This window comes from Gossypium raimondii, chromosome 5, assembly GCF_025698545.1.
Source record: "Gossypium raimondii isolate GPD5lz chromosome 5, ASM2569854v1, whole genome shotgun sequence".
Taxonomy (NCBI): Eukaryota; Viridiplantae; Streptophyta; class Magnoliopsida; order Malvales; family Malvaceae; genus Gossypium; species Gossypium raimondii.
Window position 1 is genome coordinate 8,015,430 of NC_068569.1, and position 62,625 is coordinate 8,078,054.

At 33.3% G+C, this 62,625-nt stretch overlaps 7 protein-coding genes, 1 long non-coding RNA gene and 1 pseudogene across 11 annotated transcripts in view; 6 read left to right on the forward strand and 3 right to left on the reverse strand.

The window, feature by feature from the left end:
- LOC128031877 (alpha carbonic anhydrase 7-like) overlaps positions 1-1,283 on the reverse strand; it is a 2,115-nt gene extending 832 nt beyond the window's left edge. Inside the window, exons 1-4 of the mRNA XM_012592614.2 lie at positions 966-1,283; positions 654-871; positions 294-400; positions 18-120 (exon numbers count right to left, since the gene is read on the reverse strand). Of these exons, the coding sequence (XP_012448068.1) occupies positions 18-120; positions 294-400; positions 654-871; positions 966-1,053 (516 nt within the window). The 5' untranslated portion in view covers positions 1,054-1,283. The remainder of the gene's footprint in view (positions 1-17; positions 121-293; positions 401-653; positions 872-965) is intronic.
- Positions 1,284-17,698: 16,415 nt separating this feature from the next.
- Positions 17,699-18,468, forward strand: LOC128041208 (uncharacterized). Its single transcript, XR_008195893.1, has 2 exons — positions 17,699-17,888; positions 18,014-18,468. It is a non-coding gene; the product is annotated as an uncharacterized LOC128041208 (long non-coding RNA).
- Positions 18,469-18,763: 295 nt separating this feature from the next.
- Positions 18,764-26,541, reverse strand: LOC105771163 (BEL1-like homeodomain protein 4). 3 transcript variants are annotated; one of them, XM_012592574.2, is made up of 5 exons: positions 26,404-26,541; positions 23,694-25,330; positions 20,153-20,544; positions 20,016-20,076; positions 18,764-19,834 (listed from the first exon to the last, which is right to left on the reverse strand). In XM_012592574.2, the coding sequence occupies exons 2-5, from the start codon at positions 25,125-25,127 to the stop codon at positions 19,322-19,324; spliced, it is 2,400 nt and encodes a 799-aa protein (XP_012448028.1). In that variant the 5' UTR covers positions 25,128-25,330; positions 26,404-26,541; the 3' UTR covers positions 18,764-19,321. The 3 variants fall into 3 exon arrangements, with proteins under 3 accessions (XP_012448028.1, XP_012448029.1, XP_052486680.1); XM_012592575.2 differs by lacking the exon at positions 26,404-26,541 and adding an exon at positions 25,842-26,063; XM_052630720.1 differs by lacking the exon at positions 26,404-26,541 and adding an exon at positions 25,644-25,757.
- Positions 26,542-32,457: 5,916 nt separating this feature from the next.
- LOC105770405 (kiwellin) lies at positions 32,458-33,277 on the forward strand. The gene has a single exon (XM_012591599.2). The coding sequence runs from the start codon at positions 32,484-32,486 to the stop codon at positions 33,129-33,131; it is 648 nt and encodes a 215-aa protein (XP_012447053.1). The 5' UTR covers positions 32,458-32,483; the 3' UTR covers positions 33,132-33,277.
- Positions 33,278-34,008: 731 nt separating this feature from the next.
- LOC105770404 (kiwellin-like) lies at positions 34,009-34,885 on the forward strand (annotated as a pseudogene).
- A 3,651-nt stretch (positions 34,886-38,536) lies between these two features.
- LOC105770403 (protein LYK5) lies at positions 38,537-40,300 on the forward strand. The gene has a single exon (XM_012591598.2). It carries the CDS (start codon positions 38,642-38,644, stop codon positions 39,938-39,940), a length of 1,299 nt encoding a protein of 432 aa, XP_012447052.1. The 5' UTR covers positions 38,537-38,641; the 3' UTR covers positions 39,941-40,300.
- Positions 40,271-44,451, reverse strand: LOC105770401 (uncharacterized). 2 transcript variants are annotated; one of them, XM_012591596.2, is made up of 10 exons: positions 44,173-44,432; positions 43,887-43,937; positions 42,727-42,843; positions 42,119-42,553; positions 41,578-42,011; positions 41,361-41,460; positions 41,143-41,202; positions 40,970-41,059; positions 40,777-40,896; positions 40,271-40,692 (listed from the first exon to the last, which is right to left on the reverse strand). In XM_012591596.2, exons 1-10 carry the CDS (start codon positions 44,218-44,220, stop codon positions 40,384-40,386), a joined length of 1,764 nt encoding a protein of 587 aa, XP_012447050.1. In that variant the 5' UTR covers positions 44,221-44,432; the 3' UTR covers positions 40,271-40,383. The 2 variants fall into 2 exon arrangements, with proteins under 2 accessions (XP_012447050.1, XP_052487502.1); XM_052631542.1 differs by having other exon boundaries at positions 40,271-40,896; positions 44,173-44,451.
- Positions 44,452-46,703: 2,252 nt separating this feature from the next.
- On the forward strand, positions 46,704-50,241 carry LOC105768963 (ATPase GET3B). Its single transcript, XM_012589272.2, has 11 exons — positions 46,704-47,040; positions 47,451-47,662; positions 47,763-47,825; positions 47,903-48,013; positions 48,523-48,597; positions 48,694-48,762; positions 48,842-48,907; positions 49,049-49,123; positions 49,197-49,295; positions 49,654-49,788; positions 49,916-50,241. The coding sequence occupies exons 1-11, from the start codon at positions 46,866-46,868 to the stop codon at positions 50,051-50,053; spliced, it is 1,218 nt and encodes a 405-aa protein (XP_012444726.1). The 5' UTR covers positions 46,704-46,865; the 3' UTR covers positions 50,054-50,241.
- A 320-nt stretch (positions 50,242-50,561) lies between these two features.
- Positions 50,562-54,586, forward strand: LOC105768962 (ruBisCO large subunit-binding protein subunit alpha). Its single transcript, XM_012589270.2, has 8 exons — positions 50,562-50,767; positions 50,963-51,146; positions 52,207-52,328; positions 52,445-52,652; positions 52,774-52,919; positions 53,057-53,363; positions 53,445-53,896; positions 54,085-54,586. Exons 1-8 carry the CDS (start codon positions 50,714-50,716, stop codon positions 54,370-54,372), a joined length of 1,761 nt encoding a protein of 586 aa, XP_012444724.1. The 5' UTR covers positions 50,562-50,713; the 3' UTR covers positions 54,373-54,586.
- The last annotated feature ends 8,039 nt before the right edge of the window (positions 54,587-62,625 follow it).

Consider the following 62,625-nt stretch of genomic DNA (forward strand, 5'->3'; position numbering starts at 1 on the left):
TTTTCGTTTCAACTTACCGATGATAGGAAAGAATCTGGTCTTCCAGTCTTGTACATGATACCTATTACAGCAACCTTGCCATCTTCACTTTCATGAACCATGTGTAGCTCTAAATCATACCTGAAAATATTATAATTGATGCCTATATCTTATATCAACAAGACAAAAATACAGTTTTCTCATTATAGATATGGGATCGATGCACAACATGCACGATTATGTTCTTAGCTTAACGTACATCCCCCCCCCCCCCCAAAAAAAAAGTGCAACTTGATCCTCGTCTGTATTATTACCTCCTCCCGTTGATAGTGTGCTCGGAAGGTGAGTGCCAATGGCACTGGTGGAGTACATACTCCGTACCATTTATCTCTATAGCTCCTGCTTCATCTTCCCATCTCAACTGCATACGCAAATTGGGTTCAGATCATTGGAAAACTTTGATAATTTAGTAATATGATCTATAGCTGTAAATGACGGAGAAAATAGGCAGATTTCCATATAACATCAACATCTCACCTAATACAACTTTTTTCAAGTCATACTTAACAATGATTAAATATGAAAAGTGAACCATAGTCTTTTAACAGCATCTGATTAAACAACGACTACGGGAAGAGAAAGGGAGTAGTTGAAAATTTTGAGAGTTCAATTACCATCATATCATGGCCCCTGTTTCGTAAAGTGGCATTGCTGGGCTTGTAGCTTTTCTTAAGCCTCCCTAAATGGGAAACAATGTTAACTCTTTCATTGGACATATCAATGGGAGATTGCATGGTCCCATTGCTACAAGCACCCCATTCTGCATGAATCTCTCCCCATCTTGCTGGCCCTTTTGTACTATTTGCTCCATAATCAAATTCACTTTCATCCTCTGCAACAACAACAAGAGTTCAAATGAAAACTTAGTCTGGTTTCTGATGTAAATATGGGAATCGGAAACCGAACGCCAAAGTTGCCTCACGTACCGACTTCCTGGGATCTTACCGAGAACGAATGCAAGGCAAGAAGAAGGAAGAAACTGCAAACCAAGAACTGGGTTGGTAGCTTTGCCATCTTTGTGAAGGTACGTAGCTTACAATGTCCAAGAGAAATGATTTGTGGTTAAAGAATGAAAGTGGGGAGACTGCTTTATATAGGTTGAGTTTTACTTCATATCGTTTGGAAATGTTGAAAAAAGGGGGTTTCTTGGGGGTGGGTTTAATTTCTTTCTAGAATTGTGCCGTATGAACACAAGAAATCAACAAGCTGATAGCAAGGCCACCCCTGTTAGATTAGACAGTCATACTACAAAATGGAATTCAATTTTGAAGTAAACTCAGGTGGTTTTTGGCTGTTTGCGTGGTACCTGCCTTTTTCTTCTGTTTTGTCTTAAAAAACATATTATATCTTTCGGTTGACGTGTTGGATGACGGTTGAACCCACATGGGTTTTCTAATCCATAAATCCTTTCTTGGTCGTTTAAAATTAAATGATGGCCTAACAAGTACAAAGTTTGAGCAAAACTTTTGATTTGAGGCTTTATGCGTTGAGGTGGAAGTTTCATCCTATACAAATATCATATATCAAATTTTCTTTTAGATTATTTTTTATTCAAAATTTGTTATGCGTAAATTTTATCTAAATTTATTATGGTTTGAATTGAAATATAATCAATTTTCAATATATTAATAAATTTTTATTTTTAATTGTAGTAACTTTATGGGTCAAAAAGAAGTAGGAGCTGCCAACAACAAATATAAAAATTTGAATTTAATTTCAAACAACATTATTTGTCATCTCTGGATCTCAACCTTTTGTATATTTTGATTGCTAAAGTCATTACCTACTGCAATTATCGCATGTATTTAATCTAATTGTATACCATAATATAGTGTAGAAACATTCACCTTCTATCAGTTAATATATTAGACATGGAGAAATATGACAGCGATGTGTAAAAGACGGATTCGTTGTGTTTATTTTAAACTCTTCGAATATTTCATTTTAAAATAAAGTAATATCTGGTAAGCTGCAAGTAAAAAATAAAATAAAAATAGATTGAAAGAGCAAAAATAATCACGTGTTTTTATATATTTAGTCCTTCTGAAGCTTTTTATTTACGTTTGCAATGCATCTTATGCCAACATTTTGGGTCAAATAATGCTCTTTCAACACCGGATGCTGCAAATTCTTTACCTATTAATAAATCAATACCCTGTTATAACATTTTGAATGAATCGTGGTAAATATCATATCCTCAAGAATAATCCTAAAATTCTGCTTATTTCAATATCAATTAGCTTTCCCCATTGTACGAATTCAAATACGGTGTGTTGTATACATCAGCATTAAATAGTCAACAAAATTGTATTTTTGCATAAAATTTATATGTAATTATAATAAAATAGTTTATTGAGATAAGTTACATCAATGTTTGTCTGAGATCGGTATTGTTGTCAGTATAGGAGTAAGTACTTTGTCTTCCTATTTAAGGGTTAAGAAGAAATAAAATTACAAAATGATGTGTCAATGGTATAAAAAAATTTAAAATAGCATTAAATAATTAGTAAGAGATACAAAATGATGTGACGAATCTGCTTGTTATTAACCACCAAACTTGGAATGATAATATAGTATGATGAACAAATCCGATTATTTATGACAAAAATGGTGGATTCAAAACCCTTAAATTTAGCGATTCCTGAAATCTTTTAGTGAATGCCGGATTTATTTGAAAAAAAAGTGGTGATGATGTTATAGGAAAAGGTGTTAATATTTAAATACCTCATTAATGAATTCTTCTTGTGAGTGCAGGTAAATGACATCAGGTTTGGAAAGCAAAATGGGATTCGCCTTTGACGTTAATCCAGTCATTGCACACGTTTCAAACATTGGGGTTGGAGCATTCACCTTCAAAGTTTCTGAAATAACTACCCCACTTTTTCTCTCTCTAAACAAGAAAATAGTTTATCTATTTTTCCTGAATTTGAAGATTTCTAATAAAATTTCTAGTCGTCGACTAAGTCTGCTTCAAATCCCTTCATTCATATATAATATGCCAAGTTTCCTGCAAAGAAACTACATCTTTATCTACCAAAAGCTACTTCTTTTTTTTGGATTATAATGGTGACAATGTCGCAGGTTTATATTAAAAAAAAATGACTGGTTAAAAATAATTAAAAAAAATTTAACTACTTGTCTTCACAACCGCCTTAACCAAACAATTGCTGAGACAGTAAAAGAAAAATAAAATATTAGTTTGAAAATTACAACATTGCCTTCCTCATGCTTTTGACTTTTATATATAGACATATTCTATCATGTAATATTGAGTTCTTGTATGATGATTGTGTTACAACAGTAAAACATTGACATAAAAGTTAATAAATAAAACTTTTCACATCATTAATAGCAAAATTAAATGTGGAAATGTACTTGAATTCATGGATATGTTAAAATCTTCAGAGATTGTAATTTTGATATTTAAAATTTACACGCAAGTATTTTGAAGTCATTGACTCTCTTTTCTGAAGATGAGACGTTAGAAAAAAGTTACTTATGTGTAATTTAGAGACCATATGTAACACCCCTCACTTGATCCAATAACAGATCCGAGCAAGAGATGTTACATTTAAGCACAATTATATTTTGAAATCACATTCATACATTTGCTTTATAACATTTCTAATATACATTTAAAGGTCATATTTGTAACAACTTAATTTTTAGTGGTGTCGGAAACAGTAATTCGAGATCACTAAATCCGACCAGTGAATTTTAAAATTTAATAAATTAATAACTATGGGTTAAGTGTGAATTTAGAAGAATTTTTGAATTAGTGAATTTTGTGATTTAAAAAGAATTTAATAGGTAAATTGGGTCTAAAACGAGGTATCAAGACCTTGAATTCATAAGTCGAACCATAAATATTTTTATAAATATTTATGGAGTGTCATTGAGTTAGTATAAAAGTTTCATTATAAAATTTTAACGTTTGGATGGTCAATTAACTAAAAAGGACTAAATTGAAAATAGTGTAAAATTTGTTAAATTGTGATTAAATAGCTTAAGTGACTAATAAGGAGGGATTTAAAAGGAAATTAGACCCAAATTATATTGGCTGGACGGTTTGGGCAAGAAAAATCAGCAAGAAAGTAAGGAAAAACAAGGGCAAAATTGGAAATTTTGCAAATTAAATATATAAAACAAAGACAAAAGTAAAAAATCTAGAGATTTCTTCATAATTCATCATAAAAAATTCCATAGGAGTTCTGAAGCAAGCTGGTTTCTCATATGTTTATACCATGTGAGTTCAATTCTTGCTTTTTCTTTGAAAATTTTTATGTTTTGTGACTTTTACAACTAGGTCCAACTATTGAATTCATTAGTTTTTGATTCCATGGATGATTTTGTAAGTCACCATGAATAATTTCTGGAATTTTATGATGAATTATCATATATTTTAAGCTTTAATTTCATTATATTATGATTTTATTAAGTGATTTTAGTAGAAAATGATTTTAGGACCTAATTGTGAAAAAGCTAGGAATTGGGGTTTTATACTGAAATTATGAATACCAAAGGCTGTATAATAGCCTAAAATGATTAGATAAAATATTATTTGAGTAAAAAATTGTTCAATTGAAGTGTTAATTGAGTAGGGACTAAATTGTAAAAAATTATAAAGTTTGGGGGTAAATGTGTAATTTTGAAAATTGAAGGACATAAATTGCGAAGTGAATTAGTATTGAAATAGATGCTAATGAATGGAAAAAAAATTATATTATATATCGGGAATCCGAAGATAAACGTGGAAAAGAGAATATCAAACTAGTCTCTGAACTTTTACAACTCCTACAAATTGGCCCAGGTAAGTTCATACGGCTGAACTTTTATGATTAATTGTTAATGTGAGAATGATATATTGTATCAATCAGTATATTGTTGTTGAAATATGATTATGGTAAAAATGAGAAAAAAAATGAGATTATTAGTTCGAATTAAGGGATATGCAGGATTAAATACATACGTTCAGTAACCAGTGATGAATTGACGAATAAGTCCATGGTGGATCCATGGAAAAGTGTGGAACGTAGGTATGGTATTTCAGTAAATAAAACTATACTGAGTTGTGAAAAGTAGGTATGATATTTCAATAAAGAAAACCATACTGAGTTGTGAGAAGTAGGTATGGTATTTCAGTAACGAAAATCATACTGAGTTGTGAAAAGTAGTATGGTATTTCAGTGAAGAAAACCATACTGAGTTATAGCATTGTAAAAGATTCAAGCAAATCGTGGCACTGGGCAAACGATGTACTTAAATCCGTAAGACGATCCTCAATTTGACAAGTATTTGTAAGTGCAATTGAAGCTAAATGTTGGAAATAAGTTGATATCTGATATTGAGCTCGATTGAGTAAATTCATTGTTTGAGATTGTGGTTGGTAAGAAATCTTGAATTATACTTGTTTATTAATATTGTTAGTGAAATCTTGATAAGATTTTATTATAAGCTTTCTGTAAGCTTACTCCTGTGTGTTTAATGTTCTTTGTAGATTGATGCGAAATCGGTGGATCGAATCAACACATCAGGGCACACTATCCATATTACTTCAGTAAACTTTATTGTTCATCAGAAGGTTTATATGACATGTATAGGGTTTAATTGAAAGGAAGTGAAGGTGTTATAAACTTGGTTATTAACATTTTTTTTACAGTGGTTTTGGACAGTAGCAGTAGTTCAATTTTTAAAAATCACCAAAATAGAGGAAATTGAATTAGAACCTGAGTGAGATACGAAATTAAAGATAAAATAGTCTATTTTCACATGAAAGAAATAGAGTAAGCAACAAAGTTATATATTTTAGATATTTGAATTTTTGTGAGACAGAGTAAGAATGGTTTTTGAAGTCCCCTATTCTGACTTTAGAAAATCATTAAAATTTGTACAGAAATAATTATAAGTTATAATTTATATGAATAGATTCCTTAGTGAGTTTATTTTCAATAGAAACAAGCAAAAGCACTATATGAAATCTGTACAATGAGATAATTGATTTTTAGTGAACAGAGGTCAGAACCGTCGAATAGTGAAATATGAGAGAATTTAATGAATAAAATGTACTAATTGGCTAACCCAAAAATTATGGAAATTTTATGGTAAGAAGATATATGAGTCTAGTTTCAGGGAAAATTTATGGATCTAAATTTTGAGTTTCGTAACTCGATTTATAATTAAATTAGTGATAGTTATGCAGGTGGACAGTTTTATTGTGAATGGTGAAATAAATTATTTTGATATGTATAAGTATTCGAAAAATTTTTAATGTTCCCAGTTTGGACCCGAATCATTTCCGTTGTATGTTTTAGGGTCTCGAATACTCTTTCTAGGGGCATATTGATTAAACGCGAGCGAATTAATTTTAAAAGTAAATTTTTATGCTCCGAACTGGTACGTTAAGTCAGGTAACGCCTCGTGCCCGACTCCGGCAAAGGTCTCGGGTAAGGGGTGTTACAAGATTTACACTACCAACCTAAGCACATATCATCTCTAAAGTCCAAAATCATATATCAAAAGATTTTGAAACTTTAAGAGTTGATGTGATTCTTGTGAAGCACTTCTCGTATCTTTAATATACTTTCTCGTACAATTAAAACTCAGTTTGTACTTTTACATCACCCTGTATTGCTCAACAATGATGACTTCTAATCATTATACCTGTAACACCCCTAACCCGAATTCGTTGCTAGAACAGGGTCACAGAGCATTACCAGAGTTTACAAATCAAATAGACAGAAAATACAAACATTTCATATCATATAGCATTCATGTCAATAACCAATCAAAAACATTCTTATTGTCCCTTATACGAGCCCTCGGGGCCCAAAATACACATTAAAAACAAAATCGAGACTAGATCGGGTACTCAAAGAATTTTTCAAAAAGTATTGAATTTTTTTCAAAACTGCAGGGGACACACGACCGTGTGTCACACACGGCTGAGACACACGCCCATGGCTCTGCCCGTGTGCATGGAAATAGGCAATTTTACAAACCATAATTCTCACCCAATTTGGTTTCAACCTACAATCAACATTGTATATATAAACAAATCATATTATAGTATCTAAAATCAATCCCTAACCAATACAATTATGTTTAACCATATAATCCATGTAACCAAGTAATCAACCAACTTTTATGTCTAATCGCATTAATACAAAACATGTAAATCATTTACTAAAACTTAACATTTGGTACCAGTTGTACCACTTATTCAATAGCATAAAATACATATACACTTACTATAACATGGTACCAAATCACACCAAGTTATAAAACATACCTCATATGCATTTTCAACTACTATTTTATCTTTCATCTTTCTACACATCAACATTATAAGGCAAATTATGCACATACCAAAATACCAAAACACAAACCACATATATGACTAATCTCAACAACACATATAGACCAACATTGAGCCAAAATAACCTATACATGCCATTATAACCAAAATCAAAACATTCAAAAGTACCGATAGAACCGATGGATAGTGTGATATAGCTCAAACAAGTTTCCAACCCGATCGAGCTTCCGATAATCTGAAAAGTAAAAGAAAATAACTATGTAAGCAATAAATGCTTAGTAAGCTCGTGTAAACTTTAATCATATTATTTTATTTCAATATCAAATTTATACATATCAAGAATAATTCAATATCGATACCGCAATACTTGTGTAGCTTTTAGTTCTACTCAATTTGACCTTTTAGTTCTTTTTTTTCTTTTTTCTTTTCACATACTTGAGTATCGTTTTCAACATTATCGAAATTAGCTCAGTTGAGAAAGCATTCCTGTTTATGAGTAAAACAAATCTCACCAGAGTCGAGAGATATCACACTATCACAGGTTATATAATGGCATGTATTTCCAAACTTCACATATGCTACGTTTGGCCCGAGAACTGACTAAACCGTAGCTCTGATACCACTAAATGTAACAACCCTTACCCGTATCCAACACCGAAATAGGGTGCGAGGCATTACCAAAACACATACACTTGTAAACGTATTTAACTGAGTTATAAAATTTCATCTTAATTAAAACTTTCAAAATTATTAACATGCTTTTATAACTCTTCACAATATATCCTCAAAATATTATAATCTTAATAAATAGGGCCTACGAGACCCGATACATACTCATGCAATTCAATGCTTCATTTCCATTTCATTCAATTCGCAATGTCTCATGCTCACAATTTAAATCATATCACTAGCAATTTCCATTTAATTCGCGTACAATTCAATGTCACTAAGTTTAACACTAATACGTATTTACCATTTAACTCAACGTTTATCGATTATACCATTCATTAGCACATTTATGAAATTCTCAATTTTGCAATGAAAATATCACTTTAGCTTAAATAACAACATCATCCTGGTATAAGCACACTACCACTTATCCATTTACTTTAATTCTTTTGGGCCCATTTGTCACTTTCATCCTTAATCAAATTAGGGAATGGTTATGGAAAATTGAGTACTTCACTTCCACTTTGCTACAGTATAACTATGGTCTTGCATATGATCACTTATCACTTTCCGAAGCCATAGCACTGCCACGGTCTTACATGGATCACATTTCTCACTTGTCACTTGTCCCTGATCAGATAAGTGTAGCTAAAGCTACCACTTATCACTTGTTACTTGTCACTGATTAGATAAGTGTAGCTAAAGCTACCACTTATCACTTGTGACTGATTAGAAGTACTCAAATCCGACGTTTCGCTCAATTTGATCATTTATTTGGTTTTTCGTACTGTTATTTTATTCTCAATCCATCAACAAATATATATCATCATATACTATATAATTTGTGAAATTAACATTTAATCATTAAATTTCAGCCATATGAATTTACTATTTCATTATCTTTCCACACTCGTGGCCAGCCATAGGGACAAAGAAAAGATTTGGTCAATTGGCTAGGTAAAAATTTGGTGACTAAATTGATTTTTATCATAAAATAAAGAAAAGAGTGATATCATCTTTTCTTCTCCACCTTCACCACCGAAAATTAGCAGCAAAATAGGAGTTTGAGAGCTCAAAAATTTTAGCAAGCTTTTCTCCTTACAAGTAATTGTTTTGATGACCATTCTTTGATAATTTTTATACTTTTGGAACCCTTATAGCTTGAGCTAGCTAATGAGGGGACTATTTTGAAAAATGGTTGGAAGTATAGGGTTTTTCCATGTGAGGTTGCTGCATTTTTATGGAAGAAAATGAGTCTTAGTTGTTAAATAAACAACTTTTGTGAAAGGTGTGACCATGAAAACACCTAAAAGGATCATTTTGTAAAGGTTATAAAATAGGTATTAAATATGTGAAATAAATGACATGTATGGACTTATATGAGTCTAGGGAATATCTGGCCAAGCTATAGTGTGGTCAAATTTGGAATATTTTGTATTTTGTGAAATAGGGACTAAATTGTGAAAAATGTGAAATGTTAGGTGCAAAAGTGAAATTTACTTATTTATGAGTTTTTGACTGAATTGAATGTAATTATGTTTGAATGAGTTTAATTTGAATATGTTTAGATCAAGAATTAAAGAAATCAAACTTGGATCAGGGGAAAACAAAAGACGTCGATTAATCGTTCCGTTTCGGTTTATCGTTGTCCGAGGTAAGTTTATAAGCAAATAGATGATATAAATTCTAAATAAACATTAGTTATATATATGCTGAAATGAAAACATGCAAATATATATATGTAGCTGAATGTGTTTAAGTTCGAGTAACAGAAATAGACGTGGATGTGATTTACCGATATTTAGCACTAAGTGTGCGAGTATGGAATAGCTATGGCTATACGAATGGCACTAAGTGTGTGAAATTAAAATGACAATGTTGAATAAAGGGCACTAAGTGTGCGAAACAAAAATAACGATGTCGAATAACGGGCACTAAGTGTGCGATACCAAGATCAATTTGGTTAAATAAGAGAGAGCACTAATTGTGCAACGTCATTATAGCTTCGACAAATTATTTAGCACAAATTGTGCGGATCCAATGAATGATGAATGTGACATATAAGTACATGATATTACAAGTATGTAATAGTTAAATAATATATGATATCAAGGAAAGTTGGTTATTTCATTTGTGATACAAATTAGATGATGGAAATGAAAGTATGTGTGTGTGTATTAAAGACTATATTTGGCCAAATGGTAAGGGTATGTGATATCACAATTATGTTTTTTTTATGCTTATATATATATATATGAATATGAATTGAATAATTTGTTTATGTGATATTGAACTATTAAAAACATTGAATTGTTTATTTGCTTATGACTTACTAAGCTTTGATAGCTTACCGTGCATATGTGTTTGCCTCGATTTTATAGATTTTAGAAGTTAGTTGCGGGATCGGGGATCGTCAACGAAATCAATCACACTATCGTCCGTTATCAGTATCTATAAAAGTTAAAACTTAAACTTATGGCATGTATAGTCTATACTACTTTTTGGAATATATTTTGAATGATGTATATATATATATATAATGAGCCATGCAAAAATGGCTTGTTTATTTTGATATGCATGGTTTCATGCTTGATTAAATAACATGGTTAATTGTTTGGATTGTGTTTCGAAAAAGGTTGAAATAGGGAAGTAAAGTGTTATGTATGTTTAGTGCTAATTAAGAATATGTTTAGTGTTATGTATGCCTAAATGCTAGTTAATACAAAGAAATTATGAAAGAGTAAAAATTTTTTTGCAATGGAATAGTTTTTTTTTCTTGGACAGCAGCAGTGATGTGATTTTGAAAAATTCACCGAGCATATAAGTGCCTGATCAGTAAGAGTAACAGTAGTCGGCACATAAGTGCCTGATCAGTAAGCCGGCAAAAACTCGTACTCTTCTAAATCCTATGGCATGCCAACTATATTCGACTAGTCCGACTAGTTAATAGGATTTTTAATTCACTTTTCAGTATAATTTTCGTCTTATTTCAGTATTAATTATAATTCCTTATTTCAATCAGTTTCACAGTATTGCAGTAATTTGTTACTTCAGTAATTTCACAGTTCAATGCATTACACATAACAATATTCAATAACTTCACAATTCAAGTCAGTACTCAGAACAATATTCAGTATTCCATAATTCTGTTTGAATTATAGTGATACAAACCAGAATTCTCTTCGGATTTAATCCTCGACAATCTTTTCTTTTCCTTTTTGGGCCGATGCTTCAAACTCGATATTAGCAACGAACAATTAAAATAATTTCACAATCATTAGCACAGCACAATTTAATTGCTGAAATTTTTATCTAACTTTTACTTTAATTTCAATTTAAACCTAACTAAACCTATATAATTTTCTTTCTCAATTCATACCTTTTTGCTACTCAATTTCTTGCCAGACTCACATTTAACCATCTAATTTTTATCATATTTTCATAATTTCGAATTTTTCCTCAATTTAGTCCATAAAACATGAAACTTATAGCTTACTTCACAATTTATTCTATCTCCCACTTCTAATTAGAAATTCTATTAATTCAATCCCCAATTCACACTTTTATTCAATAAAATTTAATGTCTAAAAATCTAATATCTTCCAAAATTTCAGCACATACTTAATAGTATTTTGTTCTAGTTTCATAAAACTCAAAATTACAAGAAAATGACTTAATTTGACTTACCAATTTAAAATTGAACCTTGAAAACCCTAAATTTCTTCTTTTCTTTTCTTTCTTTCTTTCTCCCTGTTTCTTCTTTGTTTCATTTTAATTTCATTATGTTTCTTTACCTATTTATATAATATAATATAATATAATATAATATAATATAATATAATATAATATAATATAATATAATATAATCTTATTTATTAAGTAAACATATATATTTTAATCATAAAAATCTTTGATATTTATTTTTTATACGTATACCACCTCAACTATAAAGAATGGTATAATTTCCTTTTTAGTCACTTTAGCTTTTATTTTAATATATAATTAGACTTTCACTCTTTATTCAATATGATCCTTTGTCCTAATTACTTTAAATTATACTAAATTCACTAAATAAAAATTCAATTAAACACACTATTAGACTCATAATTACTCCTAATAATTATTTACTAACTCGGTTTACTAAGACGGGGGCCCGATAACACACTTTTTCGGTGCCCACGAATTTTGGGTCGTTACAATAAGTCATTTCATAAGAAATTTTATAAATTAAACCTTACCACTCTTTCATGAGCACTAGCATATTTTCATTTGAGTACTTACCATTTCAATGCATCATATAAATAAACATATTATCATTCAACCAATAGCTTGGCACTTGCCTAAGCATCAAACAACAACACTTGTTAGTGTACTTAAAACATATTTCATACAAATTCAACATTGATAAACTTATTTCTCAACATGTCACACTTGAGTTTATTACTCGTCTCAACTTACATAATTTCCATGTATCAACATATCAAAGTTATTCATATATGTACATGTCATGATACATATCATTTTCTTATCGTTTCTTCATATACATATATCATCCGATTCATTATATCAATATATCATGTACCATCATTTTTCATAAATTTCATATATATGTATACCTGTATTAGTTTGTATCGAACTCATATCGTCACTTAACAGAACATTTCCCGTTGAACCATTTAGAATATTGTTGGATAACTTTCAAATTAATTAAATAAATCACTTTACCAAGACTTTCCCAAATCGAAGAACGACTTACGTATAAGAGTACATCGTTAACGGAAGCTCATAAGAGCTGGGCCTTCCAAATACGCCAATAGAAGCTCGAAAGCTGAACAGAAGCTCATAAGAGTTGAACAGAAGCTCGTAAGAGTTTAAAAGAAGCTCGTAAGAGCTGAGCAGAAGCTCGAAAGAGCTAAACCGAAAGTAAAACATGAGAGTTCGCAACAAATGTTGAACCCCGATTTACTTGGGCAATTTGTCGATATCTTCCTTCAATAGCGTCATACGCCAAATAACGAATGTACCCAGATCCCGTGTTCCATTCAACCCGAATATTCAATTCAATATTATAATTCCAACAATAATTCATTTTCAACAATAAAATAACTGCATAATACCATTCATCAAATTAATACAAATATTAATTTTTAACCGTACGAACTTACCTAGATAAATTACAGAAATACAAAGATTCAGGGATATTTTAGTAATTTTTTATTTTCCTCGATTTTCCACTCGATCTTGATATGAAGTAAAAATATTAAAAACTAGCTTGAGCTCTCTCCCTTGTCTGTTTCTTTTAAAAAAATCATATTTAACTCGTAAATATTAAATAATAAAATTTACGAGCTTACTCACTGGATTTGGTGGCCTCAAACCACTGTTTCCGATACCACTGAAAATCGGGTTGTTACTATACTGATGACCCTATGGTATACAACTATACCCAACTCTGCCCGAGACACTTTATAGGGTAACAATGAATCAATACACACCATAATCACATAACATAGGTTATATCATGCTCGTTTTTAACTATATTCAATTCAATTCTCGACACTTGATATCATCATGTATAAACCGAGACATGCATTACTAATACGCTTACCTTGGTAGGTAGTTTTGCAACAATCGTATATGTATGTATACATATGTTTATGTGTTAATGTATTGAACTCGAATCATAAAAATACATATCAAATTTTTTCGTTAATTGTTTACAACTCTCGTTTTTCTTTTCTCTTGAGACAACCCAATGTCGTATTTAGCTACGTTCGATAATTCAATCATAAAAACGATATTAGTTCATATTCAAATCATATTCAACACATAATCACATATGTTACTTTTATTCATTTTAGCCTCTATACTCGAGGTACACACATTTTTCCATATCTAACATCCAATTAAAATTCGATTTCACATCTTTTCATGAGAGACCTCATACTTTCTATATATACTATTATTTCATAATAATTTTTAATTTATTCAATTTAATCTCTAATGTCTTAAAATCTTTCAACAAGTTTAACTTAATCCTTAACATAATTTAAGTTCACTATCTAATAATCTCTTCAATTTCATTCTAATGGTTACTTGTTAAAATTTAACAATTCAAGAAATTGATACATGGATTAGCTAAATCAAACTTCCATGATCAAGGATCTATAAAAATTTCAAAGAAATTGGTCATTTACCTTAGCTAATGTTGAACCTAAAATTGAAATGGAGACAGTTTTCTTCTTTAGCTTGGACGGTTGGAAGGAAGAAAATGATATATTTTCACATTTCATTCCACTAATTTTTCTATTTACATTATAATTAAGAGAATTGATTAACTTAATTAATCATAGTTTATTCTTTAATTAATCATCTTTATAATTCTTAATTGCAATTCCATCCACTAATTGACTTTCATAATCATTTCCCAATAGCTCATAAAAGAAAAATAGTTTAATAACCATTTTGGCCCTTTGAATAATTGTTAACTAAGCCCTCAAGCATTTACTAAATTAAAACTTAATAGCGAATGGACTTTTACAATTTAGTCATTGAGCTTTAATTAACGATTTTCTCGATTAAATTACTTAAACGATCATCAATATATTTTCATATGAACTTCGTTCATCTTCCTATTTTATCTTTACGGGCTCGGTTTACGAAAATGAGATTCCAAAATCGCATTTTTTGGTCCCTATACTACAATTTTTCATTGTTTCAATTTTCTTCTCACTCTAACAAAGCCTTAAAGTCTTGACATTCTCGTTTATATAAATATATTATTCTAATAAAAGCCCTTCTATTATGTAACACTTTGCGCTGAGCTGATTATTTGTTTGCATCAAATTATAGAGTGCTCTAGGCAAGGTTTTCAGAATCGGACTAACAGATCAATCTAACCATCGGTTCGTACGTTTCAATTAAATAATTCATTAAATTTCATAAAAATAAAAAAAACTCGATTTAATTGGTTTTTGCCCCAATTCAAACGGTTCGTACTAGTTCACGAGTCAATCGGATTGATGCCTCTCCAGATCGACACCCTGATGGATTCTCAATCCAAATGTTCCAATTGTCTTTTTCGATCCGGTCTGATTGAAACAATTCTCTATACACTTTGTACAATTAAAATTTAGTCCTACTTTTAATTTCAAAAATGGAATGCCTCTACTTTTCATATTTGAAATTCTACTTTCAAATTATATATAACCACATAACATTTTAATCGAAAAGTTAATGAAATTAACTATTTCGGCTATAAAAATATAGAGATCAAATTACGTTAGAAATTAGAGTATAAATATTAAAGCACAAATTTAGGCATAATAGAATGACCAAAATTGAAATTAACCATTATAAAAAAAAAAGCGCACCACGAGGTGCCATGTATTGAGATAGTTCTTGGGTTTAAAGTATGGGTTATGTAAATCGTGTTAGACCCAAAAATATGGTCTGATCTCCCTCTATTTAATACCAATACACGATTGGTGCAAGGCTAGGAGCGAGGGCGGGTTAGAGCCTGCATTGCCCCTTTGGCTGAGTTCGGCCGAAAAGTTTGGGCTAGGCCTAGGTTTAGATTTTGATCCTCAATCCTCTCATCTAATTATAAGCATCTTTTTCGATAGAAGATTTTACTAAGTTTATAACTTCCAATCAAGTTATTTTCTTATTTATAGGATTTTAGTTATATTTTCAACTATTAAGATTATAGAAAGATTAGAAATTTGGTGGACTAACTTGTTCTTTAGCTCAATTATTTGGTTAATGAGTACATATTTTATAACAAGAATAATATAGTAAAATTGCTTTTAGATAATCTTATATTCATCACCATAATACTTGAAAATTACATTATAACCAAATGAACCAAACATGATTATCTCACATTCTATCCGTAATCTTATATTCCCATAATATCTAAAATTCAATGAATCAAATGCCCTTTAATGTTTGCGTTTGAAGTGAATTCATTAAACTATAAACTATAACATCCTTGCGAATTCTATTTCATAATCAAATAAATTGATTAATTCTCCATATCACTTTTTTTCATTATTCACCTCATCTTCTTTTTCATTATTTTTATATTGCATACAATCTACTACTTAACAAATACAAACCCAAATATGTTCAAAGAAAAGAAAAGAAAATTGGTTAAACGTATTTTTTACTTAAAAAATATAGACCCATACACCTTTGAAGAGGGGAAAGTGGTGTCCAGTATAGTCATGAGAATTAAAATTACCGTTAAATAAGGATAAATGATTAATTTTGAGCTTTAATGGTTTGCGTTTGTTTGAAGAAGAAAACACTTAACATTAAAAATGATGTATTTAGTATTATTTATAACTTAAAAAAAAAATTCAAAGGCAAAGTTCAATTTGGTGATTGAACTACTACCACATTACCAGAGTCATTCTTGCTAGTGCATATCAACATTGGAGAAGAAGTAATCCATTCTGATCAACAAAAATCAAAATAGATCCAATCTAATTAGCCTACGAGTGGTAAGAGTAGAGGCATAATAATTGCCCGAGGATAAAATCAACATTGTCGATCATTATTACAGGAGTGATATAACAGTAGTTCACTTTAATTAATTACTGGAATTGCCATTTACCAATCCTTGGATTTGCCAGCTAAGGGCAACTAGGTAACATCAACTCGACCAATAGACAAGTTAAAGTGGAAAAGGCGCTGCTTAGCGGATCCGGCCACGTGTCAGAACCACATACTCCCACACACCACAGAAAACAAGCTAATCTTTCTTGCTTCTTGATTATGCAGTTTTCTCCTACTGGTGCAAATCCCTAATTGAAAGATAAAAAGTTTAATGACAATAGAATGATGGAGAGCTGAGAATGTTTTGTTTGTTTTTGCGCTGTCTTTTTTTTAATTTTAAGTTAACAGTATCAAATCTTACAAAGTTCTTAAAGGTCATTGATTAAGTAACTACAGCATTGCAATTGGCTGCAATAATTCAGCCCATTTCACTTTATAGAAATCTTTTATGACTTTAAAGTGATAATTTTATTTAATATATCAGTTGTGGATGATATTAATTAATAAAATGAAAACTTCGAGAACTAACTTATGATATGATCCCGCCATGCTTGCAGTGAGCACTGAACTTCAGCACAATTTGCAGATAACATTTTTTTCTTTTAATTTAATTTGGGGAATGGAAGTCGGACCCTACTGTTTTATCTGGGTGATATATAAAACTAGCTCATGTAATTTCTCAGTTGAAGCCTGGAAATAAGAGAAGATTGTAGTTACAGGCAATATTGATGATGAGGAAAGCTATATATATATGTTGCACATAAGGCTGCCTGATGGTCAGATTGATACTCAGATATGTAAATAATAGATGGTTTTAAAACCGACTAGTTATCAAGTTTAATCCAAGCTTCTCTCCCGAATTAGACCTAGGCTCAACTTTTTCAAGCTTCAAGAAACTTCAGGGTTACTGTTTTTTAGGTCGCTACGCTAAATTTGACATCACCATTCAGCGGGCAATAGAACACCCACTGCTTATCGTGCTTCATTGACTTTTTGCAACCAAATAAATCCACTCCTAATGTGGAATTTTCCTATTTATGGCTAGTGCCAATGTGGACAAAAAGTTTCTTTCAATCTCATCATTTTCATCTATTTTTCTAAAAACTAGAATGAGACAATAGGGTCATCCCACTTAATGTTGCCTCATCTGGTGGACATCCCATCACCAAATTTATATGAATTCTCTCAAATATCAATGACATGAACCTACCTTGTCTCCATATATAAAGCTTAGCTTTTCTCCTCTCCTCCAGGCTCCCCCCAAGCTGATCAACTAAATTCTTCTTTCATTTTCTCTACTTGGGTAAGTAATCGTCTCTCTAAATTAATCGATCCCATTAAAACATTTCGAACTTTGATATATATATATATATATATATATATATATATATAGCTGATTTGGATATCTCAGTTGAATTTAATTTGTAGGCAGGAAAACAGCAATGGCAAGAATGAAACTTATGGCACTTGCTTTAGTAATTTTGATGATGGGGAATTGCTGCTTGGCAACAAATAGGAAAGTTATAAAAGTAGAAGGTGATGGGCTCAGGCATGAACAAATCAGTGTCCATGGCCGTCAGCTGCTTGATGACAGTGGCAGTGACAGAGCCAGCTATCCATCGAGCAGTATAAACAACCATCATTTCCGGCCTAGGCAGGATTTCCCCGGTGGTGGTACTGGAGATGGAAGCGGTTCAAATAATTAGATCAGTATTGCTACGCCTATATGGTCATGTTTTATGGAATAATTATCGACAATGATACTACGACGCTGTTTCATGTTTAATTAGGTTTTCTACATATATGTGTGTGATCTAATTAGCTTCTCTTTGTAGCTTTGTACTATTGTTCTCTTTTGCTATTATATACGAGTTGTTATAGTATGTAGAATTTGCTAAATATTGCATGCATGCATGGCTAGCTGCACTGCATTGCAATTTGCATGAGATGACCAAATTTACATCAACTACCAAAAGAGGGTCGGAGAAAGAAGGGTTTGCTAGGGCCGCTTTCATGCTTGGGCCTCATTACTTCGATGATCTGCCATATATGATTGGATAGGTACAAGATTGCTTCAATTACGAGCCATTTTGTCAGGCCCATAATATCAAGCAGCAACAAGAAGCCTAAATATCAGCTGGTCTAAAAGCCTAAGAAAATCCCCCCGCTCTCAAAATATTCGTCTAAAAATAACTGATTTATATATATATATCTCAAAGGCATTTTCCCACACCTTTTACAAGTTTACATGCAGCGAAAACCACAATTTCATCACCCAAAAATAAACCACAGTTTCGGCTCAAAAATCGAAACTCGGGTCACTTTTGTTAGCAACAGTTCTCTTCAGGGCGTCTGGTTTACCAGGCAAAAGACAAGTCCAAGTTGATTGCCAGTAAAATCATAATTTCTAGAGAGACGAATCAGGGAAGTCGAAACCATATGACCCTGGAAATTAAAATTCTATACATTTGTGCTTTAACTAAATCCTACTAACACAAATCCAAACAGAATCTCACAACAAACCACCACCATACGTTTATTCCCAATTACTCTTGCCATGTAAATACCAAGCAGTAAGGACGGTGTTGTGCCATCACTTTAATTCAACATTGAACGTGACAAAGAAAATCTGTTAAGGTGACCCGCATAGCAGGATTTTTCGTCTAAAACATTGTGTCACAAAGAACAGCTACCTCATCACATGCTCATTTCAACTTCAATAAAATCAATATAATCTCAACCGGCAAAGTCATGAATCAAATGACCTCCAAATTGCCGCCTCGAATGATGCTCCTGCTGTTGATATTGTTGTTGTTGTTGTCGCTGCTGCTGCTGTGCACTTTCTACACCATGCATAAGTCCTAAGGTCAGTGAGACGGCTCCAAGCCCCCCATTCTCAAGCCTGCTTTGCTGGTAGGGTGCAAATCCCATCAACGAACCCTCCATACTAGTTGGGATATGAAAATCCATGCTTGAACGTTTCTCATGATTCCAGTGTTCCAAATCATGTGCATCAGCTACGAGCATATCAGCGCAGGCCAATTGCTTGTCAGACAATGCATTTACACATGACCTGTTGATAGATTGGCCATCGTTAGGACAACTAATACGTCCTTCACTAGTAGACTTTCCCTCACTTTTGCTCAAGTTTTGGTTGCCTTCTGCCAAGCATTTGCTTTCAAGCATATGTATTTCTTCCACCATCGGTTTCCAAACCCGAACACGTGCATTTATGAACCAGTTAGACACCTACGTTAACAAATAAAAAATGTTCACATAAACTTGATATTTGCAAGATATATTAATTGCAAATTTAAGGAAAGATGCTTCAATCAAGGCATTAACTGTACTACATTCGAGTCGAATCACATAAACAGTGTCGATCTAAATAATTAGACAACAATCAAAGAATTAGATAGAGATAGCTCACCTGATTTCGAGAGAGACCAGTTTGAGTGGCCAACATGTGCTTATCCGTGTCTGTCGGGTACCTATACAGAAAAAATCACATCAGATTACACATTTAATGAAAGGAAACAAAAGTAGAAAGAAGGCCAGGTGACTTACGGATGAAGAAAATGCTCAAAGAGCCAAGCTCTAAGAATAGCCACCGAACGTTCTGGTAGGCCTCTCTGGGGCCTCCAGCTATGTTGTTGGGGTTCAAGGAACCCCATGTTAACCCCACCAGATTTCTGACCAAAACACTTTAGCCTAGACATATTTATATCACCTTTACTGCCGCTAGTACCGGTAGTTGGGGACAGTAAGTCCTCCCCAAGAGCTCTAGATACGTGCTTAATCTGGTCTAGTATAGCAATCCGTAGGCACCGAAAGTCCCTAGCCACTGTCTTGAGAGCCAAGGGAACGTAGGGAGTCGCAGCTCCAAGTCCAGCTACCGACTCAAATGAAGAAACCACCATTTGCATCTGCTGATGGTATAGCTTGTATCTTCTGCAAACCTTTCCATGGCAAGAGCCAGACAAGTCAATCCTCAGTTTGGACTTAAAATAATATTACCCATCAACAAAAAATACAACACACATAGACAACTTTCTGATAATTGAGAAGATTATTCACAAATTTTAATTTACCATGATGAAAACTGATGCTTTTTGGAGTAAGACCAATAACAATAATGATTCAGAACAAGGAAAACATGGTGGGAGTTATTGGAGAACAGCAACATTACTGTAGTCTTCATTATCTGATCATGCAGCTTGGCCAAATTAGGTAAATCAATAGTAACAAAGATACAAAACACGAGTGTTTCGGCAACTGCGCAACTTATTGTTTAGACATATGATTGGGACCCTCGCGCAAAGCAAGGAACAATCTATTGGTGCTGAAACTTTTTTACAAAGTAGCTTTGAAAGAGTGGTCTGCACTGTTAACTGAAATGTAACTTGATTTGAAATGGCAAGATGATTATTGTATTGACATCCAACAATTAACTGTCGTTCCTAAATTAGGACAAACATCCTTGGAATTTATTGGACAGTAAATGAAAGCATAGGCTCCCGCATTCATTGTCTGTCCTTGCCTGCGGCTAAACTCCAGCTTCAGGGTTATTCTTTGGAAACAAAAAAAAAAAAAAACCTGTAAGTTATTCAATGCGGACTACTTTTATTGTTTCAAATTCCAACCCTTGTATAGCAGCCTGACACAAGATATTTAAGAAAACAGCGGCACTATGCCAACAACTAACAGCAGTAGCAACACCAGTCCTCTTCACTATTCTAGTGCGGATTAGAGGTTAGATACTTTGCACATATCATCAACCCTTACTTGCATGAACTTAGTTTCCTACCAGAAAGGGAAAAAAACTAATAGCAAGCTAGAAAACACCCTTAAAAAATATAAGCACAAAAGGTGAACTTTTTTGATAAAAGTAGCAGCATTTGAGATTGCATTAGAAAAACCAAACAAGCAAATCACCAAAACGGAGAAGAAAAGAACATAACATTTATGCACCAGACAGCAGAAGTAAAACTATGTAAAGGAGTAGCATGTAGCTTTGACCATTTCACCTCCCAAATATCAGTTAGCATTACATTGCACTAGCATTATTAGTTTATGCGGGCAAACATCAGAAGCATGAATTATTTACATACTTTTGGCACCAAATCCAAAAAAAGTTCGATACTCTTTACCAGGCGACATTCGTCAAACAAGAAACAAACAAAAAAACCAGTATTTCAAAGACAATTCTATTAAGGGTTGGTCACTAAATTTTCGTGGGCAAATAGAAGCATGACTCACCAATCCTTAAATAATTAGACATTACACGAAGGCTTTCCTATATCAAGTTCTTGGTCTGTACCGTGTTTGCATTCTGAACTTGCTTCTAATTAATTAAAGTTTTATCGCAAAGAGGATACAATACAATCTATTTATTCTGAAGGTCCAGATGTGGGGGTACAAAAGTAGAGGATAGGTATATACCTAGAGATCTTCAAATACAAGGACCAATACTCGCCTAAAACAAAATAACACCAATCTTGACAAACACCTAATTGGACAACACCGATACTCGCCTAGCCACTTTATTTGTATATACATATATCTGCACGTATTTTGTTCTCATATCGATAAGATTTACCTTTCCATATATAGAGAGAGTGAGAAAGAAAGAATAATGAGTCAATTCAACTTCCAAATTCATGATGCATTTTCTTTTTACAGACATTTACACGAAGTATACGCAAACATGCATTTTATATATCATATCCCCAAAATACAAAATACATATCTAACCATGCTTAGGGACATATTTTCCAAAACAAGAAAAACTAAATACTACCTCTAAGTGATAATTGCGTAAACTTGCACGAATACAAATCCTTAGCAAGTAGAAAAGGCAACTACAGTGCTTGGGTGTAGGGGTCAAACTACATGCAATATCAGCAACTTCACTGAAAAGGCAACAAGCTATGCACAGCCCTATACGTGTTTGAAAAGACAATGCCTAGCTATATGATATTTATACAAATCCCAAGACCCTACTTGCGTTATTAGTGGACAAAACTTTGTGACCAAATCTTAGCGAAATGTGAAACAAATACAATTATAAAAAACCATTCATTTCAAACAAGCTTGGGAAAAAAAATGCAATATGTGTTGCAAGGTTTTTGACAGGACTTGTAGTTAGAACAAACGCCACACAAGAGAAATGGAAGAAAATAGATATCATGGAACAACAGAAATTAAAACTTCATAGAAGAGGAAATTAGAGATAAAACAAATATGGGAGAGCTAAAGGTTCATAATAAACAATATTAATTGCCAGTGGGACAGCACTACACCAATAAAAGGACATCATAACCTGTCCACAACAAATTGAAAAGATAATTGCTGATTAGACAAATAAATATTGTGGGAAATGACTAATGTGGTGATTTTAAAGACCCATTCATAGGTAAGAAGTTAACGGTTCACCCAATTATGGCACCCTACAATTCTCTCTCTATAATCTCCACCATACCAATCTCGAAACATGAGTTATGATTTCACTTACTACATCATTAAGTTTTTTTTTTATTTTCGAAGGTATTGAGTTTAAAGTTTTACTAAAGTATAATAATTTATTTGTGATGATTTACCTCTATCATTTCAATTGGCCGGTGACATGATCAAACATTTAAGGTTTTTCACCTTCCACATGAATTTTTAGTGGTATGTATATAGGCATTGTAATCAATACAAACAAAGACCTTACCTTATGTTGGAGGAAAAATGGAAGAATATAGTAAGAGAGTAAAAACAAATTGAAAAGGAAAAGAAATCTATTATAAAATCATACATTTCAAATTAAAATGATAAGATGAGAAAATAATAAGAGAGATAAGTTAGCTCAACATTATGCGACTTTTAAAAATTCCATTTTCTTTCGTCTTATTTTCTAACTCTACAAAAAAATGGAAAGAAAATTACTCATATTTTCTTTTAATTTTTCTATCTTTCAATTTTCTTCCAATCTACAAAGCTTTATGTTAAATTGCGTATAATAAACCTAAGTCATAGCATCCCTAATTAACATTCATTAAAATGCACATAAAATTAACTACAATACAAATTAATTAGAAATGGAAAAGGAGAGACAATTACCAACCTCCTCATGCATGTATACAAGCTTTGCCTTCTTTTGTTGGTACTCGTGCTTACAAGATTCATTAGAACTGTAAAAAGTAGCGGAAACCCCTGAATTACTTTCCTTGCAAGCACTGACTTCGCCAGGGTTCCCCTCGGATGTGTCACAAACTTTAACAGGCTTTGAGTTGGATAAATGGCAGAATTCATCCAAAAGTTCTTGTGCGGGCTTCAGGAATCTTGAATTCTTAAGAATAGTTGCATATCCAGTAAACGGGCCAAGGGGAATCGTTTGACGATGAACGTAAGCTGAAGTTCCACCCGCATCCTGAAGGGACTTTCCGTCAGCCTTACTTGTTGAAGATGATTTTTGCATCGAAAAGAAATGACCCAGATTTGAAGTTTTAGAATCTCTAAGTTCCTTGAATTCACCAGGCTTAGAGTGAAAGCCATCAGAATAATACTGACTCCCCGTGAATTGAACCGGATCTGCACCACAAATTTTTGGTGTGGGGTGCGATGAAAGAGAAAGAGATAGCCCGTGAGTAGTTGCATCACTCGCAGCAGCACCTAGTTCTACGCTACTCTTACTAGCCAAAAACCCCAACTCAGCACCCAACTGTTGAGACTGCTCCCCCAGTGGCGTATTCATCCAGGTACCGGTGTTACCAAAATGCAAAGGGTTTGCTTCATTCCCGCAGTAATCAATCCTTGAACCTCTGGCAGCCTCTCTAACATTTTGAGGCTCATGAGAACCAACTTCAAGTCCCTGAGCTGTAGTAACAACATCCTGTAGAGAATTCTGATAAAGTGAAGGTGACACAAAATGCAAATTCCTCTCCAGACAATAAATTTCACTCCCTGGATTGGGGTGAGTAGACTGAACATCTTGGTACGCACTGTTGAGAATCCTTGCATTATTTGATATGACTTCCCCAACAAACCTAGGGTCCTGATTACTCTCACTACCAGCTAATCCACTTGCATAACCCACCATCCAATCACAATTATGCTGTGAATCAACACCCCTCCAATTACCACAATCATGTGGATCACCGGAGACCTTAGATGAAGCATCGAATTTAGATAAATTTGATTGTGACATACCGGGAAACGAGGACTCCTCGGCAAGCAATTGCCTGTTTTCTGGAGCTGTTTGCATTTCCTGATGTAGAATTGGATCTCTTTGCGAAGGTAAAACAGAAGAGTTTGATGAGACGTGGATGATGTCTGAAGAGAAAACATCTGGATCGTATAACAAATTATCATTTCGAACATTTCGAACATGAACAAGACCTGGGTTTAGGGCCGGATGAACTGAGGAACACCCGTCTTCCAAATTGTTAGGAAAGTCCTCTAATTGCTGAACCAGTTTGGAGCTTTGCTGAACCCTCAACTTATCTCGTAGGCGTTGCTGGGCTACATGCGATTCAGGTCTGAACTTACTCATATCCATAACGATGATAACAGTTGCTCCTTTGATTTAACTAAGATAACAAGGAGCACACGGTAAGCATCTCTGAAATCATCAGACAAGTAGATGAGGCCTTTTCAAGGATTTGCCTACCCTAGAAATTAACTTGGGCAACGCTAGCTTTTTCAGAAGAAAAACGACGCAATTCATCGAGCTTAATAATATTCCATTTCAAGATCAATGACCTGCGAAAGAATGACACATTTTTTATACGTACAAATAATTGTCAAAGCAGAAGGCCACACATTTCAGACAAAAAACTAAGCTAGCCCTCGACGCTATGGGGGGGAGAGAGAGAGAGAGCTTGGATGCTCGAAAAGAAGTACCCGCAACATGAACAGAAATTCATGTGAAGTTATAGAAACAGTGCAGACAAAGTTTTACTGACGAAACCAGAAAATAAATAGTATCAACAAAAGGCATTGAAAGCGAAATCTATGGTTTATCTATCAAATTTACTTCACTTCTCTACCATTCCTCAGATTTTAACATACTTACATTTCTTTGGGTGATTATGCTTTTTGAAAGCAATCTTCAGAATTAAAGAAGCCAACGCTTAATTGTTTCCATTGCTTCACATGAAGCAACTAAACAAAACTTAGCCATCCCGAAATAGGAGAAAAAGACTAAGTAAATACTTAAATAAATAAATAAAACACAAACAAAGCTAACTCAGAGACTAGATCGGAGACTTACGGAGCAGCACAGTAATCAAAGCAAGCTATATATGCTTTTTTTACAAAACCAGCTAAAGCTTACACCCCAAAAGTACATGTTTATAGCAATCATAAGCTTCACGTCAACCTCACTGGAAACCCTAAAATTTCAAAGTTGACGAACCCAGAACCCTAGCCTCCTGTCAGTTTCAACTTTCAAGCTACTTAGAACACCCAACGTATAAAACTTAGCTTTGATAAAATAAGATCAAGAGAAGCTTCCTACATGGCATATTTCAGTTCTGTATAATTTTTTATTTTTTATTTGGTAGGAAGGACACTGTCTCATGTGGGACAATAACAAAAGTTCAAGAAACACTAATAATAATGTTTGTTTATATAAAAATAATGAAAAATATTAATTCATATTGTTAAAGGTTTCGATATATGTCATGATTCAGTAGGTTCAACTTGAAAAAAAAAAGAGTTTTAACTCAAGCTTCACCAACCAAGAAAAAGAACCAACAGCTCCCCTAACTTGAAAGTATTAAAAAAAAAACTATGTAAAATTTTTGATTATGTTCATAAAAAAATTAGGTTACCTCTTATAAAATATCTTTTTGAGTAGCTGTACAAAGATCTCAAATATGAAACGAAAATTTCTCAAAGTTTGGAGAGTATTACAGCAAGAGAATGGTGAACATGGGTAGTTTTAAGCATGGCTTTTTAGGGTTTATAAGGGAAGGTTAGATCTAACAGAGAAAGGTGAAGGTGATAAATTGTATGTGTCCCCTCACAGGGTCCCTTGGAACCTAATTTTCCCAGCTTAAAGCTAAATACGTGGGGGCGGGTTTAGAAGGAACAGCCTTGACTTAATCAGTTTAATTACCAATCAAATCATTGTTTCGAGAGTCAGATCTCACCTTCAATAATGCATGCAACCTTTTACAACTTTTTCTTTTTTTACCAATTTTTTTTATTTAGTGAAAAGATACATAAAACACATTAAAAATACCCCACCCCTGCAGTTGCAAGTCGTCTTCCTTCCCATTGTTTTTTTTTTTTTTTTGGTTATAAACACTGAACTGTAATCACCTGGATTATATGAACCGGTAAAAAGCTCTTCACAGTGTGTATACAAATTTCTATATATAGCAAACTTAACAGCCAATGGTTGTGTCTATATTGAGTCAATGATAGCCACTAAACTAGAATAAAAGCACAAACAACACTTTCCTCCTCATAAATGGACAAGACTATTTGTAGACTTCTTTTCAATGAATTCATATTTTAAAATAGCCCATATTGAACTCTTACTTTCCACACTTAAACATTAGGTTTCAACATACTCACGGAAAGGTTATCATTTTTCTCATTCAAAATGTAGTGGCATTTTAAGTTGAAATCTCCCATTCATCGTGGTCTATGCATGGTAAAGCATAAAAAATGATACATAAAATAAGAAAATTTTCCTTCTTTAAAAGATTCAAGGACAAAAATCTATATTTATGACATTAAGTTATGAGCATTTATGTAAATTTATTCGTGACACGTACGTAAAACAGTCATGTATTACCCAAAAATGATTTTATTAAATTTAATTTCATAACCTTCACATAACATTAGTCTTAGATTTTATCCCGAGCTTCATTAAAAATTAAACAAAATAGTCGGAAAAGAAGCCATTGATTGGATAGGAATTCATTGAATAGAGTTCAATTATCTGTACGGAATACTGGAGATGATATCAGCAACCGGTGTTTCTCCTAGGAACTGCCGCCACTGTCCGCCCTTTTTCCCTCTCCCCTCCCGCTTTCGATGCCGACCACTACACATATCTTTTGCTTATAAACTCTTCCCTCTTACCGATTACCGATAAAAGCAGTCAGTAATTGAAGGGAGGAAAAAAAAGCCCACCCCTAAATCACAGCCCCTCCTAGTACGGCAATAGTGAGCCCCTTTCAGTCTACTCTCTCTGTTGCACATGCGTCAGCATTCTAATCAGATTATAGAAGCCATATCGGCCGTCTGATTTTAATGCCGATATTGAGTGATATCAGTGGACGGTCGTGATGCCATGGTTGATTGAAGTTTACGGCCATAGCTTTTCTCTGGATAACGGTCTAATCAAAATCAAAGAGATTAACAGGGTTGCCCATTTTGGGTCTAAATTATTTATTTAATTTAGCAGCAACACCTTTTTAAAAGACTGCTTCACAGATTGACATCCCAAGGATAGAACCGTCATTTCGCGTGGAACCCTCAAGAAAAACAATTTTTACGAATAAGAATTAACCACAACTAAATTTATTCGTATTAAAATATATGTATACAATTGGACAAAGTAAGCCTAAGATTTCATGTCATGTAATCTAAACTGCAAACATTACTGCGTCGGTGTTCATGAAGTGATATATAATGTATTCACTCAAATATGGAATATACCTATCGACTTGCAACTGATCCATATAATGAAAAACACAAAAGGCAGAAAGAGTTCAATCATAAAAAGAAAATAAAATACAAGAAGAAAAACTTACGACATTGAAGGAAATATATCTGTGATTTGATTTATAATTAAAAATCCCAATCAAATCTTCTGCCATTTCTGTCTGGTATTTAGACACTCTCAGCAGAACAGGGACACTTTATATTATGGTTTATCATATGAAGTATAAACAGTTGAGTTACATAAAATCTTTCTCATTTAGAAACAACTGTCATGTTTTTGTTTCCAAGTTTTCCACCATATATACATATTGGAACCAAACAATACTCCGGCGACCGCGAAGCCCGAGTTACGGCTCGATTCTCCATAAATATCTTAAGTTTTTTAGTGAATGAAATATATATCAAAATAATAATATAAGGATAGAGAAAAAGCAAGTGCGAAAGGAACAATCGGCAGCTTGACGATAGCCCTTGAAGATTGACATCAGCCTGACCTAGGCGGTCAGTGCACAGAAACTGGTTTTTAGGGTCCCTAGGTTTCTTTTCCTTGTTGCTTTTTTTTCTGTTGTAAGGGTTGTCTCCTCTTCATTTATGGCGGTCACATCATTTGATGCCCTACAGCTTTGTTTTTATCTTTGTGGGGGAATAATAACATAGCTGCCCTGCCCCTTCTCTCTTGTTCCTCAGTAAAACTCAGTTGCCCACTATTTTCTCGGACTGCTTTCAATTGACTCAACTGCCCTCTACGTGCGACTCTCTGCCTTTCATGGAAACTACTCAACTACCATGTGTTGCCCCTGTGTGATCATGTGCCTCCTCTGTGTAAATCATTCAACCATTTATCTAATTCAATTGCTGGCCCGCTAACCTATTTCTTTTCTTTCCTTTTTTTTACCTTGATATGAAGATTCATTGTTCAATATAGCTGAAAATTCAGTGCAGTTGCTCAGTCGCAAGAGACAATACTAATTGCGGGGATGCAACGAAGAAAATGATGAGGTCTAAGTACATGAATTATTTCAATGTTCAGAACAATGAAAAATATGTAAAAATTAATTAAATAGCCTAAGTACCATGAAATTAGAAGAGTTCAGATTCAAATTTTAACGCTGGCTTTTTCTTTTCTTTTGGGGGGGGGGGCTACTTTTCAGTCATTATTTTAGGCTTTGTACATTAGGTCAAAGGAGTAATATATTGATCTTACAGATCAATCATAGTTTATCTTTTTATCATCAAAAAAAGGAATGTTTAGTGTTCCCCTTTTCTTGGTACGGATCAATAGTAGTTAATTTATCTATGAACAGTATGAATAAATTACCTTGAATAATCATAATTGTCCTTGCGGAGCATCTAAGCTGATCATGATGATAGTTATTTCATTTCATTGTATGGTTTGGGGAATCAAATACTATTCTGATTCAAGCATTTTGTCACTGTGCTTTCGACTTTTTTACTGGTTTCCCCGTGAAAGGAAAAAAGATTTGATTCCGTAATCACATGATAGAAATCTGTTAACTTTGTAACCACAAAGATATGTAAACTTGAAATTTCTTTTTTTAATGATTGATTCTAAATTTTAATTATAGCATAATTCAATTTCTGCACCCACCTGGGTTACTATAGAAAGTTAAATTGCTGGTTTTAGATTTAAAAGAAGTAGAATATTCTATGTTGTGAAAGTATAATTTCAGTTGCAATTATAGGGCATTAAGAGGTCACAAGTCAGATTGACCATTCATGTGCTTGATGATATTGGTATGCGAGGATCGCAAAAAGGAAATGAGAAAGTCCCTAACAAATTAAAAATGGACAACCACATACTAAATTCAGCAAAGTGATGATATAAAATCCAAGAGGGATAGTGAAAGTGTGGGTTTGGGGAGGAATGAGGCACACATTTGGTAGTTAAAGAGAGAAAGAGGATGAAAATACAGGTCCTATCCCATCTTGGTCTGCGTGGGGAACAAGATGGAGAATCAAATATATAATGAAGAAATTTGCATTTGCACGCTCCAAATGAAGGGAAAGGGTGGGCTATGGCCCCACCCTAATGCCCTTTTTTTCTTATTAATGGAATGACAAAATAATGAGGTGCTGGTTGTGGGGGAAAGCTAAGGGGGTTGGGCTGACTGGCTGGCAAGCGTGAAGTGAAATAGGATCTGATGATAGTTTTGATTGGCTATAAGGTTTTGCCCCAGAATTATGAGATGTGCACCTAACGGGAGAAACAAAAAGAATAGGAGTAGAAGGTAACGAAGCCACTAGTCATTAAACGGGTTCATTAGTTTAATTAAAATATTATAACACCTGTTGGTTTTAACCCCAGGAGGAATCTCATGTTTGTAGTTGACTGTAAAATTCATCAACCTCCCATCCATTACTTTTGTCTCCATTCTTTGATTAATATAATTTAAGTTTGATTTTAACATTTCATAAATGAGTCTTGCGCATTTGAATGTGTTGGAAAGCAATGAATAAATAATATTAAATAATATTTCATCCTGCTTGAAATTTAATTAAAATATTATGTTTGTATTATGATCATAATCATAATCAATGCGTGTCACTTTATGTTGTTTTACCTAATTTCAAGTTGTAATTCTAAAAATGCACTAAAATTTAGACACATTTTCAGAAGGCCAATTTTTTCTATACACAAACTTTTGAATTAATCAATATTATTGATTTATCATATTTATAAATAATATTTTTATTTTATAAAAATACTTTAAATAAATTTATATCATAAGTTCCTAACACATCAAAGGGTTAAACTATTTTATTTATAAAATGTTGGTTTCATTTAGCAGTAAGTAAGAAAAATGATATTGTTATAGTTTTAAATATCAAATTTTATTTATATAATAATTTTATATTCAGTGTGTAAAACTTTATAGATAATGCATTTATCTATTTCAATATAATATATTATATTATTCAAGGTTAAATTTTAAAACTACACATGAACTTTGGTTTAATGTGCCAAACTATACATGAACTTTTATTTTGTGCAATTATAAACATGAAATATTAATTTAATTCAATTTTTACGAACTACTAACACAATAATATTATGGCACCATTTCTAAGTATACATATTACAATATAAATAATTATATATATCTTATATAGAAATATTTGATGTATTTATTTAAATGTGTACATTTGAACCACGATCAAAGTTTCATGTTTATTAATTGCACTAAATCAAATTTCATATCTAATTTTGAGATTTATCAAAGTTCCATGTGATGGCTTGAGGGTGTTCACCGCCTCAAGTGTGACTTGGGTTTGAGTTACGCTAGTCGCGCTTGTTGTTCGGGCTTTGCCCTATTATTGTAATTCACCGAAAAGAAAAGAAAGAAAAATGAAATAAGAAGATAAACACAATTTAACGTGCTTGAACTCACATCCTTTTAAAAATATAATTGCACTGTAAAAATATTTAATTAACAATTAGGAGTACTTCTTTTACTATAATATTTAAATTATTAAAGTATTAATTAGTAAACTACTAAACTTAAACACATCAAAATGCGTGTGACACTAAAAGCTGGTTGTAACAAAATAAAATTAGTAGCAGCAAAAGACGTGAGTTGAAATCATAATTCTGGTTAGTACCAAATTCATGGTTGAAATTTTGGATAATTACTTTTCTTATTGGATGGGTTTATTAGGATCCAAAAAGTAAATCTAACTCCACTTATTATCTATAATCCAATTGGGTTTGGGCTGTTTCAGTTCTGCCTAGGTTTGAAAAGTTTCTTGGCCCTACATGAGAAAGAAGTTTGTTTTTACCTTTTTCTTATTTTCTCCATCATAAATCACCCATTCCCTATTCAACCTAAATTTTAGCCTACAGATCAGATAATTTCATCAGAACGGCCACTTCTAGCTACTTGGTCAGTCTTACATTTATCACAAATAATGGCCTAAACAAGGTGTCAAAAGATTTCATAAGAAAGGCAATTAATGACGAATTAGGCGTGAGTCATTTCATAAGAAACGCAGTTTGCGGCAACATTTTGCATCCCAAGTTCAATTGAGAGTGGGGAGACTTGACGAATTAGGCGTGAGTCAACCATTTTAATTTTGTCCAACTTCAAATTTTCATTCTGTTTCAAAGTAGGTTGTTCAAATCCTTTTATTCCAAACCCTCTATATAACACAAAATTGTCCAATTTGTCTTCCATGTAAATCAACAATAAACTATTTAGCTTTCTTAATTTACATGGCAAACATTTTACGTTTAGCCTCTCTTTCTGTTTTCTTCTTTTTTATAATTTATTCTCCCTTATTTTCTAATGCTCTCTCCGATTGCAATGGTCCATGTCGAGACTTGAACGATTGCTCTGGTCAGCTCATTTGCATCGACGGCAAATGCAATGATGACCCTGATGTGGGGACTCATATCTGTCGAGGAAGTAGCCCCTCACCTCCGACTGGGAACTGCCAGCCCTCTGGTTCTCTTCAATGCCAAGGCCAAATTTATCCTACTTATAAATGCTCACCTCCAGTTACATCCTCCACCAAAGCTAAATTAACAAACAATGATTTTAGTCAAGGTGGTGCTGGAGGGGGTCCGTCTGAATGTGATGAGCAATACCATAGCAACTCCGAGCGTATAGTGGCGCTTTCCACTGGGTGGTATAATGGTGGGTCAAGTTGCGAGAAGATGATACGGATCAAAGCGAGCAATGGGAAAAATGTGACAGCTAAGGTGGTTGACGAATGTGACTCCATGCGTGGTTGTGATGAAGAACATGCATACCAACCTCCTTGTAAGAATAACATTGTTGATGCGTCTGATGCAGTGTGGAGTGCTTTGGAGCTCAATAAAGATGTGGGAATTGTAGATGTTACATGGTCCATGGCCTAAGGTTTAAAAATATGTTCTTGAAGAATTTCTTTAACTTTGAAATACTATTGTTATTATGGTAAAAAACTAAGGGGTTAGATTGAGAAAAATAGGGTGGTATATGGTCCTTGGCCATGGCATCCGTATGACATGAATCTTGCTCTTTGATCTCATAAAATATATCAATAAATAATGATGATAAAATTTCCAAATATGCTAATTCAATTTATTTGTAAAACATTAAAAGTTAAAAAATTTTAAAAAAAACTTCATAATTAATAAAAAGTCATGGTCCTGCCTAACCCTATCACAAGTCGTTTAGATCCCCAAAAGATGGTACAAAAGTTAACGAGTTGGTACAAAAAACAAATACAAAATAGCACCACCCTCCCAATCCTGGTCAAGTCTGTATAAACTTAAGATTCTTTAATCTTCGTTAAAACCTTAACCCAGATTAACGTAAACAATGAAACTATGTCAACCCATATTACAGAGTCTGGTTCATCATATTTGGAATTTTATTTTTCTAGAATTTTTATATAAAAATTTCTATTCTTTAAATAATTTTTATTATTAAAATTTTTATATAAAAATATAAAAATTGAGGATTAAATTATTGTTATTATACCAAATAAAAAACTACAATTGTTGGTAAGTAACCTTACACATGACTAAAGATAACTTTATAGAAAAAAGTTTATTTGTGAGGCACTAATGGGAGCACCGAGTGGGGCACATCCAAAGACTTTGTTGCTCCAAAAAGGACATTGAATTACCCCCTCAAAAAAAAAACTTATTTGTGCTTAGCAGAAAAAAGGACTTCGTTTAGTTTTAAAAAAAGGTCTTCATTTAAATCTCCTTTATAACATCTTTTCTTCGCAACCCTCTATATATACCAATGGCCAATTTGTTTTCTCTAACAAGCAGGTCTTTGGCTTTGCTAATTAGCATGGAAAACATTTTGATATCAGTCTCTCTTTCCTTTCTCTTCTCTATAATCTCCTTTACTTTCTGATGCTCTCTCCGGCTGCAACGGTCCAAGTCAAAACCTGAATGATTGCTCTAGTCAGCTCATTTGCACCAATAGCAAGTGCAATGATGATCCCGATGTGGGGACTCATATCCGCCGAAGAAGTAGCCCTGCACCTCTACGAGGAAACTGCCAGCCCTCATGCCCTCTTCGGTGCGAAATCAAAACTTATACCACTTACAAATGCTCACCCCCAGTCATATCCTCAACGAAAGCTAAATTAACAATCAGTGATTTCAACCAAGGTGGCGATGGAGGAGATCGATCTAAATGTGATGAGCAATCCCATGACAACTTTGAGCGTATAGTGGCACTTTCCATTGGGTGGTATGATGGCGGGTCAAGGTGTGGAAAGATGATAAGGATAATGGTGAGCAATGGGAAAAGTGTTACAGCTAAGGTGGTTGACGAGTGTGACTCAATGCATGGTTGTGATGAAGCGCATGCATACCAACGACCTTGTAATAATAAAATTATTGATGGATCTAATGCAGTATGGAGTGCTTTGGAGCTCAATAAAGAGAAAGGGATTGAAGATGTTACCTGGTCAATGGCATAAGGTTTAAGAAAACTTGAACAACTTAAACTTTTAAAATACTACCATTATTATGATAATAAAGTAGGGGGGTTAGATTAGGGTCTAAGAATTTGGTAGGCATATGGTCCTTGTTTGTGGCCTTGATTTGTAATCTGTAGGACATTAACCTTGCGATTTGATCTGATTAATGAAAAATATATCAAGGAATGACGATGTTAAAATTTGCATATATGCTTAATGCATCTCTTTTATTCCAGCGTAGGAATGAGGTATGTTAATTCTTCATTCATTAAAATGGAAAATATCAGCGCAACGTTTTATTCCACGCACGAAGGGGGCCATGGCAACCCAAGCCATGAAGCCATAAACAAAGTGTAGTTTACAAGTCAACAGATCAACCATTGAGTGATATAGAATACAAAAAGTCTCCCGTGTAGAAAAAAAGAATTATATAAAATCAATGTAAAAAATGATTAAATTTTAAAAAATGAAAATAATAAATGCTTGGAACATGGTGATATTTATTCAAGTAATTAATGAAAAGTTGTGTTCCTATCTAACTGTCCTACGAAACGAATTAATGACCAATTTAGCACTTTTTTTTTAAGAAGCATTTTTAAAAGAAAAAAAAAATTTAATGAGAAGTTAAAATTTTATGTTTCTCTTTTAGGTTAATTTTTGGAGTTTAAAAATCACATTTTTTTTCAAAAAATATCTTATTCAATAATAATGTTAAATTCATCCTCCAACATTTGAAAATAAAACAACAGCCAATTGCAAAGACTAGACAAGTCAACAACCTGGTACAAATAATAAAAAAGGACCACCACAGTTTGCATTAATTTCCTAGCTATGAGTTGTGTGGCCCAGGTCTGTGACTTAAAATTCCTTAAAACCCAACCCAAACCAAGGTGATCTACCCATATGAAGCCTTGTTACGAACATGACGATCGAAAATGGAGAAATATCTCTTCAAATACAACTGTTGAGATTGAGATCGATTTTCGTCCAGGGCGTTGCGGCAATTTACTCTCTTGGGAACCTTATTAATGGTTATATAGTATATAGCTACAGTAAAATGTACTAAAGAGCATTCTTATCTGCCATCTTATCTTGTAAGAACATTGATGCTGATGGGTCTGATGTAGTGCGGACAGTTCAGAGATTAGATAAAAAATGCAAGGATTGCGAACGTTACTCGGGCCATAGTCTCAGGTTTAATTTTAGCCTGAAAAAAGTGACTTGTTTTATGCCAGTGAAAAGTTTTCTGTAACAATTATTCATGTATCTTGTGTAAGTTTTTTTATAATTAAAAGTACAATACAATCATAAATATATGTTTAAACAGTTATAATATAAGATCAAATTAATATAAAACACAAACAAATAAAAAATCGGACAAAATTTACTCATAATAATTACTCATGGTGAGATTAAATACACATGACAATTATAAATTGTAAAACTCGAGCAATAATTGCCTAACAAATGCTGCAGAATCATATTCTCCATACTCACTTTACTAGATTAGCATAATACAACATGACATGACTTTATAGAGGGGCAGGGGCAGGGGCAGGGGCAGCGACAGGGCAGAAGATTTGCGTTCTATTTTGTGTCTTGCAAAAAAGGTGTTGTGGGAGAATCACATATTTGTAGTGGAAATATCAAGTATTATTTGAATGGGACAAGAATAAAATGAAAGGTTTAAAAACTATGGAAGATCACATATTAGATTAGCGTATGAGCAGAAACAGAGACGCGTTACTGTTAGAGCCTGCAATGGGCAGGAAGAGCCCACTTTATTGAAAATTAAGGGAGATTGAAAATGATTTGGGTAGTGGCATCGAGAGCCTATCTTTTGCAAAATTGTTTTCCAACATTCCAAGGCAAGGGTTTAGTGTCCCCACTCAAGCAAAGAGCATAAAATTGCAGCTACTGTGTGTCGCATATAACAAAAAACGCCTTTCTCCATTTATTGACCTCCATGTATGAAAGCACTGCATGGTAGTTAACTGTCACATTGAAACAAGTTGCAACTCATTTGTCAAAAGGATCATCGGTAGCTACAGTTTCTTCGCATAAATGAATCTAATTTATCCGCCAAGATGAAGCTTTTGGTCAAACTTGTCACTTCAAGGCTTCTAGCTCATGCCTCCTGTCTTGTCCACACACTTGCGCATTCAAACCGATTTAGTAAAACTGTAGTCTAGTTGGAGATTTTACCTTTTCAGATTGTGATTAGCGCAACAAAAATTGTAATGATGTAAAGTAAGACACTTGTGATTTTACAAGATAAGGTTGGGTCATAAACCTAACCAAATCATTGTCAAGTTGATTCTAAGGTTCAAATAAACATACTGCCTTAATTTTTTGTTCAGGAAACCCGTCAAATAATTTTTATGCATTCAAACTTTTGTTCTTAACATCCTTGTTCCCATTTCCCTCATTTGCAATATATATATATATATATATATATATATAAATCAACTTTGCTTTCTGACCACAAAGTTCTAAATGCTGAAACTAATCTCCTTCTAAACAATATCAGACTTTGATTAATATGGTCTTGAAAAGATATTGAAATAGTAATAGCCATTATCGAAGCTTTTGAATTCGCTTACTAAAAGCCCCAACTGCATTTTCTAACCAACTCGACATTAAATGAGACGATGATTTGGAGTAAAAATATCATAAAAGTTTTGTACTATATTTTAGATTGTATTTTGTATTTTTATTAGAAAATTAGGTAAATTAGTCTCTATAGATTAGATCATAAAGTAAATTAGTTTTTTTTTAAAAATTCATCTATTTCTACTGCTAATGACAGAATAATCAAACAATGACACGTGACTTGCCCATGTACCTTATGCTGGCTTATAAAGACCAATTTTTAATAGTAAAAACGGATTTATTAGAAAAAAGACTAATTTATTTTTTTAATCTAGTGCATAGAGACTAATTTATCTATTTTTTAATAAAATGAGCAAAAGATAATTTGACTTTTAGTATAAGGGCATCCATGATATTTTTATTGTAAGATGACATGTTTACTCAAAGAGAAAAAAGAAAAAGGGGGGGGGATGTTCCTTCATACGGGAAGTAGAATCTAGATGTGCTCATGGGTAGAGTTCATGTAATATATTTAGATTAATTTTTCAAGTACGTGCTCAGCCCAATTCAATTTAAGAAATTAAGGTAAACTTGAATCGAACCCAACTCGCCCTGCCCATATTTGATTTTTTAGATTAGTTTTTATTTAAAAACAAATTTTTTAAAATATATAATGCAATAAATAAACGCTAAAATAAAAATTTTCTAACACATTAAAAACTTTTATATTAAAAAAATACCACCACAAATATAATAAATATTTTATTATATTAAAATGCACAAATAACTATAATATATTTTATTGTACTAAATATAATATTTAAAATTTTATAGTTTGAATTAAGTTATTTAGTTGGATAATTTTTTTAAGTTTTGGAGAATGATTTAATTATTATCAAGTTAATAATTTAATATAAATATAATTATTACTTAATATATAATTAATATAATCATGTTTTATAATATAATATATTTAAGTCGAGTTGGGTTTAAACAAAAAATTATTGTCTAAGACTTAACCCATATAAAACGACCTTAAATTTTATCCAAACTCATTTTTTAAACTTAGTATTTTTATCTAAACTCTCTATTTTTTGAGTGAGCCATCGGACTTCATAGGTAGTCGAATAGTATCTACAAGCTATCATGCGCCTTTTGCACATGCGTAGGTTAGCAGCAGGCCGACCTCATTCATGCCTTTTGGTCTGGCTGATATCACAAATAAGTAACCATAGTCCATTCTGCTTGCTTTTGACCAAATTTTCATTTATTATTATCCAAGAACAACGCCCTTTTTTGCTTTGTTGAATTTTCAATTTCGTCCTCGTCTCTTTAGAAGCAGAACCAAATATGGGAGCCAACACGTCGGAACCTACCTCATCCCGAACTCCACGAACTCGCTCGACTCAGTCCCCTCGAACTCCAGCGAGTCACCTGAGCCCATCTCCCTCCACTTCTGAATCTAATCCCACCACCGCAGCCTACACTAACACTTCATCTTACACGAAAGATACGTCGTGGGATACCTCGCTGTCATGTCAATCTTCTCTTTCAAGCCTCCGCGAATCCCTCTCCGAAAATCCTCACATCTACGACATAACCGAAATCCGAACTGCCACCAACAACTTCTTAGCCAAGCGCTACTCCTCCACTTCCTCCTCTGCCGCTGCTTGCTGGCGCTGCAACCTCAGGGGCCGTGATACTGTCGTTTTCCAACGCAAGTTTCGCCGTAAAATCCAGACGTCTCAACTGAAAGAACGACTGTCCATCATTTGTAGAAGCAATCACATGAGTATAATCAAACTCCTCGGCGCTTCCATATCCGGCGATCATATTTACCTTGTTTATGAGTTCATACAAGGATCAAATCTCGTTGAGTGCTTGAGAAACCCTAGAAACCCGAACTATACTGTTCTCTCGACGTGGATTTCGCGAATGCAAATCGCTACGGACCTCGCTCACGGTCTCGACTATGTTCACAATAACACCGGATTAAATCTCAGCATCGTTCATAATCACATTAAGAGCAGTAGCATTATTGTCACAGAGCCTTTTTTCAATGCCAAGATTTGCCATTTTGGAACGACACAGCTTCGTAGCGAAACGGACGCCATCGAAACGCTAGAAACCGGCTCTTCGAAACGAGAAACAGAAATCGAAGAAAGTAACGCGAGTTTTAGGGGATTGAAGAGATGTGATAGTGGAGATAGGCATTTCGAAGGGTTGAGAGATTACATGTCGCCGGAATTCAGATCCAGCGGCAGCGTGACACAGAAATCTGATGTTTTCGCCTTCGGAGTAGTGATTTTGGAGCTACTATCCGGGGAGGAACCGTTGAAATACCGATACGACAAAGAAACCGGTGATTTTCTAAGGACATCTGTGATAGATACTGCTACGGCAGCCATGGCGGAGGGAAGGGAAGGGTTGAGGCAGTGGGTTGATAGGAGGATGAATGATTCGTTTCCAGTTGAGGTGGCGGAGAAGTTGATAAGACTAGCGTTGGATTGCGTACACGTGGATCCTGATAACCGGCCTGATATGGGACGCGTGGCAGGGAAGATATCCAAACTTTATCTTGAGTCGAGGATTTGGTTGGATAATGTAAAAGTTCCAACAGGCATTTCGGTCTCCTTGGCACCCAGATGAGTTGGATATATGGCGGCTCATTCTTTAATTCATACTCTTTTTCTAATGGCATAAGAAATTTTTTCCAAATTAAAATGATTTTTTTAAAAAAAATTTAGAGGACTTTGTTAATTATTCGCCTTAGATATTGACAGAAGTGGGAGAAAACGAAGATACAGATTTTGATTTGCTTGTTGGGTTGAAAATTGAAATCTCAATAGTTTAATATTAGGAAAACAGAATAATTGTCCCGTAGGCAGCACGTAACTGCAAATTAGGTCAATCTTAGAAAATGTTACTGCGAATTTGCTTTGTTAAAGAGAAATATGGACCTACAAGTATGGGAAGATGTAAAGAAATTGATTCTCTTTTTTCTTATTATTTAAGCTGTTTGTTCATTTTCTCTTATTTAATTTCATATTTTCTTTCATGACAAACAAAGGAAAATTGGAAAACAATCTTGTTTACATTGCCAACAGATATTGGAATTCGAAGTCATATGGTATTTTCTCCACAGTGATGGATACCTTGCCACTATTGTGGCTCCTGAAGCAGTCCACCATTGATTTCCTTAGTGAACCAGATGTGGGTAACTGCTGACAAACCCACTGGACCAATGAGGTCATATCAACTGAAAAATCAAACATGTTTCGAAGCAGAAGCTCAGGGAGTGCAATCTTTTTTGTGTTGGTCACCGCAATTGAAGCTTGCAAGTATTCTAATTTTGATTTCTCCAGTTCAGCTGCAACTCCATCAGCCGTGTATATTCTCACCTGCCACGGAAATTTATTCAAGAGTTTCTTTGGATCAGGTACATCTGCCACAGAAAGAGTTCCAAAATTAATACCCAAACTTACTGCAGGAGAAGACCGAGTTCCGCAGCTCAGGGCAAATGTGACATTCGGATCCATCAATTGGAGTCCATAAAGTTTGCGGACAATGGCTTCTTGATCATCCTTGTCATCCTTCTGATAAGCCTTAGAGAAATCATGGTTTTAGTATAACTAGGACAAACTCTCAAGCAGAAGCAGAACAGTGTTAAAAATGTACCTCTTTCATGTTTGAAGATGCTGGTTTCCTCAGAATATAGTGCTCCATTGCTTGCGCACTTATTGTGTTGCCTCCAACGTTGAGAGTTGCCTGAAACTCATTGTCATGTTGCTATTTTGGCGAAAGATTTGATATACATGCAGAAGCACTTAGGAAACTAACTAGGAATGTACCTTGTTCATCAGTGTCAAAAACTTTTCTGGGGTATTAGGCACACCATATTGGAGATATCCCTGTAACTAGTAATGTCAACCCACAGATACAAAAGAAGGGGGCTTAAATAAAAAGAAAGCAGCACAACATTTAATGTAAGGTTAAGCACAAACCAAGCAAAGACCCCCACTCAAGAGAAATAAACAAAAGGAAATGTAAATTCTTTTCCATACTATACATGCATGATGCAGGCATTGTACATGTTGATCCAGAATGCTAATTTTTGCTGGTAAGTCAACGATCTCAGGTCCACTTTCTGGAGATTGCTCATCAGCACCCTGAAGATGGAAAACAGAGAAATGGATCAGAAATTGCCTTTCTTCATTCTGTTGCTTCTGAAATTTTTATAATAATTTCTATAAGAACTTGACTTGTATCCAGATTATGCAGCAGACCTTAGCTTTTTAAGTAAAGGAATAGAACTTGAAATGCATTTGGGGTCCATAGAGTTTGATGCGAATATGACCAGGTTCTTGTAAGGGCCAATGTCCCTTGGAATAGACTCTTCCATGTCGAAGATACCATAGGGGTCTTGTTGCCTCGATTCTTTCTGTGACCCAAGGCTTGACTTTGGATTTAGAGTACTTTCCACCCTAAAGCTTCTTGAGCTTAAGGGAGTGCTCATAAACCTGGTAATAGGGCCTGATTTCTCCAGTTCCATTGCTCTTGATGTTCTAAGTAGCCTGACAAAAATAAAGTTCAAACATTTCATGATATTCTCAGATAGCTTGTTGGGATGCCAATTCTGGTTGCTCTCTTCTGAAAGCAGTGTACTCGATAGAGATTTCGGCGGGAGGTCCCAGTTCGACTCTGGAATACGTTCCCTTAGCTGGAAATTGAAAGAAAAAAAAATCTCAGTATACACAAAATATAATTCAAAAACCTTCATATCAGGTTCAGCGGAATCTGTGGGAAATAGAATAACTAGGGCCATACCTTGGGCGATGGATGCCGAGGGTCTCGTAAAGGCGAAGCTGCCTTCAACAAACTGCTTTTCCTAGGAACCCTCTCTTGAAATTTAACCTCTCCCTGGAACTGGTTTTCTTTCTGCTCAGAAAGTAATCTTGAGTCCATTCTCTCGTTCAGACTGAAGTCGCTAAGAGTATAATCCCCTTTAATAGCTTTGCTAATGAAATGCAAAGCTTTTGTCTCAAAAACCACCTTTTCCTGACCACCTTGCTTAATGGGGTTTGGGTTAGATGTAGTGGATGGATGGCCTTGAAGGTAAGACATTAGACTCCCAGGTTGCCATTGTTTTGCCTTGGTAGCTTCCTTTTCCTGTTTTAGATCAAGTCGAAGTTGGCTTATTTGGCTTTCTAAACGAGCTATCTCACCCTCAACCATAGCCAGCTCTGCTAACAGCTCCTTCGTCTGTAAAATTTTAAACATGGATAATGGATTTGATCACTCAGCTGTTTACTAAATGCTTCTTTTGTCTAATGTTTCTTCCTACCATACATTAATGATATGAAGAGAACTTAAGAAGTCAAGTCAAATATGCCCTCAAAGCATGCATGCAAGGAATAGGGAAAGAACAGCCTTGCCTTTGGAGGGAGGAAATTGGGGATGGAGATGGAAGAGCCAGCCTCTTGATGATGTACTCGTGTTAGAATCTCATGCATCTTTTCTTCTTGATTTAGCATTTTCTGAAGCATAGAGATCTATAAATATAAAAGAAACATCATTTACATTAGCATTTCATTCATATTTTAGATGTGCCAACCGAAAGAAAACTTGACACCAACGATAAGTATTCTCTACATCTTTAAATCATAACATGTCATGATTTGCGTTAACAACCATGCACTTCTAATTACTCAACTAGATATATCGAATCATTTGCAGCGCTGTAAAGTAATTGAAAATACCATTTCTTGGATAGTTAAATAAAAGTTACCTGCAGCTGAAACTGGTCTAAAACCATATCTTCAAAATTTATAGGCCATACGCAAGGGCATAAAAAGGGTATAGAATAGTTGATCCTCCCTTACAACTGCCCTTTCTGGACAAGAGACAAAGCCACTCTGATCCGGTGCTTGCTAATTGCAATCCAGATGTTGGCAAATGGGTTTTGCCCGTGCATACTCAAATATAGTAATATGGTGTGACTGGTGTCTCACATTTTCTTTTTTAGTGTATAAATTTCATACTTTAACTACATGAAAATACTTGGTGTTAAATATTTCATATTAATTATATCATGTTTATTATATTATTTTCTGTATTTATTTTTGGCATCATGTGCAAAATTGGTAAGTGTACTCAACATCCACATTCTGGTGTGTAACCTTGTTAAATAAGTGAAAGCCTAATTCTGAAAATAAATCCGTAAGCTAATATTGCGTTTTAGGAGAAAGGAATGATAATGCCTGCAATACCTTTGAGTATTTGAGAAGAAACTCATTATAGGGAGTTCCCAGGGAGAACTGGTTGTTTAAAAGTGAAATATTAATAAACCATGATTCTCTCTCTCTCTCTCATTTTCATTAATCAAGTAAAGGAAAATGATCAACGTGTTGTGCTATCAATAATAATGTATTTATTGCACACATTGCAGTCAAACATTTATGGAAACGGATGTCTGTCTTTTAAACATGGATGATGATGGATCAGAATCATATCGATTCATTTTTATTGTTGAAAATCCATGGTAATCATAGAATATCTACATATAAGAAAAATGAGAGATGATTTATTCCCATACCTCTCTTTCAAGCACCTCTTTCTTTTGCTGTCCACTGAGCTTCTTTTTCCTCTGGAATTCCAAGGTGAAATCAAATGAAGCAGCAGGCAAAATGAATGAACAAATTTAAAAAAAAAAAAAAAAAAGGCCAAAAATCAAACCCCATAAGTAACATGAAGGAGATCACAAAAACATGTTATATAAAGTGGTTGAATAAAAGTGTATATTTCCACATTCAAGAATCATAGATATAGTAGTCTTATACCGAACCAACGAAAGAGGCATTAAATTAAGAAGCCAAACTTACAATCTCCAAGGACATGTTATTAACAGACAAGTCTGCTTGACTGGCCATGAATACCTTCAATTTTCAACCCGACCAACCAATGGGTGGATACGAAACATTAATTACAAAGAAGAAAGGGGTGAGCAGGTTTTGATGAAGGCAGGGGGGGTTGGGGGGAAGACCAAAGCTTAAACTCAAAGAAAGAGTGGCTGGTTGGTGTTGAGGTATTATTATTTGAAACATAGAATCAAGAGAAGTATGGAAAGAACTGTGGAGGTGAAGATGAACTGGAGCTTTCAGGAATTGGGCTAACCGTCTCACTTGTGAGTGGGACATCGTGCAGATTGTAAAGCACACAATGGCGGTAAGTGGGTTTTTTTTAACTTGCTTTGACGTAGCTTGCAATCGTGGTCTTTTCGAGGATAACTTCGTTGTTATACCTTCTATTTGAGATTTTCCTTTTTAGGGTCTACAAGTAATGTAGAATATCGAATATAATTTCTTTATGATAAAACTAAAATATAAAATTAATTAAATTTTAAATTATTAAAATAATTTGTCCTTATTTTCTATCAATCACATGAGGACAACATAATTAATATGCCAAAATAACATATTTTAACAAAAAATACTTACGTTTTTAATGCCTAAATTAAGATTTTAAATCAAAACAATCTTTAACCATTTTAAATAATTTTTATCGAAATACAATCACTAACCATACATTTTAATTTTAATTTATTTAACTGGGGTTATTCTTCTTGTCATTTTCATTCTCTTTTGGTTTCAACTTTAAATGGGAATTACATCTTTTCAAATTAGTGGAACCGCAACTATCAAAAGCTTACTTAATTTCGTGCTTTGTCTAAATATAGGGTTAAAATTACTTAAATTTTATTACACTGTGTGTACCAAAATATTTTATATTAAAAATATATTTATAAAATTATTTTTATACATAATTAATAATAGAGTGACAATATTACTCATGTGTTGAATTTTCAAATGTTTTTTAGATTATATAAAATATGAAAAGATAAAAATTCGTATAATAATATTAATTACCTTTAAAAGTAAAGTATTTTAATAATTTTATAACTAGATTTATTATATTAACTTAGTAAACTATTTATTGTAATATAAATGTGATGTTGCTAACTGTGTACAAAAATTATTTGATACTAAATTATTGTATGCTCATTATGTGAGTGAAAAATTTTGTATAATAATTATATTTATAAAAAATATTATTAAAAACAAGAGTTAATTGTATTTAACATCTCCAAATTATGACTCTTATTCTAAATGTTCTACTTATATCTCGAACTATCGATTTCATATCAATCATGTCATTCCATTATTGAAATCGTTAATTTACCCGTTAATGACACATAAAATCTTATATGACATAATAAAAGTTGAAAATTTTAAATTAAAATAAAAGGTTGTTGCATAACTTTTAAAATTAAAACTAAAGATAAAGTAAGATCGAAAAAGAAGAGAGTGAACAATAGTTTTTGTAATCGTTCGAAAACCTCAAAACCATTATTTTTACAACATCATTTCTACGATATTCATTTATTTTTAAAAATCATTTAAATTATGCCACATAAGATTTGACGTTTCATTTAATGGTTAAATTAATGATTTTAGTAATGGAAGGACTTTATTGATATAACATTGACAATTTAATGATGTAATTAGAATGTTTTAAAATTTGGAAACCAATTTAAAATGAGTGTCATAACTTGGGATGTTTAGTGCAATTAATTCTAAAACAAATGAGAGTTTAGCTAAATTGGTTAAGTTAGGCTATAGGTTTGTGTTCAAATTCCATTACTTTCCATGTTAGTTTAATTTTTTAAAATTTTTTATATAAAATATAAAATGAGTGTCCAATCAAAATTTAAATTGATTTTTATATATTTTATATAAACATAATAATAAAATTAATCCTCAACATTTAATTTTTTTATTAAATCAGCCTTTATTTTTTTAGTTAATTTTGGCCATTAATCTTTCAAAATAGTCAAATGAATTTTTAAATGTAAATGTTAATTAAAATATTAATTTTTTAATAATGTTGGCTGTCAACCTACATGATAGTCCATAAAATTTTATATTGACGTGACACTATTTATCTTTTATCTTTGTGCTAATGATTAATTTAAATTTTATAAAATATTTAAAAATTTAAAATTTAAAAAATTTAAAAAAAGAATGAAGTATATGTGAATTGCTCGCTATAAAATTTAAAAATTTAACATTTTAATTAGTATTTTCATTAAAAATAACAATTTAATACTTTTGAAAGATTGAAGGTAAAATTTAGTTTTTTTTTCTAAAATTAAGAGCCAAATTTAATTTTAAAAAGTAAATGTCAAATTTAAAAGATGTAAAACTTTATAAATTTTATATAAAAGGATGAAAATTTTAGCTGACATAAACTTTTAAAAAGAAGTACATTTATCTAATTTAGGGCCTTATAATGAAGTACGTGGGTTTGCGCTTTCGACATGTGGCGATTTCTGTCTAATGACGTGGCGATTCCTTAAACCCAAATTAAACCCTTACAAGTTACTACCGTGCTGTTGCCGCCCCTGGCATTGTCTCCTCTGCATCATCACACTCACGGCGAAGTGCAGTCAAATTAAACTTCCAATTGAAAGCGTATATTTTCCCAGGTTTTTGTGGTACCCATATTCAGCTCTAAGATGTTATCTCGTTGTCTTCGTTCTATTTCACGTATTCCAGGAAACTTGATTCCCATCACGCTGTCTCATTACATACCCAAACCTCAAAACAACATCCCTTGTCATAGAATCACAGCAAGTTTGACTTCTGTTTCAGTTCTAACATGTAAAAGACCAAATACTGTACCTTTGCAAGGTAACCCATCTTCTCATTTATACTACTGTGTATTTTGTTTGCCCAATTGATCATAAGTGATCAGCTTGGTGATTGATTGTAGTGGTTGTTTTCCCTATTGACAAAATGGGAAACGCTTCCGAGTTTCACTGTATTCATAGTTTCAAACATTCTTGGGCAATTAGAAATTTGTTGTGTTACTACTCCAGAGCATAAACGAGGGATCTTTACTGTGATAAATTCTATATATACTTATACAGCTAGCGTGTGTGGACCATTAATGGATAGTTCAGTTCAAGCAGGATTCTTTGTTAGTTAAGCTCATTTGGTATTCTTGCAAATCACACTACAAATTTAAGGCAAAATGAAGTTTAAGTAAAATTGCCTTAGAACTAGTATGCTGACATTTGTTTATATGTTGTTGGTTGCAGTGAGATCTGTAGCAACTATTGTTGATCCAGCTGCTAGGTTTGATGAGATGGTCATTGGACCACAGCGTAAGTATTACTTCCTAGGTGGGAAAGGAGGTGTTGGGAAAACAAGCTGTGCTGCTTCCCTTGCTGTAAAATTTGCAGACCATGGGCACCCTACCATTGTCATCTCAACTGATCCTGCTCACTCCTTAAGTGACTCTTTTGCCCAGGTAAATATGCTTCTGTTCTTTTAACTCTAAATAGAAAATGCTTGATAATGGAAGTTTATGGGACCCTTCTTTAACAATCTGCTTTCTTCATTATCTCAAGGATTTGGCAGGAGGGAATCTTGTTCCTATTGAAGGATTGAATTCTCCTTTGTTTGCTCTAGAGGTATATGGTTTTAAGTTGAATTTTTTCACATTAGCTCATTATTTGTTGCATATTTTTAAACCTTAGAATTATGACAGATAAATCCCGAGAAGGCTAAAGAGGATTTCCGAACTTCAAGTCAAAAGAATGGTGGGAGTGCTGTCAAAGATTTTATGAATAACATGGGCCTTGGGATGCTTGCTGATCAGGTGGATACAAGTCTTGCACGTTATTACATTTATAAGCTGTGACTATCATTATGTTTATCATCATTATAATGGAAGAAGGATATGTTACAACTTAATTTATGTCTTGCATGAGGTTTTGATAATTCGAGTTGCTACTGGCTAGCGAACAACATAATGTTCCAAGTAAATGGACTTGTGTCATAATGGTGATTTAATTAACATTTTTGCTCATAGTTTTCTATTCTAACCAGGATTCTAGGAGTGGAGTTTGTTTTGGCTCCTGAAGTAGATTAAAGAAGAGAAAAAGTAAAGCTCTTTTGATTCCTTTAAACCAATTTTAAGATGATGAACAATAGTGAAACATTTGTTATTACTCTGGGCAGCATTCTGGCTCATGTATAGCCCCTTGTGCCTGGTTCTGATCCTTTCTCCCTAATTTTTACCTTTAACCTACCAGCGGCATCTCAATTTTGTTTGAGATTTGTTCCTTCATTGTTGCACCTGACATTTTTTTGGTTGCTTCTTTGAAGTTTGGGGATCTGAAACTAGGAGAGCTGTTGGATACCCCTCCGCCAGGTTTAGATGAAGCTATAGCAATTTCCAAGGCATGTATATACCTTGATCCATTTCTAATTACTTTTTTATGTTATTTTCCTTCATTTGGGACTTTTTTTCATCCTAACCCTGCAGCTGCTTTGTAGGTGATGCAATTTGTTGAATCACCACAGTACAGTATGTTTAGCCGGATAGTGTTTGATACTGCACCCACGGTCAGTGGACAACCTTTTAGCATATTCAACTGCTTTTGAAGTTGGTGAATGATTTTAATTTCTATTGAATATTTTACAGGGCCATACGCTTCGGCTTTTGTCCTTGCCTGACTTCTTGGATGCATCCATTGGGAAAATTATGAAGGTATAATAAAATTGGAAGCTTCAGTACTGTTACTCTCGAGTCATTACTGTATGGATCCCACCGATCAGATCAACTTATCTGTTCACCTTGCTCGAAACCTAGTAGATATAATCAGCTTCTGATCTATTTTGTGAAACTCAGTTCAAGCAGAAGTTAGCTTCAGCAGCTTCAGCCTTCAAATCTGTTCTTGGGAAAGCAGCAGAACAGCAGGATGTGGTAAGCACAAATGTCTCCTTGGAAGGTTTTGGTATGTATTTAAGTCCTAACCATTATCTTTTGGAGTATGTAGCCTGACAAACTACAGCAACTGAGGGAGAGGATGACCAAAGTGCGAGACCTTTTCCGGGATTCCAATTCCACAGAGTTTGTTATAGTAACCATACCATCAGTAAGACCTTGATTTCACTTTCTTGTCGACACGGTGCAACTTTTAACGTTGTGACTACCTTTCTCTGTGTACTGATCAATCAAATATTCGTGCCATTTTTAGAATAAAATATCTGCTTAGCTTGTTGACTAGGTACTGTACTTGTAGCTGAGTTGGAAGATGGTTAGCAAGACTCTTTGGCAGCTATTTTGCCTGTAGAACTACTAACAATGCATTATTATTTTTTGCATAATTCTCCAAAACACTTTAACGACCTCCATGTTGGGCTGGCTTTATCAAACAAAACCAAGTAGAATGAAGTTTAATTTTTAATTATGCAAATGAGTTATGTGAATCTCTAATTGGTTCATTTATGTAGGTAATGGCAATAAATGAGTCATCTAGGCTGCATGCATCATTGAGGAAAGAATGTGTACCTGTTCACAGACTTATTGTCAACCAGATTTTACCTCCATCCGTATCTGGTTGCAAGTTTTGCACTACCAAAAGGAAGGTAAGATTAATTTCTTCTTCAGCATACTAGTTGTAAACCATGAAAATCATGATCCAAAAATTGCTGCCTTGTTTGCATATTGTACGAGCTGTGCATTTCGCTTAAGTGTGTGAGTGTTATGATACAGGACCAAATGCGTGCCATTGACATGATCCGCAATGACCCAGAACTTGCCAACTTGAGGATAATTGAAGCAGATTTAGTTGATTTAGAGATAAGAGGTGTTCCAGCTCTTAAGTTTATGGGTGATATCGTTTGGAGATGATTTTATTTTATTTTTTGGGTTGTTATTTTAGAATTTTATTTGTAACACTAATTTTATCCTACCTTATGGTATCTAAACAGATTCATATAGAACTTGTAATTATCCGATAAAGCCTTCAAATTAAATCCAACTAAGAACAATTGTATCAGTAAATATAATAAATAAAAAGTATTAAGTATTAAGAAAAATTGCATGGTGATGCTGCAAACTGTTTTGCTAGTGGTTTTCTTTGTCATGAGTTATTTTGCTTAGATTAGGTTGTTATGTGGTTTGAAATATTTAATCCTACTTGATTTTGATATTTTCTTCTTATAATTAAACAAAAGAAATTAACTTTTCTAAAATAAAATTGCAAACTTTGATTTGGTAGTAGATTAATGATTTAACCTAAAATTCAAAACATGAGTTTGGTCGCTCTACTACGTTGTGGCCCAATCAAAGAAGAGAGCGGCAAGAAATGGAAGGAGGTTCTAGAAGCATTTCTTTCTTCATTAAAAAAAAAAAGGGAAGAAAGAAAGCTAAACCCTACCGGAAGAGACTCTACGTACTTGCAACTTATTAGTTCCCTACCTGCCTCCCTATTCACCTTCTCTCAAAACTAGCAAGAAAAATAACGCCTTTTTTTTTTGTGATCTTAGTTTGCCTTTTTGGTCTTCGAAAATGGCCTCTGCTAATGCTCTTTCTTCTGCTTCTGTTCTTTGCACCTCAAAACAGGTATTTCCTTTCATTCCCTCATTTCATTTTCCCTACTGTTAACTGCTACAACACTGGTTTCTGAGAGGCGCAGTGTTACCTGATGCCTTTGGAACTTTTCTTCTTCTTCTTTTTTTTTGTATCTGGGTATTGGAGAAGTGATGAAACACGTGTGTTCTTTAGAGTTTCTAATGGGGTTGTTGTTTATGATTGCAGGGGAGTCTGGGTAGGAGGGGAAATCAGCGCCAGAACCAAAGAGTAAACTATAGGCAAGGAAATAGCCGATTTGGTGTGAGAGCTTGTGCAAAGGAAATTGCTTTTGACCAGAGCTCCAGGGCTGCTATGCAAGCTGGCATTGATAAGCTTGCTGATGCTGTTGGCCTTACTCTTGGTCCTAGGGGTAACTTTCTTTTTCCCCATCATTAGTTCATTATTCATTGTTTCTTTAAATAATCTTGTTAGTCTACTCTATTTCTGGCTAAAGGAATAAAAAGCTGATCCGCTCATTCGAATAGGATTGCAAAATCCGAACTGCTCGATGGATTCCGAACCGATCCGTCCCTGATAGAGTATATATATATTTTGTTTGAAAAGTGGATGTGGGATGGGGCTGGGGCTGGGTGGATTTTTTCTTTTACATAGTGGGTATGGAACGATTATGATAATTGCACGTTCCTCCTTGAATTATAATAACATAATATAGAAAAAATCATTTTTTAAAGAATTATGTGTAAATATTTTCTTACAGTTTAAATGATTGAAAATTTTGAAAAACTAAAAGATAAATAGAAAAAATTAAATTGAAGCTGAGTGGGGTGGGGATGGATGCATCCAAACACCCATGGAAATGATAGTGATTTTCAAGATTATGTATCCATAGTGGAACGGGGCGGGTGGGGAGTAGAGCATGCCAATTGTGGAGCGGTAGTGGATTTAGAAATATCTCCCCCGGGCCCCCTCCATTGCTATCCCTACATTTGAATAGAATAAAATGTCAGAAATGTTGTGATTTGCATGTTTTAGAGAGTGCAGTTCAGACTCATAATCGTTTCATGTATATATGTATTGTTAGAGTATCAGTCAAGAAACAGTGACTGTGGTCAAAGCAGGTGAGATCAGTTGTTACCATATTTGTTAGATTCATGACTAACTCAGTTGGTGGATTTTGTGCATGTGTACTTTAGCTCATTGATGTATAAATAGCTCACTTCTTGGTTAATGAAGGTATGCTGATTTGATCCTTCTCATCAGATCAAGTCTATTGCTTCCTCAATTTTGTTTCAACTTTCATTTTCTTGTCTTGATAATTCAATTTAGTGGTTTTCTGTCATGTACATGCCTTTAACTAATGCGTTATTCTCCAACTTAGAAGTTAGAAAATTTGTAGTTGCTTTTGTATTATCTTTAAATGATTGCTAGTATCAATTGTATTAACTATAACATGTTTGGGTATTCTAAAGGGAGGAATGTTGTCTTGGATGAATATGGAAGTCCAAAGGTAGTCAATGATGGAGTGACTATAGCCAGAGCAATTGAGCTTCCTAATGCCATGGAAAATGCTGGTGCAGCTCTTATTAGAGAGGTCCCATAATCATTTTAGTGTTCTCCTGATTATATTTTTTGATAAGTCTTGAATCTCACCTTGACAATGGTCATTGGAACTGACATCTTTTGTTGCCCTTTGGCTGTGGGATGAAGGTTGCTAGTAAAACTAATGACTCTGCTGGTGATGGGACAACTACGGCATCCGTACTTGCACGGGAAATAATCAAACTAGGACTTCTGAGTGTTACCTCTGGTGCTAATCCAGTCTCAGTAAAGAGGGGTATCGATAAAACTGTACAAGGGTTGGTAGAAGAACTCGAAAAGAAGGCCAGGCCTGTTAAAGGTCGTGATGATATCAAAGGTATTTTGCACAATTATAAATCGTATTCTCACACCAAAACAATGTGCCACTAGGCACTAAGGAACAAGCTTCTCTTTATTATTTGTTGTATAATGCAATACTTATGCTTTTTGCTTTTCAGCTGTGGCTTCTGTTTCTTCTGGAAATGATGACCTTATTGGAACAATGATTGCTGATGCAATTGACAAAGTTGGACCTGATGGTGTTTTGTCCATTGAGTCATCGTCCTCATTTGAGACCACAGTTGATGTTGAGGAAGGAATGGAGGTATGTCTTGTTTTAGATATGTAACCCACTGATATTATTTCTTTTTCACTTGATATAAGTAACCTGGATATTTTGGTGGCAGTTGGAAGCCTGATTTAATTCGAATTATCTTTGTTTCTTTTTCTTTGGACTTCCAGATTGACAGAGGTTACATCTCCCCACAATTTGTAACAAACCCTGAGAAATTGGTTTGTGAGTTTGAGAATGCAAGAGTGTTGGTAACTGATCAAAAGATTTCAGCTATAAAAGACATCATTCCCCTGTTAGAAAAGGCCACTCAATTAAGATCTCCTTTGCTTATAATTGCTGAGGATGTGAGTGGAGAGGCTCTGGCCACACTTGTGGTGAACAAGCTGCGTGGCATTCTCAATGTTGCAGCCATTAAAGCTCCTGGTTTTGGTGAAAGGAGAAAAGCTCTCCTTCAAGATATTGCCATTCTGACTGGTATCTTAGTTACAATATCTATTTTTCTGATGGAACATTATGCCATGATTTATAGTGTTTATTTCATTATCTAAACTGTAGGTGCTGAGTTCCAAGCTAGTGATTTGGGTTTGCTCGTGGAGAATACCTCAGGTGAGCAGCTTGGTATAGCCAGAAAGGTGATCATTACCAAGGATTCGACTCAACTAATTGCTGAGGCAGCCTCAAAGGATGAGATACAAACTAGGGTGGCACAACTAAAAAAAGAGCTAGCTCAGACAGATTCTGTCTATGATTCAGAAAAATTGGCAGAAAGGATTGCCAAGCTATCTGGTGGTGTTGCAGTCATTAAGGTGGGGGCTGCAACAGAGACTGAACTTGAGGATCGTAAGCTACGGATTGAAGATGCGAAGAATGCTACATTTGCTGCCATAGAGGAAGGAATTGTGCCTGGTGGTGGTGCTGCATTAGTTCATCTTTCAAGTTGTGTTCCTGCAATTAAGGAGAAGCTTGAAGACGCAGATGAGCGCTTGGGAGCTGACATTGTGCAGAAGGTAAACTTGCTGAAGCTTTGGTGTCAAAATGAAAATTCTATTTAGTGTGACCCTTTCAAGGACCATGTTCGATAAATGTGAACTGCAGTCAGTGAGACTTGGTACTCGTGATATACCATATGCTTTTAACCTGATGAACATTAATGCTCCAAATATAAAACTATACTGATTCATTTTATTGCATGCAGGCTCTGGTTGCACCAGCTTCGTTGATAGCTCAAAATGCAGGAATGGAAGGTGAGGTGGTGGTGGAGAAGGTGAAGAGTAGTGAATGGGAGGTTGGTTACAATGCTATGACAGACAAATTTGAGAACTTGCTGGAGGCTGGAGTTATTGACCCAGCAAAGGTAACAAGATGTGCTCTGCAGAATGCTTCTTCAGTTGCAGGAATGGTCCTTACCACTCAGGCCATTGTTGTTGAGAAGCCCAAGCCAAAGGCTTCTGCCGCCGCTGCTCCATCAGGTCTTGCTGTATAATGAGTAGGATATATGCGCTCATTAGGTTTTCTGAAGATGAAGAGCAGTATTCTTGCCGTGAATCACAAGAAAATGCCAAATGAATAGAGATTGTCCTTGTAAGAAAATTTTCCTTTTATTTTTGTTTTTCTCTTGTATGGACTAATAACGAAACAGCTTTATCTTGGGATTTGCGAAAATATAAAGCTTACGATTCATGCTTACAAACATACAACTCAACCACTGATTTTGCTTTAGAAGTTTTCCTAGGAAATGAAAGAGTATGATTAGGTTTGCTTGCCTGCATCATTTTGAAGTTAACAAACGTTGCAACATGAAAGCTACTTGTACTTTGGTGGTAGAACCTAAAGACAGAGAACTCCATCGAAGTATTTGTTGAGCAGCAAAGTTGTAGGATGCTACAATCCGTTTCCTATGGTTTTTTTTTTCAGTCCAGTGGTAAGTAGGCTTCTACTCTCACCCCCTTATTTCATAGTGGTGGACCGTTGATCAGTTCTACCAGACATGATGAGCAAGTCAACTTAGGGTAGGGCCACTCAATTTTGTTGGACCCTTAAAAGCATTTTAGATGTAGGGTAATTAAAAACAACGGCACTGACTCGAACACAATTCTCAGTAATTTACAAGTGCACGTCAAACTTTTTTTCAGACATTAATTGATGGTACATGATAACCATCAATAATAACATCATACCTCCAACTATTCAAGATTTTAATTTCTTGAGAGGTAAATGTTCATGAAAATCAGGCATCGCCTCAATTATGTTTTTCCTTCGTTTTTTTTTTTTTTTTTCAAAATTTGCTCGATTTATCTATGTAGGCTATTTTCTCCAACGTTGGTCTCACGTGGTGAATATCCTCTAAAGCAAGTCGATATCAAGAGGTTCGAAGATAAGAATCTATTAGACATCACATGATTGGTGTTTTATGAAAGCTATGGTGCGGCTGGCCATGGTCCCCGTCCCTTTCCGGATTCCAATTCAATGCGTTTATAAAACTCTCTGTTTTCTATCACGACAAGCAGGTCTGGTGGGTGATAACTGCTCCATTATGCATCACATGGAACAGCCAAAACTAGATTGACAATGACCCTTAACCTCTTCTTTTAGATTCGAATACACGTGAAGTTGAGAAACAAATGGGGATGTGTGCAAATGTAAGTTTGATAGACGGGATAGGCTTTATTCACACATTGTCAACATTGATAGTTCGAGTTAAAGAGCGTGTGATATTTTTCGGCAAGCTGCATTCTAATAGTTCAACAACCACAAGACAGACGGATTCACGTGCCTCAACTCCCTCTCCCTTATAATGGAAAAGAATGGCCTACATCTTTCAATTTGTTACTTTTATTATTTTTCTCTGGTTTGGTACTTTTCCATTATTTTGGTAATTTCTTGTAATATTGTTAAGGCTAAAATATATCACATTTTGTCATATGAATTTCTTTTAAATAATTGTATATTTTTTAAATAAATTCAAATTTTCAAAAAATATACAAACTTCAAGATTATACAAAATTATAAAAGAGAATTAGATTTCAGATATATATAAATTTATGCTAGTGGTATTTGCATACGTGGTAATTATTTACTCCTATTAATGGTACGTGAGTTCTACCAAATATAATGCTCATTTTTAATAAAATATTATAATTTTGGTATTCAATTAGTTGTGTGTGTATTTTTTTAGATTTTATATTAACAACATCTTTAAAATAGTCTTTATTACTTTATAAAAGTAATATGATTTCAATAATTTCATGATTAAGTTGGAATTTAGTTGATGAGTGACACTAATTTAATCAAATTCTTAAGTAATAATTAGATTAAATTACGGTATATCCAAATTGTAGGATAAAATAAAAGTATATAATAAATATATTTATAGAAGTAGATACCTACTTTCAATAAACAATTTTATGATTCAATCTCAAGACAAAATTATATAACAAATGCATTTATAAAGTTGATAAAAATAAATATTTATTTATTTTATACAACACACCATTAACAAGTACTACTCGAAGATTAAATACTAAATCGTAAATATGTGATAAACAACTTTGGCCGATAAATTAAACACTAGAGCCCAAATACCCGCTTCCTTTAATTGTATAATTAAGTGACAGAATTCAAACTAATAAATACTTATTTTTCAAATATTTCAACAATTATTTTTGAAATTTAAGGTTTTATTGCTTTTGGTTAAAATTAACCTAATCCTATTCATCTCTTTCTCTTAAGAAAATGGTGGAGTTAAAATGAAATTAGTTGTGAGATTATATCACATGTGGTCCCAGTTCTAAATTGGAAGATTATTCTTTAATAAAATACTGTTATTAATAGGAATCATGAGAAAGACATGACACTTAATACAAATGATAAATAAATTGCTATAAACATATATCATGTCAGTAAAGTAATTTAAAAAAAAAAAGTAGACAAATGGAAGTAAATGCAATACATGATTAATTTAAAAAAAAAACAAACTAAAAATGCATCAACTTGATTAAATTGTGAAAAATTTGTATCCTAGCCTCGCCATCATCAAATCAATCTGACGATGAATATCGATCTAGTAAGAAAAAATTGTCAAAAGTCCCAAGAGACCCACCACATCAGCGATGCATGAAAGATCAATTTTCAAATGACCTATCATTCTCATCATCTTGAATCTATTATCATCACTATTATCTATCATAATAAAGCTCTTCGAGATCGGTTCCTAATATAATTGACGTCACCCTTGTATTGGTAAATCTCACATTTATGTCAGAACATGACTAAAAGTAAAAAAATTAAAATTAAAATTAAAATTACCTCTGCCTTCAAAGAAAACAAAAAAATACAAAATAAAACCACCGAATTCTGGATAAAATAAAATAAAATTATGAAAAACATGGTGGAGAAGTTGCGACGAACAAATAACTCGAAGCAAAAAATTAAACTTAAAAAGGGTGAACGGTTAGGTTAGGAATTTTTGAATGACAAATTGGAAGGTTATTTAAATTAGTGTGTGAAAGAAAAAAAGAAGAGAAAAAGGAAAGTGTGCATATGCGAGCCTCCTAGTAATAAAGTATATATATTCCCTTTGGATGTGATTGATTCCCGAGAAAATTTAAATTTTTGGTTGCCCAACAGCTCAAAATAACTTTTGCTTTTTCTGATTCAAAATCATATAAAAACGCCTTATTCCGAAATCCGAACCCTGTTTATATTACCTTTTTGAATTTCATGTTCTAATTCTGGTATGTTCATTTTGGTAGCAATGTAGGAACCAAGTCTCTCACTTATGTTCATTTTTATTTATGTTTATATTTTTTAAATAAATAAAAACATATTTAACTAGCAATTAGAGTATAGATGTTATCCTATTGGATAGGTCTTTTTAAAGCATATAATGTTTTTTGCTAAAATGTTGAAAACGCAGATTAAAGCAACGATTCTCTCCACCTGCACCACCGATGCTTTCTTTGCAATCCATTTCCAACCAAGGAAAATTATATATATTGTAGATAGTGAACATCTAACAGAATAGATTCTTTTCATATATTCATTATATTAAATTATAACATATTAATTAAAATTTTATACAAAAATTAAATGTGATCTAAGTTGAGAGAAGAAAATCATGACATCATAAATTCTAATTTTTTAAAATTTATCAAAATATAAAAATATAAACACATTAAAATAAATAAATAAATCATACACATAGATTGTATGAAAAAACAAAACCAAATTTCATTTAAATTCAAGATTTAATGTATACCTTGCGTGTATCTTTCCAACTTTCCCATCTTCTTCTTAGCTTTGCTATAATTACAACAATGTTTTAGTAGACATTTTAAAGCTTTATTATATCTTCCTTTGATTCTATTTCTATCTTAGATTGTAGAATATGAAGGGCCCCTTGTTTTGGGTATGGAATATATGACTTTTTCTTTGATTGTTGGAAGTCAAGACCTCTCGAATTGACGATGTCAATATTCTTCAAAACTACAATCAATTTTATTGTTATTGCCATCCATCTCCCCTGGGTAAAAGGGTAATTTGCCACAACAATAACACAATAAATGTGTATCCATTTCAGTTTAATTATAATATGAGTTTTTAAACACATTACTCATTTTTTTCTCCAAAAAGCAGATTACAATTTTAAACATGCGTTCATTAGTATTGGTTGTTTATAAGAATTGTAATGAAAATAAACACATGAAATGCACAGGCGCAGACTCATGGATGGGGGCGCCAACACCGCTGTAATATTTGGAAATTTTTCCCAGTGGAGAAGGGGACGAAAGTTAAGTTCATCCATCGCATTGGATTGTGTACCCATGGTTTATTTGGAGTTTAGTCCTGTTACCTACCTCGTCAAAGGTTTTTGCCAACCGCACTATTCACACTTGGAAATTCAAACCTTCTTTCTTATTTCTTTTACGGGTAGATATATTTATCCATACCTAAATTTAGTTTCAATTTTTAAACACACATTTAAATTTTTTTATCCAATTTGGCATTTAAATCTGACTTTCTATTGAGTTGAAATGATACCAATCAATCACGATCAACTTACTCGTGCCACACATTACATATCGTCAGTTAAATCTAAATTTTAAAAAACTCAAAAAATGTAAGCATTTACTAAAACTTAAAAAAATAAAAAATATATATAAATTTCAAAAAATTATAAAAAGAAATTTACTGAATTTGAAAGGATACCAACCATCCACAATCTCGAACAACTTATAAAGTCTACTACTCAACGTGGAAGCTAGGAATGTTGCATAACTTAAGGCGACCCATCGCCCTATCCTATCGAATCATCTGCAGAGTCAGACGGAGAGAACTGCAATTTAATATATATTTTTGTTGGGAGTAGACCTGTCTATGGGCCGGGAGGCCCGGCCCGGCCCGACGGCCCGCTCGAAATATGGGAGGGTTTGGGTAAAAATATAGGCTCGAAATATGGGCTTGGGCAAAATTTTAGGCCCGTTTTAAAAATGGGCAGACTTGAACTAGATTTTTGGCCCGTGCCCGGCCCGCCCCTTAAAAAATATTAAATATATATTTTTTATTTTTAAAATGTAATAGTTTTTTATTTTAAGTTTATTTACTTCCATTTCCTTGATTAGTGTTACAAAATAATAATAATAAAACATCAAGTTTGTTTTACTAATCAAATGTTATATTTTGTTACAACAATTAATACAATTAATAATTTGATAAATTTACTAATCAAATGTTAGATTTTATTACAACAATTAATACAATTAACAATTAACAATTAATAATTAATAATTTGATAATTTTAATAACAATTAGTTTTAATTTTATTAAAAAAATAATTTTAATTTTAATTTTAATTAAAAACGGGCCGAGTCGGGCTCGGGCCCATATTTCTTCTTCGGGCCGGGCCTGGGCAAAATCTCAGGCCCATATTTTGGGCCGGGCCTAGTGAACGGGTTAAAAATTTTTTGTGGGCTCGGCCCGAACCCGGCCCGGCCCATGGACAGGTCTAGTTGGGAGTTAGGGCAGTGTGAAGTCGGACATTTTTTAGGGGATAAAATGAAATTTTAATTTTTAATAATTTATATTTTATTATTTTTAAATGATTAAATTAAAATTTTATAATTTTAAAGAAGGTTAAAGTATAATTTTACTTTTACTAATTTAAAATTTTAATTTTTTTAAAGAACTAAAATAATAATTTTTCATTTTAAAGGGTCGAAGCACGAGCCAGCACCTGGATTCCCTTCTGAGTTAGGGAAAGGAAAATCCAGTTTAACTCTCTCAAGTGGACTTTAATACTAAGGCAGGTCATATCGATGGGCGGTTGATAACGTAGCTTGTTTATTTATAAGGTGGGATTAGTTAAAGTCGTTAAGGTAAAGCCAAGAGCAATGAGGTAGCCTTGAAATTCTCCCCTACTGCATTAGACCGTGAGCGTGTTCAAACCGTGTTTTACACTTTCTAAGTTATGTCGCACCGAAGATGGCATTATAATATGAAAAAGCACAGATTGACAACTCAAAGCACAACGACAAGGTGCCTGGTCGTTGTCCATGACTGATAACAATATCCAATTGTTCTAATTATAACGTTAACGAGTATTTTAAGAGCTTATGCGATATTAATATAGATACCTCATCATTTTAGTTTTTTTTTAATGCATTGGATTATTTTATAAATATTTGATAGTTTCGTTCAAGATAGGTTTTCTTTTGATTATTGTTGAAGATAAGTTGATTAAGCCAAGTGGGGGCACTTGTTGTGGCCATTTTACTCAAATTTTACAAAACCAACCATGGAACTTCAAATAAATTAAAAAGATAATTATGAGCATATTATTTATCTATGTATTTTCTATTTTGTTTATTATTTTCTGTTTTAATTAATTAAATATATGGTTTTTTCATAAAAATATTTTTATTTTCAACTAAATATTTAATTCAATTACATATTAATATTGAGATGTATTTTATGTAAAGGAATAAAGAAAAAAAGAATGTCTCAAAATTAATATATATAATTAAATTTAAATTTAAATAAAATATATTTATCATCAATAACATTTTTTAAAAAATAAACTTACAACCAATGATTTTTTTTTGGATAAAAAACTAGATAAGTTAGGTACAATTATCTAGTAAAATTTAATGGATTTTTTTGTAAATAATTATAAGCCTTCATTCCTTTCAAATGCTATCTTGGTGACAGAGTCAGCTTTTGAGTTCTCTTCTTTAGGAATATACTCAAGTTCCTATTGACTAACTTCCTGCAACAGCTGATGAATATGTCTGATAAGAGCTTAGGTAGATGTCAATGTGAAAGTTTCCTGAATGGCCTGAAGAACCTTCATGCTATTCGTTTTGATCAACACTTTATTACAGTGCCTATTTTGTAAAAGAAGCAGACCATCTAGAATATCCCAAAGTTCAGCATTAAAAACAGAGCATTGATCCAACCTTTTGTTAAATCCAAGAATCCACCTCCCTTGATTGTCTTTGATCACTCTACCGGAAGCAACATCTCTTGAGACAACTTTAATCGCACTATTTGAGTAAAGATGAATCCATCTTTTAATGTTTATTTTGTGAGTGGAATTTAATGGCAAGATTAAAACTCTGAAAACTCTATGATCTTAGATTCTAGTCTCACTATTTGTAAATCATATTTAGGATACTAGTGCATATTTATTCTCGTTTATCTCTTACCATACTTAAGTTTGAATGTATTATAGTTATTGGTTTGATCATACTAAAGATTAATTTTGGTTATATAGTTATGTGCATGTACTTGTTGTAATTGCAATATGGTTGTACTTGTAACTTCAACAAAAAGTTTATATATACTAATTGAAAAATATGTTATATTTAACATATGATAATATTAGAACATGATGTAGCTTATAAATTAATTTAATAATAATTAAAATTTTATTTTTTAAATTTAAAATGATTGAATACAAAAATTGAAGAATAATAAGTAATTAATAAAATTCATTAAAAAAAGCAGCTTTAAACAAATTAAATAAATAAACTTTAAAGGTTAATTTATTTTCATTAAACCTTAAAGGGTAAGTAAGTGGGTTTGTTTTGGTTTGACTGGTTTTCCTCTTCATGGCCGGTTTGCCCAGAGCCACGGTACACAATCCAATACTGTTTTGGTAATATTTTCACGATTTTGGTCAACTTTTCAATGGTTAATAATTCTTCAAACACATTAATCTTCATGGATTCACCATTGGCTATGTTTCAAAAATATCTTGACATTTTTCACCAAGTAAAATACTGGCCTTATAACTTCAATAACAATAAAGGAGAAAGTGTACTTTCCATGTTTCAGCAATTTTATTACTAAAAATCAAATGTCTTGAACTAACATCTTTAATACCCTGCCAATTAATGTTAATATAAGATCGATACGAGAACCGAACCTATTACCATCCCTTTAGTCCTATAGGATTGTTTTTAATATAATGTCATTAACTATAGTCTTTTTTTAAACACTTTCATGACTTGGATATTTGGTTTGTTTGAATACACGAGTTTACATGTAAAATTGTGCTTTAGTTACCTATAAATTTTATCATTTATATGTGTGTGAAAATTATATGTTTAAAAATATGTGTGCATTTAAAGATAATATAACATAATATTTGAAACTAAAAAGCAATATGTACCAAATTAAAATAAAAACTAATTTAGATTTTAAAGGGCTAAAACATAAAATTTCCATTTTAAGGTGA

Coding starts and splice junctions, on each gene's coding strand:
- LOC105771163 (XM_012592574.2), bottom strand. CDS start 25,127: ATGGATATGAGTAAGTTCAGACCTGAATCGCATGTAGCCCAGCAACGC. Junction 20,545..23,693: donor TTGTATACATGCATGAGGAG/GTTGGTAATTGT, acceptor TGCCATGGAAAG/GTTTGCAGAAGATACAAGCT. Junction 19,835..20,015: donor CTGGTCTCTCTCGAAATCAG/GTGAGCTATCTC, acceptor TTGTTAACGTAG/GTGTCTAACTGGTTCATAAA.
- LOC105770405 (XM_012591599.2), top strand. CDS start 32,484: ATGGCAAACATTTTACGTTTAGCCTCTCTTTCTGTTTTCTTCTTTTTT.
- LOC105770403 (XM_012591598.2), top strand. CDS start 38,642: ATGGGAGCCAACACGTCGGAACCTACCTCATCCCGAACTCCACGAACT.
- LOC105770401 (XM_052631542.1), bottom strand. CDS start 44,220: ATGGCCAGTCAAGCAGACTTGTCTGTTAATAACATGTCCTTGGAGATT. Junction 43,938..44,172: donor ATAACATGTCCTTGGAGATT/GTAAGTTTGGCT, acceptor TTGGAATTCCAG/AGGAAAAAGAAGCTCAGTGG. Junction 41,461..41,577: donor CCTTTACTTAAAAAGCTAAG/GTCTGCTGCATA, acceptor TTCCATCTTCAG/GGTGCTGATGAGCAATCTCC.
- LOC105768963 (XM_012589272.2), top strand. CDS start 46,866: ATGTTATCTCGTTGTCTTCGTTCTATTTCACGTATTCCAGGAAACTTG. Junction 48,014..48,522: donor TTGGGATGCTTGCTGATCAG/GTGGATACAAGT, acceptor GCTTCTTTGAAG/TTTGGGGATCTGAAACTAGG. Junction 48,763..48,841: donor TGTTTGATACTGCACCCACG/GTCAGTGGACAA, acceptor AATATTTTACAG/GGCCATACGCTTCGGCTTTT.
- LOC105768962 (XM_012589270.2), top strand. CDS start 50,714: ATGGCCTCTGCTAATGCTCTTTCTTCTGCTTCTGTTCTTTGCACCTCA. Junction 50,768..50,962: donor TTCTTTGCACCTCAAAACAG/GTATTTCCTTTC, acceptor TTATGATTGCAG/GGGAGTCTGGGTAGGAGGGG. Junction 53,897..54,084: donor GAGCTGACATTGTGCAGAAG/GTAAACTTGCTG, acceptor TATTGCATGCAG/GCTCTGGTTGCACCAGCTTC.